Source organism: Sylvia atricapilla, chromosome 10 (assembly GCF_009819655.1).
Source record: "Sylvia atricapilla isolate bSylAtr1 chromosome 10, bSylAtr1.pri, whole genome shotgun sequence".
Taxonomy (NCBI): Eukaryota; Metazoa; Chordata; class Aves; order Passeriformes; family Sylviidae; genus Sylvia; species Sylvia atricapilla.
The window spans coordinates 771,965-843,045 of NC_089149.1; the positions used below are offsets into that span (position 1 = coordinate 771,965).

General features: G+C 49.6%; 1 protein-coding gene and 1 long non-coding RNA gene across 3 annotated transcripts; one reads left to right on the top strand and one right to left on the bottom strand.

Annotated features, from left to right (window-relative positions):
• Positions 1-14,262: 14,262 nt before the first annotated feature.
• Positions 14,263-44,466, top strand: MME (membrane metalloendopeptidase). Its single transcript, XM_066325652.1, has 23 exons — positions 14,263-14,386; positions 17,488-17,657; positions 18,767-18,802; positions 22,438-22,599; positions 23,434-23,514; positions 24,206-24,301; positions 24,403-24,521; positions 25,214-25,279; positions 27,934-28,068; positions 29,382-29,483; positions 31,017-31,153; positions 31,253-31,346; positions 32,815-32,943; positions 33,569-33,667; positions 34,172-34,252; positions 34,886-34,989; positions 35,165-35,223; positions 37,216-37,335; positions 38,587-38,720; positions 39,672-39,737; positions 41,760-41,855; positions 42,243-42,319; positions 44,124-44,466. The coding sequence occupies exons 2-23, from the start codon at positions 17,498-17,500 to the stop codon at positions 44,221-44,223; spliced, it is 2,253 nt and encodes a 750-aa protein (XP_066181749.1). The 5' UTR covers positions 14,263-14,386; positions 17,488-17,497; the 3' UTR covers positions 44,224-44,466.
• Positions 44,467-49,398: 4,932 nt separating this feature from the next.
• LOC136365718 (uncharacterized) lies at positions 49,399-53,459 on the bottom strand. Of its 2 annotated transcripts, XR_010744393.1 has the most exons (4): positions 53,409-53,459; positions 51,000-51,111; positions 50,164-50,371; positions 49,399-49,753 (listed from the first exon to the last, which is right to left on the bottom strand). It is a non-coding gene; the product is annotated as an uncharacterized lncRNA (long non-coding RNA). The 2 variants fall into 2 exon arrangements; XR_010744392.1 differs by lacking the exon at positions 49,399-49,753 and having other exon boundaries at positions 49,910-50,371.
• Between the last annotated feature and the right edge of the window lie 17,622 nt (positions 53,460-71,081).

Consider the following 71,081-nt stretch of genomic DNA (forward strand, 5'->3'; position numbering starts at 1 on the left):
CAGCCTGCAGAGGTGTGCTGTGTGCCCACAGAGCAGCCAGCTGTAATTCCCAGCTCACTTATGATGCCAGAAGATCTGCATAGAAAAACCCAGCAGTGCCTCCTCAAGGCCTTACACACCAAAACGTTGTCTGAGTTGTGGCAGTGGGGACTGAACTCACTGGGGACTCTGGACCTTGAGCTTCTCCTCGCTGCAGAACTGCTCTGAAATCCCACACCAGCTGTGCCACAGCACTGACACCCAACGTGGAACACGGGGACAAAGCTGATGCAAGAGCAGCTCTTCCAGCAGCCCTGGTGGCCCTGGGCAGTGGCCACTGGCTGTGGCACGGTGGCACAGGGATGCGTGGCACCTGCCAGGAGTGCCACAGCCACAGGGGCACTCGCAGCAAGAAGCCACAGCACAAAAACAGACACAACTGAGAGCTGGCAAGAGCTACCCCACTCAATCACTCTGCTCCTACAGCACAAGAAATCAGAAGTGACTGCAGCAAGGAATGCAGCTGCCTCAGATTAGCCCTGGAAGGATTCTCTTACAAAGGCACTGGCAGAGCCATTTCATCGCTGCCATCAACCAATTTGTACGAGCAAGCCCAGGGCTCTTAATCTGGATTTATGACTCTGCTACTAACTCCATAAACCATCCACAAGCACTCGAGTGGCTGGACTGAAGTCAGCTGTGTGGGAAAGCATGTGAGTCTGTCAGCTCCAATGAAAGCGTGTCCACCTTGCGCTGCTCCTGAGTGTGACTCCAGGGAACGAACTGGAGCTGGACTCGGGACACACACACAGCACATGGCACAGTTCCAGCTGCAGTTTGGAAAACCGGGTGACTCAGCTATTTCTCTTCTGACTTTTTTCATCTCCTCAGAGTTTCCTTGGTTCTCCTCGGCAGCTGAGTTTCCACGTCCTCCCCACAGAACCCGCAGGCTGATCCCACCTTCACTTTACACCAGCATTTTATTTAGTGGGCACAGCCCCCTACCCAGGAACTCCCAGAGCAGTTTGCCCTTAAGAATCCTGTCTCCTGCCTGAAAGATCAGATTTCTGTGGATGCCTGACAGCTTTTATTCACTCTTATTTAGATTATCAGAACAAACCCAGCCCTGCTCCTTTCCAGAGGGCCCTGGGCTCCACGGATGGAGTCAGCACTGGATATCATGATTGGAATTGTTCTCTGTGCACGTTGTACTGCACCAGGATTTTGGTTAACCTCTGTAAAACATAGTAAGTATTTCTTTTCTTCCCTCCCCATGTCCTAAAAAAACACTTTTTATGCCCAATCCCCGTCATTCTGGGAAAAAGTGTGTATGGAAAATTATTATGTTGGGAACATGTATTTAAACAGCTGCCAAAAGTACATAATTTTAAAATAGTAAGAGCAAAGCAGAGCACTGTGGGGTCTGGCCAGAAGAAATCTTCACTCCAAAAAGCTTATTTCATATACACAATAATTTCCCCAAATAAATACTGCCATAATGCTAATAATGTTTATGGGATGAGACGGATCTCTTCTGAATGCCGACACAAAATTTAAATTAACTGACAAGAGGCATAATTTACCTTGAGTTCTCTTCATTAGGCACCACTGGCAGCTTCTCCTGAACTAGGAGGAATAACAATTAACTTCAGCTGGAAATATGAAATCTAAATTACAGTTGCTAAACCTAAGAAGAGTAAGGAGAAGATTCTATTATAATAAGGTATATTCAAATTACATACACAGCACCTTTAATTTGGGAGAGTGGGCTCGTTAGGAATGACAGAAATGTGGATAGAGTATGAAGTTTAGTGTTTCTTTATATTCCTCAAACAAGCAACTGGCTGCACCTTGTATTCTCTCAGGGCTTATAGACAGAAAATCCTAAACAGCTTCTCAGCTGTTAGATACAGGTACAACTATTTCCACCCTGAACCTCCCAAGGATTACTGCAGAGGACACCAGGAACTGTGCCTGAAACTCCAGGAGAGCAACAGCTTCTTCAGCTTCTCACCCTTCCCTCTCTGCTGAGGGCTTCAGGCACACAGGAGTGAGCTCTCAGTTTGTATTCTTTGACTCCTTGTTCTTCTTTCAGCCGGGGAGCTGCGTGACACTTCTCCTGTCCCAAAGCACCCCTCCTGCTCAGACATTCATTGGGCTTTGGTTCAGAGATGAAGTTCTCACACGTGGGACACGCTTTGAAGCATGGGGCCTTGCCCCAGACACCCCATTAAGGGGCCTGGGGCTCTTCATGTCGCTCCCTGTGTGAAGGGACTCGGAGTGTTCCCACCCAAGGATGTCCTACAACTGACAGCTGGATTCCTGTGGCAGTGCTCCATGTTCCAGAGCATCCCTTTAATCCCAGGCATTGTTCTCAGACAATTTCAAATATCTTCCATTTACTTTCAGACAATGACACTGTCAAGAACAATGTCACTGTTCCCTCACATATGGTCAGCTCACACTGAATTATGAGATTTCATTTCTGCAGCTCACACGGGAAGTGGAATGAATTAAATAAAAATTCCTGGTAAGAACAGCAGCTGACTGATAGAGAACCAGGCCCTCATAAACCCCATTATTCTGGTGCAGTTAAGGGGAGGAAAGGATTTATAAGACAGACTTTTTCCAAAAGCATGTAAATAATTAATGAATTCAAGTTCTAATGGAAAGCTGGTGGGACCTGGACTGTAAAGGGCTGCAGCTCTAGAAAACTGAAATGCTCACTGAACATACCTTGGTAGGTAACCACAGAGCAGTCTTCTTTACAAAATCCAGAATTGTTAATCTTTGTTTTGGCAGAGGATTCTAGCATGTAAAATTGCATCATCCTAAATACCACCTGGAAACAAATGGTGGAAGTATGTGCAGTGTTACAAACTGCTGTAACATTTCAAACATTCTTGATCTGCTTCTTTTCACTGTAAACCAGCAAAGAGCCCAAGTGAGAACATCTGGGACCAACACACAGCATGGCAGAAACACAGGGAGCCTCAGATGGGTTTCAGACACCCACCACGAGCAATGTTTTCCCCCTTAGGAATGCTGTTCCCAGCAGTTCTGGGCACTCAGCCCCCAGGACCCCGAGGGTTTCTCTGCCCCGTGCTCAGTGTCTGGGGCTCGTCCCCTGTTTGCTGTCACTGCCCTTCCCAGATCCACGGGGAAAGTGGGGAAAGGCTTTTCTGCCAGGAGGGGAAGATCAGCGTTTCAAAACAGAGCAGAACTGTGACTCTGTTTCCCAAAGCTCCCTCTGCTCCCATCCTTCATCTTCCTCGGGCTGTCACCCAGGAAGGCTGTTGATGTGCACAGGGGGACGTGCCAGGAGCTCCGTTAACACCGGATTTGTAAGGTGTTCCCAAAGATGGTCTGCTCTCCCCAGCAGTGGTTTCACAGCAGGGAAGCAGAGACACAGGCCCAGAGCGGGTCAGAGCTCAGCCAAAGGCAGAGGCAGCTGCAGCTGCCACCAAAGCAGATGTTGTGACTGACGTTTTCTGGGGGTTTGAGCTGTAATGAACACATTCATTAACTTTCTTCCAGCAAACCCAGGGCACGGAAAGGCAGTAGTGTCACCTCCTCAGGTGACACTTTATTCAATCCCCTGGCACCCAAACCCTTTAAATTGAGCAAGTGGTCCAGCCAGGTAAACCTCAGAACTTCAGAAAAAGCTCCTTCAGAACTTCTGAAATTTCAGAACTCGTACATCTTCTGAGTTTGAGCTCAGAGAAAAGGAAAAGCCCCAGTGCCTGACCCCTGCTCCCCAGCCCTACCACCAGGACAGAAACGTCACATTGGCCTGGATCTGTATCCCCCTTCACCGTGCTCGAAGCTTTCTGTGTATCTCAGCTCAAGAAAAAGAACTTCAGGTGCATCTGATTTTATTTAGGCTGATACAGAAAAAAACTTAATTATTATTATGTTGGAAAATCTTATTGTGCTTCTCCACCTCAAGATGAGAAGAAAATTAAAACTAAAGTATCACTTGTAAGTATCTTTATAATGACTAAAGCTGGGAACTCTGAATGCATCTTAACAAAGCTGTGGACATCTTCATAGATACAAATTTCTAATCTCCTAAAATGCTGCAAGTAGAATGGTTCATTTTTAAATCCTCAAAAAATTTGGATTATTCCCTCTAATCTTCACTAAATCTTATAAAAGATAATGAAAAACTATTTTGTTTTAATCACTCTTAGCAAAATCATCTGAGAAATCTCATCCTTTAATCTCCTGGTAAGTGCCATCAAGACAATTCCATCAGCAAAGATTTTGTTCCTGGCCAGGGGGAAGCAGCAGCCAAGTCACCACGATTATGGGATGTTTCAGTGCTTGTCTGGCACCAGCAAGGGTCTTCCAGGGAGTACAAGCTCATCAGAAAAAACCTGCAGCAATCACAGTCCGGTCTTGTCTCACACACTTCCGATTTTAATCTCAATCTGCCCAGTCATCTTATGAAAGATACACTACATTTCCATTTATCAGCCCGGCAGTGTCAAAGGCTTCTTAAAAGCCAATATCTGCATCAGATACAGCATAAAAAAGTAAGCTGTGAGATAAAAGGTATTTTCTTTATTGCGACCATATCAACTAGAAGATTTTCCAGGATATCTGACATTAAGTTCTCCAAGATGCAGCAGAGTGCTCCAGGGGTGTTTCAGAGCATAGGGGACACAAGACCTGGGAAGATGTAAGGAGAAATATTTATAAAGACTCTTGTGAATTTTGTTTTGGCTCAGTCATCAGAGCAGAACATTATTTCCATAGTAAAAGCTCCTATCTGTAAACAAAAACTAATAATCAGGGTGAGAGTATATGCTGAGGGCAGAGGATTTTTGTCTCAGGTAAAACCAATCAAACCCATAAACATGAGAGCAGCCAGTCAGTGAAAGAGGAACGGTGTCACACATCACACAGTGTGAACTGTGCCCAAAGCTAAAGAACAGTTGTAAATGATGCATAAGCAAAGACAGTATTTACCTAAAACTGTCAAGAAAAGCTTGAATAAAATATAAGGTAAAACAAACCTCTCTGTGAGGAAATTGTAAACTGTAAATGGGAAGAGCTGAAATGTCACAATGTAAGCAGTCACTTGATGCTACATTTGGGATGTAAAAGGGCAGAGGATGGGACTCCATCAGTGCAGGTACCCCAGGGAAACACTGCCCCGGGAGCTCAGGTGAGGAGCTGGAGGCACAGATGTGGAAATCCCTCCTCCCTCACACGGGGAGCTCAGGTGAGCAGGAGGAGGTGATACAGATGTGGAAATTCCTCCTCCTCTCACATCAGGAGCTCAGGTGAGCAAGGAGGAGGTGGCACAGATGTGGAAATCTCTCCCCACTCTCACACCAGGAGCTCAGGTGAGCAGGGGAGCTGGAGGCACAGATGTGGAAATCCCTCCTTTCTCAAACCAGGAGCTCAGGTGAGCAGGAGGAGGTGATACAGATGTGGAAATTCCTCCTCCTCTCACATCAGGAGCTCAGGTGAGCAGGAGGAGGCGGCACAGATGTGGAAATTCTTCCTCTCTCACACTGGGAGCTCAGGTGAGCAGGGAGAGCTCAAGGCACAGATGTGGAAATTCCTCCTCCTCTCACATCAGCTCAGGTGAGTGGGAGGAGGTGGCACAGATGTGGAAATCTCTCCCTGCTCTCACACCGGGAGCTCAGGTGAGTAGGGGGAGCTCAAGGCACTGATGTGGAAATCTCTCCTCCCTCACACCAGCTCAGGTGAGCAGGGGGAACTGGAGGCACAGATGTGGAAATCCCTGGGAGCTCAGGTGAGCAGGAGGAGGTGGCACAGATGTGGAAACCCCTCCCTGCTCTCACAGCTCCCCCCGGGGCACAGCCTTGCCCATGGCCCCCGGGGCAGTGCCCTGCACTGGAGGAAAGGTGGATTTTCCCGGGGCAGTGCCCTGCACTAGAGGAAAGGTGGATTTTCCCGGGGCAGTGCCCTGCACTGGAGGAAAGGTGGATTTTCCCGGGGCAGTGCCCTGCACTGGAGGAAAGGTGGATTTTCCCGGGGCAGTGCCCTGCACTAGAGGAAAGGTGGATTTTCCCCTGCTGGACCCAAAGCCCGGACAGGAGCCGGGGAGGGCAGTGTCTGAGCTGGGGGATGGACACGGCTGCCAGCAGTGAGTGCCACCAGCAGGGCTCTGCCTTGCAGAACACGCTCCCTGAGGAGCACAGGATGCGCAGGACACTCCCAAAGGCCAAGGGGGATTTCTGCAGGGGGTAAAGGAGCACTCACAGTGCTGTAAAATCACACACAGGATAAAGAGAGGAGAGACAAGCTCGCTGCACTGTGAGGGGTGCAGTATTTTATAGCCATTGTTTTGCACCGTTCCCTCACCTAAATCAAGGACAGCAGTGACAGAAATAATTCTTTAAAGTATGAAAATAAGGAAAATAATTCTACTAGTTCTGGGCATTTCTGAATATTTTCCAGAGGAAGTCTTGCTGGACTGAAAGTCAAACTGTAACTATAACAGTAGCCGAAGACAAGAGAAACTTAAAAGTCTATGAAAACACGTGGAAATTACATCAATGCATGATTGTATCTCATAAGAATTCTCTGAGAATAAATACCACTATTTCCAGTCCTCAGAAGTGAAGAATGCACGTCCCAATTTTCACACAAAGAAATTTAATGTTTTAGACCGTCACACATGGTAGGTAAGAGCCATCACCCCCTACAAAAATAACCATCAGCGTTTGCTCTTGCAGGCCCAGCCCACCACGATCTCCCCCATCAGGGAGGATGCACAGACCTAAAGCACTGAAGCTGTTTCCTCATGGCCACGTTGGTGCATGTGCCCGTGGCTTTGCCAGGGCTGTCCCTGAGGAGAGGGAAAAGGCCCAGGAGCTGCTGCTGATGCCCTGGGCTGCTCCACAGCTGGGGCTGGATCCTGCTGGCCCAGAGCTGCCTCACACAGTTGGTACCACCTGCTCTGAATTCTCCAGCCCTTGTTATCTCTGCAGCAGCTCACGGCCTTTGCAAAAGCTAATTCACGGAAGAAAGAGGAAGGGACACTTTGTGCTTGATGTTTAAACCGCCCATTTGTTTTCCAGAAGCTCTGCAGATGGATAGTTTGGGTTATATTTTAGGAGCTCCCAGTGTGACACACTGACCTGTGGGCTCCTGCTGCTGCTGTCACTCTCAGAAACCCAACCTGTGCTTTGAGCTGGAGAGCAGGGTGTAAATCCAGTGCAATGCCAGGGACAGTCATGGAATCACTCTGCCCACAGGTGACAGAGCTACGCTGAGCTTGTGTAAGAACAGCAAGAAAAGTTCACTGCAGCTCTGGGTGTACATAAAACCCAAAATACTAAGCCCAAGGAAGATTCCAGCACTTCTCTTTTATCCTACTCCTCCCAAGGTCAGCATTTTCAGAAGCACGTGTTCTTAGTGCTCAGGATGCCATCAGTGAAGTTATAGGTACAGAAACAGCTGAATTTATAGTCTTGTATTTAAACAAGACTTAAACTCACTGTCACTTCAGAACTTTTCACAGGAGCAAATCAATGTGACATGAACAAGTGCCCTTGGATTGCTGCAGTCAGGAGATATGGGTACGGACCCAAACCACTCTGAGAGATCCTGATATACATTACACTTACAAAAAAAAAATCTTAATTTGAGTTTAGAGCCCAATTCCATAGGTCAAACCCACTGCTGATCCAAAACCAAACTTGGATAGGTCAAATTTCCAGAAAGTCCTACACTCCCTTTGCTGCACAGGTAAGCAGAGTAGGTTTTATTGCTGTGGTCTTTTTCCAGGGTAATTATTGAACAGAAAGAAGAAAGTTAATTATGGTTTGGGTTTCTTTAACCTGCAAGAAAAAACAGCAATTTTGTGCTACTATGAGAAAACTGCCCAGTTGTTTTCTGCCTTTTCTTATCCTCCACCCTGGCCAAGCTCAAAGCACCGAGACATGGGGTGGGGGGAGGAAGGTATTTTTAGGTTAGATGTAATTTTCCCTTCCTCTCTGTAAACAACAGAAGTTTGTGCTTGTCTCAGTTATGAGCAAAAAATAAACCAGGACTTCATAAAAAAATCACCTGGCATTTAACAGACACTGATCTCCCCAAAACACCCAGAAAATGTGATGCCACAGAGATTTATAAATGGCAAACAGGTAGGATGGAGGGAAGCAAAGACTTCATAATTTCTTAAACACAATTACATATTGCAAGATCAGAAAGCAGCAGTAGTCACACAAACCTACAGTACAATGCATACACAGAGCCTGGCTAATGTGTGTTTTAATATTCATATCTTATCAAATATGTAAATATAAATTCTCAGAGAAAACTCACATCATACACTCTAAGCCGGGCATGTGTTACCAAGATAATGTTGAATATCTATTTCTGCATTTCAATTATAAAATCTTTGAAACTTCTCCTTGTTCTTTACAAAGTAAGTAGTTTTCTACTTCTCATCCCTCAGTTCTATGTGTATTTTCGACATCCTAGTTCCCTGACAAAATCAGTGGTGTCTTTAAAACTTCTTAAGGAATGTAATAGGTCTGGAAACTCTTAGTAGGCTACTAAATCCCCCTGTAAACCCTGGCACATTCCCAGAGTGCCCATTCTCACAGGGATCCATGGCCTAATTACAAACCCATTAAACGCTGTGAGTTCAAGGGTCTGCTTTAACCCTGCGTTTATTTGATCCTCCTCACAGTAAAAGCTTCGGTGAAACAGAGACAGGCAAAAGGAGACAGAGCCAGCGGCAGGGGAAGAAGCAGGATCACAGAGCAGGCAAATATCACGAGGCAAGTGAAGGGCAGTGGAAGACTGAACAGCGAGGGAAATAACCCTCTGGAAAGGGGAAGACTTTCAGCTCCAGGGCAGAGCCCTCTGGCTTGGTGTGAGGGCTGCCAGGGCAAGGGGCACGGAGCTGGCAGTGCCAGGGCACCTCTGTGGTACCAAGGGAATGGAGCAGCTCTGTGTGCCTGGCAGGGATCCCTGCACCTGGCACAGGTGTGCTCACGCCTGGGCAGCAGAATGCAGAGCAGGCATCTGCTTTAATGCATCAGCTCAACTGGGAGGATGCTCAGAGGTGCAGCTGGACACACAAAGCACCAGCACCTGCCCAAGGGGCCATTCCCCAGGGCACAGCCACGTCCTGCCTCTTGGTGTCTCCCATGGAGCTTCCAGGAGCTCTGACACAGGCCCAGGGAAAGGCAGGGCAAGTTCTCACTGCGACAAACAACAGGGATTTGTTTTCCCCTTTTCACACTCACACATACAGCACACTTACCCTTTCACATTTTAAGAAAGAAAATCTAATGTAAACCATGAGGAAAACTTCTTGGTTTTGTCTCCCAGATCTACTACCTCAGTGTGGCCTAGGAAGGATGGCTTGGATCGGGACAGCTCTCCCAGTGTTCTGACAGTCCAGAGCCAGCAGTTTTTCCTCCCCATTTTCCATACTGTGCTTGTGCCATACATGCCTTGTACTTTGTCATTCGAGATTAAAAAAGACCAGAAATAGAGGTTTAAGTCATGGACTTGATCCAAATGATCTCATGGACAGGGCTGTGGGGCCAGCTAATCTGTGACATTGAAACACAACCTATTTTTTTGCTGACTATTTGCTTATGTCATTTGGGTGGTGAAAAGAAACTCTCATCCATGGCTCCAGCAGCAAGAAAGAACAAAAAAATGAGACTTATCTGCCACTAGGCCAGGCAAGGTGTCACTACCCACCACTTTGTCAAGTTATGGCCAATTGTTATCCAGTGACCTAGACATTACTAATGAATGTTTTAAAACCGTTATCCTAAATCTAAACATTTCTTTCCTCTCCTTTGAATACCTCTCAGCCTTAACGATCTCCTTGACTGTAACTGCACTGCAGACTGCAGCACGCACAGCCTGTGGTGCTGAGGGTGTTTCTCAGCCTGCAGTCCATCGGGGGCTGGCTGTTGTAGCAGCCTGTGACACTGAGAAGTGACCTGAGCAGTGGCTGTAGCAGGCTGGCCGTTCTTGCAGCCTGCTGACAAAACAGCCACACTTCAGGACCTGTCCTTCAAGCAGTTCCCCTCTCTGCAGTGCTGGGATGAGCTGCAGCCCCCTGCCCTCAGCATCACCTTCCAGGGCACACCAGCATGTGGGTCCAGCCCCTCAGCGCCACCTCAGCACCGCGGTGTGTGTTCTGGATTCCCGGTGCTTTGGACCCTCTCCTGTGGCTGCCCAGAGCTGCAGAGCCCCAGGGCAGAGAGTGCCTGCAAACACAGCAGCGAGCTGACTCCTCGGATTCTCTGTGTCCACACAAGTTTTTGCTCCAGTTTCTGCTGAAGAAAAGGCCTCTCTGTGCCGCTGCTCTTTTTTCCCCCAAAGCCGTGGTTTCAAAGTAAACCAGGAAAGTGTGACTAAGCCTTCACAACTGTATCAAGCACTGCTCAGGAAACCTGTGGTTAATGGATCGCAACGCTCTCCTCTCTTTTTCTTCTGTCTTTACATCATAATCAGTTTTCACTGTGCCATCTGCATATGGCACATGCAGTTTTACATCCCCTGTATTTACCCACTTCTTCCACAAGATCACCCGCTATTGTCCCAGTAACATTTAACACGCGGCTCCTGACAGGGCAGCAGAGATCCAGGACCCCAAGGAGCCAAGAGCTAACTGCAGCAATGTGTGTGGCTCTTAGGCAAGCTCAAAGCCAGCCAAAACCAAACCAAATCAAACAAAAAAAAAAAAAAAAAACACACAAAAAACGAACAAACGAAAAAAGAAATGCAGCTTTTCAGCCTTTTCAGCCAAGTGTTTTATCAGGCCTGCAAACACCTGCAAATGAGCTGCACTGCAAAGCCTGTCGCCTAACAAAGACAAAGCTTTGTAATACAATACAATTAGACCTGAATAATTTAGGCACTGAAACAAATATTTTGAGACCTAGACTGTTTGCTTTCCTGAATGAGAAATTATCCGGGCTTGGACTCATTACAAAGCTACTGAGAAACAAAACCAGAACCAAATGAGGAAATACACAGTGTGGTAAGACTTTACCACCTAAATTCTCACAGTCCAACTGTACTGAACACGCACGGGGCTAAGGAAGGAGGGCAGGAGGTTCCCCATTTCCCTCTCCTCCAGCAGAGGACACGATGGGAATGGGATCAGCAGGGTTGAGGGGTGGTCAAACTCACACAGGCAGCATCCACACTGTGCTCCTTGAACCTTGGCTTTGCTGTTTGAAAAGCGAGCTTTTCCAAAAGGAAATAAATGCAAGTATCAATAATGTTGTTTGACGGTAGTGCAAATGAGTGCTAATGTCACCCAGAGGTCATACTGGGAATGTGGTCTTGCTGTGGTCGTCTGGACCAACAGGAGAACACAACGTGGTCACTGGCTTTTCCTGACTCCATGAGGAATTCCAGCTGAGCTGTTGGGACGCAGTTTGTCTTTCCGAAGGCTGGACAATGAATCCATTTTTGTATGTTGCTCTGAACTGCTTGTGGGCCCCGATTTTGGAGCAGCTTCCTTCCCTAACCAGATTTTTAAGGGATACCACTGCTAAGTATTGCTATCTCTTCCTAAATCAGCAGTGAGCAGAAATCTTTGTTTTTCAAGGACACGGATTTGACAAGAGTGTGCTCTCCCACATTAACTCCCTTTTTTTCATTTTCTGACTCTAAACGGTATGTTGAGTGCTATTTGGTTCTATAAACTTGCCGTGTGTTTGTTCCAGCCTGGTGGTTGTCCATCAGAAGTGCAGAGAAGTCTGAGCAGCAGTGCCAGAGCCCCCCAAACTCGTGCCTAAAGGATGAAGCCACAGACTCCTCCTGCTCCTCACTGCAAGCAGTAAGATCAAAGCAGCCCACCTCAGAGAGGCGCTAAGGAAAAGCTATTTACTCTAATCTCTAAATTCGAGCCTTCCATTGTTTCTTTCCATTGTGGGGTGAACTCTCTGTTGTTGGTTTGCCTTTTTGTTTCCTACCTTGATGAAATCACAGCCCTAGCAGGGGAAGGTGAGTAAGAGGGAAGCAGACACGTGGTGTTTAACTGGAACAGGTCCAAGGGCCCCTGCTCCTTGGCTCATCCTGGCACTGGGGCTTTGCCCTCGGCAATCTGCAGGCCACATCCATCAGCAGAATGAAGCTACAGGTCTGTCATCCCTAAAATGACAGGCTTGGAAAAGCCCTTTAAGACCATCCGTTCCCCCAGCACTGCCAAGGCCACCGTGTCCCCAAGTGCCACATCCACACAACTTTTAAATCCCTCCAGGTCTGGGGACTGCAGCACTGCCCTGGGCAGCTGTGCCAGGGCTGGACAATTTCTGGGAAGAAATTCTCTCTAGCATCTAAACTAAACCTCTCCTGGCAGAACCTGAGGCCATTTCCTCTTGTCCTATCACTTGTTATCTGGGAGAAGAAGAGACCCCACCTCACCATTGTCTCCCACTGCAAAGCTGGCTTCTCTGACTGCCCTCAGCAGCACTGACAGCGTTACTCTGAAGGAGCAGGTCACACTGTTGACTTGCTGGGAGTTTTCCCGAGGAAAGGCCCAGGCAGGAATCTCGGTGCTTGACTCACAGATCACACCTCTCACAGCCTGTGGCACCAACGCCTGCTCTCTCTTTCCAAGCACGAGGTTCTACAGGAGTGGAAACTCTCTCACTGCCTGTCAGGTACGTTAGTCCTCTTTGGGCTGTTTACAGATTCCCAGGCGGGTTTCTTCCTTTGCTCTCTCTTTGTGGTGAATTAGGCAGTTCTACTTTTTTTCTTTGTTCACCTAAAATTTTTGAAACAAGTCATTTTTTTGCCATTTTAGTTCAGTCTGCTCGCACATCACCCCGTGCTTCCCAAGCTTTGTTGCAGTGAAGGCTGTGCAATAGGCACCTGGTTACAAAATCACATGTATTTTTAATGCCTCCTCCATTCTTACATTGCTTGGTGAAATTTGCTATTGTTTAAGGCATTAAGTAATGGCAGGAGTGACCTGCAGGAGCACATGGCTTGTCCCAGGAATCGGATTGGAACTCTGTAAGAATTAGTTCAGGAAAGGGTGAAAATGAGATATTTATAATAAATTGAACACTGCTCCTGGAAAGGATATAATCAGCATTTCCCCCACTCCTCACTGTAAGAAAAAGCGGTATTTTTCTTCTCTAATCCTTTTGAAATTTTTATCTTGTCTATTTTTGACACGTCTATTGCTTTTTTGGTGAATAAAACCTCCTCCTTCATTTTGCAAAAGTGCTTCATTTATACCGCTAATACTCATCTCCCCCTCTTCATCGCATCTGCCCTGCAGATCACTCACTGGGCAGTTCCATAAAGAAGTGAGGATTCAGTTTCCACCTTTTTTGGCAGGAGGAAGTTACCCCTCTCAAGCCGCAGACGTTTTAGTGTGTGTAGCTGGTAATAAAAGATTTCAGAAATTCCTGCCATGTCTGCCTCGGAGGTAATAAACCTCTACAGGAACGCAGCAGAAAGCAGCGTGGTGTCTGGTTTGAGTGAGAGGAATGATGGCAACTCATATTGCTGCTGCTGCTTGTCAGCCTCTTAGTAAAAATGAAACTTATTTAAAAGGAAACTTTGTAAGAACGAAACAAATATCTTTTGATACTCGCTTGGCCGAGAAATCTTTTGACAGAGCTCAGAGCTGCCTCTCCGTGCAAGAAGTCGCAGCTATCTCCCTCCCGAGGAGAAATCACTCGGTGAAGGGGGATGTCAGACCTTGCCGAGCGTTGTGCGCCTGCATTAATTTGACAAAGGCGACGAGCGTGCATGGCAGCAGGCACGGAGCCGCAGCCCCGCGGCCGCTAACCCTGCCCGTGGCCGGTCTCCCGGAGCGCCCGGGGAGCGATGAGCAGGCGGCGCGGGCGGGCAGGTGCAGGGCCGCTCCCCGCTGTCCCCCCGCTGTCCCCTCGCTGTCCCCGCCGCTGTCCCCCAGCTGTCCCCGCCGCTGTCCCCCCGCTGTCCCCGCCGCTGTCCCCGCCGCTGTCCCCGCCGCTGTCCCCTCGCTGTCCCGGCGCCGGGGGAGGCTTGGCGAGGTGCTCCGCCGGGGCGGGGGGGCTTGTTTGTTTGTTTCCTGCCCCATCCCATTTTTATGATCGCGAAGAGGAAGAAGCCTTCAGGTCAGCCGGAGAACTGCTCGTCCGGCGGACAAGGGCTCCTTGATCGGCGGGCGGCGGGCAGCGCCCCGCGCTGATGTCCCGGCCATGCGGGTGCCCCGCGGCCCCGCCGCTGCCCGCGGGCGCTGAGCCCCGCCGGCGGCTGCCCGGCACAGCCCCGCCAGCCTGAGCCGAGCTGCAGCCCGAGCCCAGCCCCGGCCCCGGGCTGCGCCGCCTCCCCCGGGCCCCGCGGGCGCGGACCCGCCGGCTCGGGGCGCCCCCGCCGCCTCCGCCCGGGGATGTGCGAGGCGGCCCCGCGGCCGGAGCCCTGCGAGCGCCAGCGGGTGAGTGCGGGACGGGGCTGCGGGAGCGGGGCGGACGGACGGACGGGGCCCGAGCCGGGAGCGGTGGTCGCGGAGCCGGGACGCGGGCTCTAGGGACAGCTCGCCCTCGGGGGACCTCGGGCCGGGGGCGCACCCCGGGAGCAGCGCCCCGAGCCACCCTCGGGGTGCCGGGGCCGGCCCGGGCAGCGGCTGCGGCAGAGCCCAGCGCCCTCCCCGCCCAGGGCGGCCCGGCCCAAGGCGCCTCCCCGGGGGCCGGAGCCGCGTTCGGAGGGCGGCGGGGCTGTGCCCGGCTCCGGGGCTGTGCGCGGCTCCGGGGCTGTGCCAGGCTACGGGGATGGTTTTGGCTCCGGGGCTGGCTTTGGCTCCGAGGCTGTGCCCAGCTCCGGGGATGGTTTTGGCTCCGGGGATGTTTTTGGCTGTGCCTGGCTCCGGGGATGGCTTTGGCTCCGGGTCTGGTTTTGGCTCCGGGGCTGTGCCCGGCTCCGAGGCTGTGCCCCGGCTCCGGGTCTGTTTTTGGCTCCGGGGCTGTGCCCGGGGCTCGGCTCCGTGCGGCCGGAGAGGAGCAGTCTCCGCAGGCTGCCCCGCGGTGCCTCGCGGCACTGCCCGGCCGGCTCGGGACAGGCTGCACAAGTAAATGAAGAAATAGTAAAGTATTCCCGAGACGCGCTACGTTTTCTGTGGAGGCGACGCCGGGAACCAAGTAAGCCACAAACCGATTTTAACAAACCCATCCCAAAACCAAAAGCCAATGCATTAATTAATGCCTGTGCCATCTAGATCAGGATCAGTCAAACCATCTTCAGCTCTGTGCTTCAGTAGGCAGAGCAGAGGGGATCACATAAGCACCAGGGAAAGTGTAAGAAAACCACAATAACCGAGGCTTGCATCTGCTTAGATTATTCCTACAGTTTCGCCGTGCTTGCAGTAGCACATAAAGCACTTTCTACCTGGTGGTCGTTAATGCAGATGGGCTCAACTCTCTAAAGAACTAGAAGTAAAAATTAGTCAGATGCCTTTAGACACGACGAGCGCTTCTGCAGGAACAGAAAGATTAGCTCGCTTGGAAAAACTTAGATGACTGCAAAGAACTTATTTGCACATGAAAGGTGCAGTGTTTCCTGCTGCTCCACGGAACTGTTTTCAGCGCTCAAAGTCACCACCGGAGTCAGGAGATAAGCATCACTGCTTCAATGAGGCTCCAAGTACTCAGAGGTTCTGGAGACTCGGCAGTATTTAGTCCATATAAATAACATTTTTTCACTGCTTAATATGACTGGAAGTGAGAAGGGGGTAATGGCTAATTTGCTTTTTTATTACCTATGAACTTCTAGCTCACAGTTAACGCAGGGCACATTTCTCACTCCTTTGCACATTTCAGTGGGATTTCAGTCCTGTGCCTCAGAGACCACTGGCTCATTTGACCAAAATTCCTGTTCTTCATAGAAAAGCAGCAGCTGATGAGGCACGTGAAGGTAGTTGTGATGGTCTCTGAAGGTGCAGAAAGAGAGAGGCTGGGCAGACTGCAGGATTCCAGCCTCCTGAGCCATGGACGAGCTGCAGTTCTGGCACTGCCAGTCACCTCCTGCAGCTTGATGTCCCAGGAGGAGTGACAGAAGGGCAGATGAGACACGCAGAAATAAAATGTCCTCTTTATATAGAAAAAGAGTGTGAGAATATCCAGTGAGCCACCAAGACAGGTGTTGGTAAACCCATGGAACACAAAATCTCTCTTTACTTACATCTGTACTATTGGGTTCTTGGACATCTTTAGTTTATTAACAAACACACTTTAGGGACCTGTGTTTGCAGCAGAGGAGCTGCACTTTAGGGGAGGTGGACAGCAGAGGAAGGAAGGGATTATTGGAAACTAAGGAAGGTAAATCAGGCAGAAGAGGGAGGTCCAGTGGAAAAGCAAAGACTGGAGATCTGAGAGATTGCAGCAGTTTGAGGAGAGTTTGAGTTGGGCTGAACACAAGTCAGCAATACAGCTAAGCCAGTTTAAAATAATGAAGTTTCAAGTCTTAGACCTGACTGGATGCAGAGCCTGAGAAGAGTCCCTCACTGACTTTTGGGGAGAAAGGAGAGGGTGTAAGGAAGGCTGACCTTTGTGTGAGGGGTCTGGTGTTCCCATTATTTATCCCATGAAATTCTCATATTCTTTCCCATTGAATGGAAAGGGTGTGTGCTGCCTGGGGACGTAAAGAGCCCCAGGAAACGCTGGCAGGGAATTTCATTGTGAAATACTGAGAAATACATTGCTGCGTGTGCAGGGATCAGAATCTCAGTCGGTGGAGGAAAGTCTGGGCCCGGATACGGAGGAGCAGGTGAAGGGAGGGCACAGAGCTGCCACCAGCAGCATTGCAAAGGTGGCCCAGTTACCTCTGAAGAGCAAGAGAGAGAGGCTCTGCAGCCCTCCTGCAGGAGCTGCCGAGTGAGGCCGAGCTCACTGCCAGCGGTAGCGTGACTCCCGTTCCCAGGGCTCTAACCCCCAAAGACAGGCCTGCTCACAGCTCTTGAAAAATTGCTGTGAAGACTCACTGTCTTCACTGTGAGTTTGACAGCCTCCCAGCACAGCCTGAGTTTTTTTTTTTTCTATTTTTAGAGCCAGCTGTAAAGCTGTAGTCAAGAACTGCTTACATAATATTTTAGAAGTGACAGCGAAGCACAATGGCATATTTTGACCTTTGGCATTAGATAAGTAATTGGCAGGTTAAGTTAATTTTTATTCAAGCAGAGAGACTTGCTTTTTACTGCTTGTGAACTCCTGTACCTTCGCACAAGATTAAACCTCACGGGTACATTTTAAAAATAGGTTTTTTGGTTTGCTGGCCTTCCTTTTCTGTGTGGTGTGAAGGAAGCTCCTCCACGCAAAGGAACTCCACTCTTCTGCTTCTCCATCCATGACACGGAGTGTGTGGTACGTGTGTGTGTGTGTGTGGCAGAGGGCAGGATCCTTTATTTCCTGACTGACAGCACAGTGGGATTACAAACACTTGGAAAACTCACCTAGAAAACACCTTTGTTACCGTGCGGTTGAGGAGCTGGTTTGAAGCCTATGACTCAGGGTAAGTGCTCAGCGAACATTCCCTTTTCCATTGCAGACGCTGGGTTATGGGCAAGTCGGAAAGCCAGATGGATATAACTGAGATGAACACTCCAAAACCGAAGAAGAGGCTGGGCTGGAGTGGCCTGGAGGTCGGGCTGGCAGTGGTGGTGGTGCTGCTGGCCATCGTGGCCATCACCATGATCGCCCTGTACGCCACCTACGACGGTGAGTCCCTGCAGCTCTTTGTTGGGATGGCAAATGCAGGCCACGGGGAAGGGCTGGGGAGGGCTGCTGACAGGGAAACCTGCACCCACACGTCCTGGGGCTGCAAACACTCACAAACTGCCTCTTTCCAACCGGGACTCACTGAATTCATTTGTTCACGCAGAGTTGTGGTAAACACAAACCATCTGCTTGTTCTGAGTTAGGAGTACTTCTGTTTGTAATTAATGCTTCAGTAAGCAAAAATCCCAACAAATTACAGCACTGCTGAAGAAAACCAAACTCCGGAGGTTCCTTTGTGTTCCTTTGGATGTATGAAAATCCTATTTTTTTGCTTTTTCAGGCTGTTGCAGTGAGGGCTCTCAGTGAATGTAGTCATCCTGAGAGGTTTTGTGCTTCAGCAGCCAGAGCAAAATAATTTCATTCAAGGGAAAATAGCCTGATAATTTCTGGAAAAGATAATACAAAGAAGCTAAAATTTCCATCCAGGGTCAAACTAGAATTTTTTCCTTATATTGGGAATTAAGTGCTTTGTTTATTTTGAAGTACTTAAAAGTTTTGTTTAAGCTTTTTATTGAAGTGTCGTTCAATTATGGGATAGAAAAATGCCATTACGAGGAAAAAAAAAAAGTTTTATTTCCAAAGTCTCAAAATGAAGTATTTTCATGGTCCTGAATCCTGTATTTTGTTTAGAAGACTTCAGAGTGAATGTTGCAGAATTTTCATATAATTCCTTGAAAATCCTTTTGTCATTGTAAAGTACTGCTAAATTCAAACTGGCTTTCTAATTCTCTCCGGTCCTTGAGCTATTTTTCTCTAGATTGCTTCTTTGTTATAAAAATAATATTTGCCCACCTCCAATTGGACATCTTCCTCTGATGACTACAAAAAATCCACATGATGAGTGACTAGCACTGAATGACCCTAAAGGGTTGAAGATGATGATATTTTTAGAGCCTGATTCTATAAATATTCCCTTACTGGGTGTAAGGTGTCCATTCATCTTATCTTACTGTACACTGCAATTAAACTGTCAATGGAAATATTTACAGTAGATTTTATTGCATTGACATTGAGCAAAGAGTTAAGAATGTCATTGTATTCTCTTTTAGATGGGGTTTGCAAGACGCCAGACTGCATCAAGTCAGGTAAGAATGAAAGTACATATGTTTTAAATGAAATTACTACCAGAGAACTCTCCCATCTAACTGCAGACAAGTATGGCAGATGGAAGTGTGGGTTTGTTACCCACATGATTTTCTTAGCACGGTTCCTCTACCCAAGTCAGCTCTTGTGCTGTGATATTGTCAGTGTTACGAAGTCTTCTCCATGTCCAAAAGACCCTGAGTGGCAGAGTGTGACAGGTGTCATCCCTCAGTGACCAGTGCAGTTGTTTAAGTCCCCGTTGTGCAGTGTCCCGTGGGGCTCCCACAGGCTCCTGCTTTGCAGACACCACTCACACTTGCAGTGCAGACAGACCAGCAGCAGCACAGCAGTGGCAGGACACTGGGCTCCTTACTTCCACGGCACTGGTTTCAGGGCTCATTCCAGCAGCTCAGGTGGCTGCTCACACCTCAGCGGTGCTGGAGGTGTGCTGGAAAGGCCCAGGGCAGCCCCTCGTCCCAGCAGCTGCAGGTTGTCAGCAGCAGGGGCCAGACACAAGGTGTATTTCAGGTGGCCATCGCTGTCTTTTCAGTCCACTTCCAAGGTGATCTTCTCCCAGCAGGAAAGCTCATGCTGTGGTTTGGAAACTGATCCAACTGCTTCTCTAGCAGATTGTTTTTAATCTCTGAGGGTGCTCATTTTCAGCTAAATACACATTGCTACAGGGGAGTTCAGACAGCTCATGTGATGATGAATGGACTCCAAAAGGAAAAGTGGGAAAAGTTTAGAGGAATGAGGCACAATGTAGCAAGAAGTACCTAAATTAATTAATCGGAACCATTTTTCTCTTTTATGCTTCTGTTAAATGCTTTACCAGCATTTAACCACTGGAAAGGGATAAAGTAAAGATACTTTGACAGAATTGATCATTCATTTGCGGGAAGAGCTGCAAATAAATGACCAGAAGAAATAAAATACAGTGAAGTAAATAGTGAACAAATAAAGAAGAAAAAATGTAATGAGAATTCACTGGTTATACCCAGGGTAAAACACCAGTGGCATGGCACTGTTATCCATGGATTTGTGAGACCACTGCAGTGTAGCACAGGAAGATAAATGCAATTTGTACATTTGAGCACTTTTCGGATAAGCTGACACACTCTGATGACTTCCCTGAGCTCAGGCAGCACAGCCTGATGGAACAGGGGATTTTGATCTCTGTTTCTTACCTACGTAAGCACATTGTTTTGCTCCTGAATCCTCCCCAGGTCACTGGTTTATTTGCCAGCTTATATTACTTTATTTGTGAGCTATTAAAACACCAACTGACAATCAGGAGTACTACAGTAAGATTAATCATTACAGGTAATTGATACGAAGCTCTACATTCTCAGTGGCAGGTAGGAACTGAGTAAACAAGTGACAGCAGGAACAAAGTCAAACACTGGTTTGTTCCAGCAACACTGAGCACTGATGAAGAGTACACTGTGTATTACCTCTATTTGTATAGATATAAATTCACCTGGATTAGAGAGAAAATAATGAAATATTCAAAGCATAATCACATTCCTTTGATTATAATGTATCCGTGGTATCAGCCAAATAATGAAAGGTTATCTTGGGGCTCGGGTGTACAAATAACACTCTCGAGGAGAGTATTCTGCATGGTCATACCCAATGTGTGTACTTCACATGCCCTAAAGGAAAGACCACAGTTCCCCCAGCTGAGCTCTTTCTGGTACTTTTGCAGTATTTAAGGTTTAAGTTCTGATAAAAGTTGGACAGCAGGTACTGGCTGGCCTGGCCTGTGAGCAGGAGAGTGATGAGGGATGGTTATTTCTGTGTGACACGAGTAGGCACAGAGGATTACCCTTGCTGACTGCAAGCAGAGAAACCTGACTGCACAGTTCAAGCCAGGTTTGATATTACAGTTAAGTTAATGATTTCTCTGATTTAAGCAAGACATGGATTTCTGGCTTCTGTTGTGAGGTTTTCCCCAAAGTGACAAACCAGTGGATAAGAGCCATCTTTTCTTGGTGTCAGAAGGTGTTTGTGTCCTGTTGCTGTTTGGCAGGGCTGGGAATGAGCCAGCAGGGGTGTCCACTCCTGGCTGGGAATGTCTATGCTGCTGCACTGACACATGCCAAGGGCACCCAAGGGTCAGTGGTGCCCTTCAGGGGCTGCCCCAGTCTGCCTGAGAGATTCAGAGAGACACCCTTCAAACAGGAGACCTTAGGAGGAGTTAGCAACATTCCTCTTGCACAGCAAATAGGTGGAGTTGGGACAGGAATAAACTGCAGCAGTCAAAACACTCCCCTTCCCCTAAATGAAACAGAGCAAAAAAGACAGAAACCAGTACCAGAGCTTCCACAATCCCAGAGCACTTGGGGCTGCAGCAAGTGTCACACCCAGTAAAAACATGACTGAATTTCCCCATCCCTGGCTGTTGGCATGATCCTGCGTCCCTTCAAATAGAAGTCACCCTGAAGCCACTGACTTCAGAAGGGAAACCACCAGCTAGGAGCCTTTGCGTCTATTTCTACAGTGGATTTTATGCTGCTGAAGCAGTCTGAGGTTGAAAATGCACCTGTCCGTGGCTATTTCCATCTTGCAGGCACTGGAACATTGTAAAATCATCAGATGTTGGCCTAGATTGTAACACTCCTCAGCCAACAGAAAAATGGGGGCAGGCAAATCAACACAAACACCACAGAATCTCTCTCCATTTCCACACGCACAAGAGACATGGAAAATATTGAAAGTACTGGAAAAATAACTATAAATATTTGACTTGCCCATGTGCAGGAATGAACACTTGAAATCACAAGCCTCATAATCTACTAAAAATAATGTCAGAAAAATGGGAAGAATAATCAGTATTGTGGGAAATTCAGAGATATCCCTGGCTCTTGCCTGACTCCTAAGATCTCTCTGTTCTATGAGAGACTCTGTTCTGGCATACTGGTGGTAGAAGCAGTCTGGGTGGAATTGGAATAGGTACAGGGGAAAGCCCACAGGGTTTATGGACAGCAGTTGAGAAGCTGTCATCAAGGAATTGGATTTCACTGAGAATCCCTGTCACGACTGGTCAGTGACTGGCCAGTCTTGGACAAGCCACTCCAGAGGCTCAAGGGGACAGCAAGAGGCACTATCAGTTCTCGAGTAAAACGTGGAGCAGATTAAAAAAAATTAGTGTAGCTTCCAGAAGGCATTAATGGAAAAACTCTCCCTGACAAGAACTGCAATAGTCAACAAAGTCTTCAGGTGTTTTACTGAAGAGACAGGATTCAGTTGGGTCTAAATCATACTTAATCACCAAAATTACATGACAGTGGATACTTAACCTATGTCTTGTGCTTTTAATGTCCCTTTTCACCGCATCTCAGTAAAAGAAGGGTAAGGGAAGGGTAGATGAAACATCCCACATTTTATTCAGGACTGAGTGACCACTCACAGGGAGCAGGAACATCTGTCAGTTTACCAGCAGTAAACACAGCCAACTGGAAACTCTGGCAGCTGTGGTCAGTGCAGGAAGAGCAATCCCTTGTTCACCGATGAGAACTGTGTTTGGTCTAGAACCTCCAAGTAAGGCTGAGGCTGTTTAAACGAAATGCATTTCTGCCTTTGCTGCTGGGAGGGAAGAGGCGCGTTGGTGTGACGCGTGTCTGTGTGCCCGCAGCCGCGCGGATCCTGGAGAACATGGACCCCAGTGCCAGGCCCTGCCAGGACTTCTACCAGTACGCCTGTGGGGGCTGGCTCAAGAGGAACGTCATCCCCGAGACCAGCTCCCGTTATAGCAACTTTGACATTTTGAGAGACGAACTAGAAGTTGTTTTAAAAGGTCAGTGCAGTTTGGGGACTAAATAAAGTTTCTTCTTTGCCTTACGTGTTATCCTAAGAAGTTGTGGTTTTCTAGCAAAGCTTAAAATACTAGCAGATAGTTCAGGTTTTTGTGTTTGGTTCAGGACAAACCTGCCCCAAACTGTGTGCTTGGAGGAGGCTCTGGGGGTGTGCTGCTGTGTCTGACACTGGAGCAGAGCTGAGCAGACCTGCCCTTGCTGGTATCTGCAGATCCCCACCCCGAGCCTGCCCCAGCCACAGCTCCAGGCAGGGCAAGGAGGAGGAGGAGGAGGAGGGGGAGGTCTGTCTGTGCCCACACCAGCTGGAATGCTGAAAGCTGCTCTCTGGCAGCCCGTGTCCTGCATATCTTGTTCCATCAGAAGTCCCAAAGAGCAGGCGAGCCATTTTGCTACCTGCCATACCAACAGTATCAAATTGTTCACCATCCCTTTTCTCAGGTGAAAACAACAGAGTCCAAGTCAGTCTGTACTCATGTAACACTGTCCAACCCACTCTCTCCGGGCTAAATAACCTTTTTTTTTTTTTTCCTTTGCCTGTCTCCTGGTTTTGCCAGCTGTGTCTTCACACAGTAACCTGGCTGCTTAAAACGTGTCCCTGAGCAGTCAGAGCATTTGTCTTTCACTCTGTAGGGGTGACTTACAGAGATTCTCCTGACTCTGTTACATTGCACCCACTAACACAGACTGCAGGGCATTTCACCTGCAGAGCCTTTCCCCCCAGCTGCTGGAAGGCAAAGCCTCCCTGGGGCTGGGCAGGAGCCCTCGTGGGCCAGCCCTGCTCAGAGCAATGACCATGGCTGATGTGTGTGTTTCAGACGTCCTCGACACCCCCAGCACCGATGACATCCCAGCAGTGCAGAAGGCAAAAACTCTCTACAGGTCCTGCATTAATGAAAGTGAGTGTCCCCTGAGCCCACTGCATACAGGATACTCTACAGCACCCACAGGGCCCCACCTCAGCAGCTGCACTGGTGTCCTGCTCTGTGCACCCTTTGTCAGATAGCCTTGGTGAAAACTAAAATGTATCTGTTCTATAGAGCCCGGTCAGAATGTCAGCAGGGAAATGGGCATGGTACCTCCTGCTTCACTACCTTAGGTATTTTAGGTAATTCTTCAGTTACTGTTTTGATGCAGATTTATAAACTCAAATCCTTTCAGTTAAATGGGAGTTAACTTCTTTTGTAGAAATTACCAGGAATGAGGTGAAAGCTACCTGGGATGCCAGGCTCTGCCACTACAACAAAGAGCAGTAAAACTGTTTGCAGTGCTTCCTAAATCATATTTTTATAGTTTATGTAATAGTATGAAAACTTTTCAAAACTATTACTTCAAGGTATCTGTTGAGAGAGAGAAAAAAAAAGACAACTTCAATGTCCTGGTCTCAAGGATCTGCATATGCTGTTTGTGACTGGAAAATTTTTACATTAAATGTTAAAGCACAGTCATATACAGAGCAAACTGCTGCTGTGGTGATGGGGGAAACAGTTCTCAGCTTCATTGTTCTGTACCCATTATAATATATATTATAATATATAACATTTGTGGGGTTTGAAATGTCATGGTAACTAATTTTATTTTTTCCCAAAGCTGCCATTGATATGAGAGGTGGAAAGCCTCTAATCAGTTTATTGCCAAATGTGTCTGAGTGGCCTGTAGCAACAACTAACTGGGAGGCTTCTTATGGTAAGATAACTTGTGCTTATTTCCTTTTAGTTAAAATATCTCAATTATTTAATTTATTGTTTACCAAAAATAGAGACTGACTATACCTTTCATTTGCTTAGGTGCTGCTTGGACAGCTGAGGCAGCAATTGCACAGCTCAACTCCAGATATGGAAAAAAGGTCCTTATTAATTTTTTTGTTGGCACGGACGATAAAAATTCCACTGCACATATCATTCACGTAAGTCTGCCTTGTTGACCATAAAACTGCAGCAAACAACTGGAAGCACAGACATAAATGTTAACAAGGAGCAACATCAGGGCTCAGAACTTGACCTGAGTACTTTGTAGCTGAATTTGTGAATTGATGTAGTTTTCAGCTGAAACTCTGGGTTTCACAGCTCCTGTCTGTTCTCCAGGCTGACATCTTTGTTCTGTGCACTCGTACACTGTTACTGTCAGTGAGATGGGAATGACAGACACAGAAAGGTCATCTCTGAAACCTGAACATGCAGACAAGGCAGGAGAAGGTCTGGTGACAGCTGGGATGCAGCCGTGAGAGCAGCAGAGGGCCAATCTCTCCTGTCAGTGGGTGGATGGAGCTGTAAGCACTTTCCATGCAGGGATTTCAGAGATGCAGGAGCTCCCAGCTTGTCTCTGGGCTACTTTGTCATCTGTTCACCTGTTTTCAATCTGGCTACCAGTGCCTTGCAGTGTTCAGCAGCAGGAGAACAAAAAAGATTGAAAAGAAAACCAGAAAGTTTAACAAGAAGGAAAATAGTTAAAGGTGGGCAACAGGATGAGAGAGGAGCACCCCTGTGGCCAGAAGAGAATTTGACCAGTGAAGCATCACTATGTGTAGTTAGCAAAGGAGCAGTACAATGCTCTGCCATTTCCCCCTCAGCCCTTCTCAGTTTCTGTTTGCCTTTCCAGATTGATCAGCCGGGGCTGGGCCTGCCTTCCCGGGACTACTACGAGTGCACTGGTGCCTACCAAGAGGTGAGGGGGGCTGACACACCCCTGGTGACAGTTACCGGGTTTTAGCCTGGATTTTCACGGCAGCTACTTGACTTTTTAAGACCTTTTGGAAGGAGATAAACAAGAAACAATTTAGCTTTGTTATAGAGCCTCTGCCAGACTTCCCAGCTGCATCAAGAGCTATCCCTTGACTGTAAGATTTGCATTTAGACAGAATACAAGTGGTCATGATCAGCCCTGTTCTGTCACTGCAGAAAGGAGGCCACTTCTGAGCTGTGACCAACTGGCAGCAACTGGCAAATGCTGCAGGTGAACTGCTTCTATCAGGAACAGGCTTGGAAAGAGAAACAGAACATTCAGAACCAAAGAGACACTTTGCTGCATGAAAGATCTGAAAAGATCAGTCTGCTACATCCACTGCTGAGCACAAACAGAGCACCAAAAGGATGTGATACCATAGAAAGGGCTCTGACACCTGACACCTCCTATGGTCTCTTTTAATTCTTGTTTACTCATTACTTCTGCGGGTCTCATTAACCTGTTAGCACTGACACTGTATCCCTGTTGCTAATCTTGGATGTGCCTTAAGTCCTTGAGAGCTGATGGGTGTCTGTGCTGAAGTCATGGAGCTGAAACTGCTACCACAGTGACCTTTAATTAACCACATTCCTTCTGTGTAATTAAATGCAGAAGTAATGAGAAAGTGTACAGGCCGTTTGGGGGTTGTAGGTATTTTGTTGATGTGCCAGCAGTTAATAGTGATTACATTTAATTACAGGTCACATGCTCATTAAGACAATCATTGCCATCTGAACTGCTCAGTTCCATGTGAGATGGCCTTTAGGAGCTGACTCACATTGCACAGTCTGCTCTGTCCATGTGCTAACTGCAGCACTGAGACACAACTGCTGTCCTCTGCCCTACCTGAGGATCAGCTCTGCACTGCTGGAAAGCAGAGGAGGAAGTATTGCTGAAAAACAGCTTTATCACTGCAGGCGGGTGTCCCAGTGTCCTTCCCAGCCCCACTGCTCCAAGGGAGAGCTGTTCCCTGCCATCCCTCTCCAGCACAGCCTGCTCCTGGCTCCTGCCTCTGGTGCTGCTGTGTTACTGCTCACAGCAAACATCACCTCTGCCTCCAGCAGGACTTCCCACCCCAGAGCCACAGGTGGAACCTGCCAATAAGATCATTTAAAAAGCTTTTTCTCTTGTAAGATACAGCGTGGCTCTGCTCAGACAGGAGTGATTCTGATGTCTTAAGTTCCACTGAAATTGCTGAGACTGTTTATACAGATGAAATTAGCTGACTTAGTTCTTTGCTACCTGACTTGAGAGCTGCACTTAGGACAAAAATAAAGTCACTGATTGGTACCTAAAAATCTCTGTTAGCTAACTGGTTTGAGGCAATAGCTATATTGAATTTTATGATGGTTTTTACAGTGTTGGTATGCACTGTCTTTCGTGACTTGTACTTGTCAGTGGTTTCATGAGCTTTTCTCTTTCTGAACTGATCTCTCTTGCTTGTAACTGGCAGTGGGAGTTCAGCCCTTTGGGCTGCTGTGAGCCCTGTCCTGTCCCTGTCCCTGTCCCTGCCCTGTCCCCTGTCCCTGTCCCTGTCCCTGTCCCTGCCCCTGCCCCTGTCCCTGTCCCTGTCCCTGTCCCTGTCCTGTCCCTGCCCCTGTCCCTGTCCCTGCCCCTGTCCCATCCCTGTCCCTGCCCCTGTCCCTGCTCTGTGCCACAGCCCCAGGTGGGCACAGCCTGGCCCTGCTGCAGGGAGGGATGCCCAGGAGGGGACAGGGAATGGCTGCACATGTGGAGAACGCATTAAAGAGGTGTGTCCCCTGACCCAGGAGCTGAACATACCTAAATACCCCTATTAATAAAGCTGGTGATATAAACACCTTATTAATCCCAGGTTTAATCACTGTTTTGGTAGGTTGCATAAACCAGATTTATTATTTGATAGCTGATCCAGCACTGTGTATGTTTTTATTTGCATTGAAAAGGAATATTGAAAACAACATTTCTGTTGATAGAAAAATAAGTGGGACTTACCAGTGAGGAATTAGAATTACAACTAATAATGGAATTACAACAAATTACTGAGGTTCCATAAAATACAATGACACATTAAGATATTTGGCAGTGTGATATTTCAGAGATTTTGCTGCTGTATTTACATTCTTATCATTAGTGAACTCTTTAATGTAAAATTTCACATATATTGCCTGTAGTGTACCTAACTTTGCATACAGCAACATGAGTTCTAACTGTTCCAGAAGCACTGGAGGAAGCTCACAGCTCCTGGGAGTGCCTTTCCCACAAAGCCAATTCCCTTGTTTTATGTTCCTGGGAACACAGCTCTTTGGAATTGGTATTTTTGGAAGTTGTAATTAAAGTGAGCTAGAAAAAACATGGGTGATGGTTTAAATATGGACAGACAAATGCCTCATTCTAAATAATGAAAACAGTGGTTGGGAGTGTTCAGCTTTGAGCAGGGAATGTTCACAGTTCATTTCCAGTTGTCACCCAACAGTATTCCTGATAAAATTCACCTGGTTAAATAAGGGATGAAGAATTGTAGTTCATACAAATGAAGATGAAATCTTGAAGTTAATCAAGGTATGCCCTGCTTTGAAGAGTTTTGACTTTAAACTGTTCCTCTTTTTTTCCTGCAGGCATGTTCTGCCTATGTTGATTTCATGGTTTCTGTAGCTAAACTAATCCTACAAGAAAGAAATATTTCTGTCAATGAGAGTGACATTTCTGCACAAATGAGAAGAGTTATGGACCTGGAGAAAGAGATTGCCAATGTAAGAAAAACTTCTTTAAACTATCCTTTAAATAACTGCCTTTTTTCCTAAGAGAGCTGACTGTACAGTGAGTGGTTAACTTCCCTGCTGCTGCTGCTTTGTGGGAGTAGAAATGTATGGAGCCTGTTAGACCTGGAGGAAGAGGCAGCAATACAGCTGTGTCCTGGGAGGAGCAAGGGAAAGTATCTGAGGCAACAAAATGTTCTGTCTATCCTGATCTGTTCAGAGAAGCCCTGCAAGAGCAGAGAGGGACAGACTTGGTTTCAGAGTGTGAGTTTTGGGAGATGCTCTGGGGCCTCTCCTCCCTTTGTCCTGTTTCCCCGTGGGCTGTTGGATCCCAGAGCAGCAGATTCCCAGCCCTTGGCCTGCTGTGAGCACAAAGTCATGTTTGTGCTGCACAAGCTGCTCCACAATGCTGATTGTTCCAAGGGCATTTTTCACCAAACATTGTTCTCCCGTAAAAGAAAAGGACAAAGGAAAAATAGTATCATGAATTTGACTTTGGAGAAATAGCAAGAGTTTGAATTACATGGAGAAAACCAAAGGCATTCATGAGCAAACCATGGCTTGTTATTATTAACCATTGCAGCAGGAGCTGAAGCTGAGGACAACCACGAAAAAGGCTGAATACAGAATTTATACCTTTTGCTATTTTTGAAGTTACACTGACAGTAAGGTCACATACTTGGGAAAACCACTTACATAAGTTAAAACCATCTGATTTTGATTTTCTTAATTTTCATGAGAAACACACCTTTGGGCTTGGATCAGAGATGGGCAATTATTACCAAAAAGGGAATTCACTGAAGAAATGCTTTAAAGAGGAGCATGAAAGGAACCCACACCTGCAGTGTCCCTGCAGCAGTTGCTGCTGGTGCAGTCCAGCTGGTGCTGGGGAAGCTGCCACTGCCTGGGGTTTTAACCTTCCATCCAAAACTCAGTATCAGCCTGAACGTGACTGAAGAGAGCTGGCATTGTGCTCTTGGGAATTTGTCAAAAAACACAGAAAAACCCCACTGAATGCACAATAGAATAGGAAAGAGGAAGAGAAGGATAGAGATAAAAGGAGGCTTGGCATAACTGATTTTCCAAAGCACTTTAAAAGGGTAAAATGTGCTGTTGTGGATGCAGATGTTGAAGCCAGCAGTGCAAACTGCCGGTGCCAGAGCAGCACAGAGCTGTGGGAGCTGGGGGCTGTCCTCCCCAGCAGTGCAGTGGGTCACAAAGGACTCACAGGGCACCCTGATCAGAACTGAAACTCCTGGGAGCTGACTCAGTACACTCAGGAATTTTCTACTGATTAACTCCAACAGGCAACAACAAAATCTGAAGACAGAAATGATCCACTTCTGCTGTACAATAAAATGACCTTGGCACAACTCCAAAGCAACTTTTCACTGGAAATCAATAATAAGGTGAGTGATCAATAACCTGGTGTTTTAACCTCTAATTTATCGCTGATGGAATTAAACAATGAAGCCTGATTTTTTTTTTTCTGTTAAAGATATGACATATTTGCAATTGAACAGGATCCCTGATGTGCACAGTCTTACCTACTCTTCTGATGACACTGACCTGAATGCACATTCTGTACCCACTGCTCCTCCTAACCTGAAGGCACATCTTCCCATCTGCCTCAACATACAAAGATGGAAAAGCACAAAGGAAAAAATATCCAGTGGAAGGTGTCTCTGCCCTTGGCAGGGTGTTGGAAATAGATGGTCTTTAAGATCCCTTCCAACCCAAACCGTCCTGTGAGTCTGTTCCTTACCCTCACAGGTTCAGGGCCCAGGACAAAAGTGCAGCCTGTGGCCACCAGCTGGTTCAGGATGTTTAGTGGAGTACTCAGCCCCACTCTGTTTATCCAGAGCTGCAGATTGAAGAACTAAAATCCACTTTGTCCAACACTGGCTCAGTAAATATCACTCCCAAGGCCAGCAGAAAGGAGCCCAGGCAGTCAGGCCCATGAAACAGGACATTCCCCACATCCCTCCCACTGCAGCTCCCCTGGGCTGTGTCAGCTCTGCTCTCACCCTGAGCCATGTGCTGTTTGTGCAGCCTTTAACCCACGGCACCAGAGTGCAGCTGAAAACCCCAAACTCTGCTAACACAGCTCTGTCTCCTCAGGAGCATAGTGTCGTACTGAACACGGGTAGTTTTTATTCTCATGACTTTTATTGAGGTTTCTGAGGCCAGTAAGGTGCAATGAAACACTGTTATTCCTGGCACTTTTTCATATTCACTGCAATTTTATTGACTTTAATTCTCTGACAGTTCCCTCCTGCCTGGTTTAATTGGTTTCATAATTCACCGTCTCCCACAGGTGTAGTTGGTTACCATTACAGTCATCCTGTCAGAAAACAACAACTCCTGTCATAGAATGGCATTGCCCTGGTTATTATTAGTTCCTGGGGGGTGCTGCAGATCAGCACTAATTTAAAGTTATTCCAAAGTGCTCAAAAGACACTTGATGGGAGTTGGTAGCGTTGGAATGTCTAAGGATAGAACAGCAATTATTCCCAAGATTAGCCTGAAGTTTGCTGCTTCTCTCTCAGACCTGCAGTGGCTGTTCCTAAAAGCTTATCTGCTCTCCTCAGCTACTTCCATTTGTCTGATGGAAAATATTACCTCTTCCAACAAAGCTTTCCAAAGATGGAGGAAGGGGAAAATCACTAACACATTTTTTAAGTTAGAGGCAGAACAGAAACTTGAACAAAAAATTGTGTTAGTTTGAAATCAAAGCAACTTCTCTACCCTTTCTGCCAAATACCCCCCATGGTAACAACATTTTTAGAGCTATAAATGATCCCAGGCCAGTTATGATTACAATGACCCCATTTATAAGTAGTGCAAATGTTAGGGAAGCTAAAGGCAGAGCACTTGTGTCATGCAAACGTATTTAAACTGTTTATGATCGAACCACAGCCTAATGCACATTGATTTTCCAGGTGTTCGACTGGTCAGAATTCATAAATGCTATCATGTCAACTGTCCAAATCAACATTGACAACACAGAACACGTCATTGTTTATGACCCTGACTACCTTCTCAAGCTCCGGTCCATCCTCGTAAAATACACTTCCAGGTGGGTGTGTTAAGTATTCTTGGTATTGACATTTTCTTTCCAGACAACCTAAAAAGCCCCAAAACATCACCAGCTTATTCCTGCTGTTCTGTTAAACAGAGACCTCCAGAATTACCTGACCTGGCGCTTTGTGATGGATCTTGTCAACAGCCTCAGCCGGGACTACAAGGACACGCGCAACGCTTTCCGTAAGGTGCAGGAACTCAGCCCTCCCTAAGTTTTAATGATGCCTTTTGTGAGCCACAAAAGGTAGTTTTTTAATGTAGGTGTAGTTGATAAATATTTCATGTATTTTGGGTTTTGCACACAAAATCCAGATGTGTTTGCTGAGCCTCTGTTGGAGTGTATCTATAATTTATGGGATTTATGCCTGATAGCTGAGTGCATTTGAAAGCACTGCTCTGGTACTTGCTCTCATTCTTCTAAATCTAAATTAATCCCCATTTTGGTATCAGAACAGTCCCATTTATTTGCAAGGGATTACAGTTCTGACTGACTTGTTAGAAACTCTTCATCATCCAGAGGAATATATTCCAAGGCAAACATTATGGCACCAATATCTTGGTTTCCAGCCATTCGATCCTGCTGATAGCTTAGTGCTCTTAAGGAAATACTGAGCAATTTCAGCAACTGGACATGGAAGTTCTGTATTTCCCCAGCAGAACTTCTTCCTTTCTAAGAGTTTTTCTAATGATGCTCCATGTTCTAACCATGTTCCAGAGTGGGTGCCCCAGGCAGGAGTGTGAGTTGAGTGTGTGCATTGAGGTGGAGCAGGCTGCTGTGCCAGCTCCTGTGCCCTGCTGTCCCAGTCCCTGTGCCCTGCTGTGCCAGCCCCTCTGCCCTGCTGTGCCCTGCTGTCCCAGCCCCGTGCCCTGCTGTGCCCTGCTGTCCCAGCCCCTGTGCCCTGCTCTGCCAGCCCTGTGCCCTGCTGTGACAGCCCCTGTGCCCTGCTGTGACAGCCCCTGTGCCCTGCTCTGTGTCCCCCAGCCCCTGTGCCCTGCTCTCACAGCCCCGTGCCCTGCTCTGTGTCCCCCAGCCCCTGTGCCCTGCTGTGACAGCCCCTGTGCCCTGCTGTGACAGCCCCTGTGCCCTGCTCTGTGTCCCCCAGCCCCTGTGCCCTGCTGTGACAGCCCCGTGCCCTGCTCTGTGTCCCCCAGCCCCTGTGCCCTGCTCTCACAGCCCTGTGCCCTGCTCTGTGTCCCCCAGCCCCTGTGCCCTGCTCTCACAGCCCTGTGCCCTGCTCTGTGTCCCCCAGCCCCTGTGCCCTGCTCTCACAGCCCTGTGCCCTGCTCTGTGTCCCCCAGCCCCTGTGCCCTGCTCTCACAGCCCTGTGCCCTGCTCTGTGTCCCCCAGCCCCTGTGCCCTGCTCTCACAGCCCTGTGCCCTGCTCTGTGTCCCCCAGCCCCTGTGCCCTGCTCTCACAGCCCTGTGCCCTGCTCTGTGTCCCCCAGCCCCTGTGCCCTGCTGTGACAGCCCCGTGCCCTGCTCTGTGTCCCCCAGCTCCTGAGCCCTGCTGTGCCAGCCCTGTCCCAGCCCCTGAGCCCTGCTGTCCCAGCCCCATGCCAGCCCTATGCCCTGCTGTGACAGCCCCGTGCCCTGCTCTGTGTCCCCAGGCCCTGTGCCCTGCTCTCACAGCCCTGTGCCCTGCTCTGTGTCCCCAGGCCCTCTATGGCACCACGTCCGAGAGCGCCGTGTGGCGCCGCTGCGCCAACTACGTGAACGGGAACATGGAGAGCGCCGTGGGCCGGCTCTACGTGGAGGAGGCCTTTGCTGGGGACAGCAAGCACGTGGTAAAGCCCTCAGCCCTCAGCCTGAGTGCCACCAAAGTGGCACTTCACCATCCCCACCGTGTGCTTCCTGACACGGCTCTGATTGCACTCCTTATGGCGGTGTAATCAAACTGGGGTTGATTTTAAGTTTTTATTAAAGTGTTCATAACAGTTATTACAAAGGTTTTAAAAGGCAGGTTTTTACTAGAGTACAGTGTGAAATGTGAGGGTTGCAGGTGCACAGCTGGAGGGAGAGAGGCACCTGCCTGCTCTCTGAGCCAAGTCCATGGGCAGGCTGTGCACGATCCAATCCTCACATCCCAGCAGCAGCGCTCGCTGCTCTTTGAGACTGACACTAATTCACATCCAGCCACCACTGGCCACAGGGGCAACTGGTTATCTCTGTTTGCCTTCAGCCACACAGAAAGCCCCTGAAAATGGACATGAAGTGAAGCCTTACTTGGCTGTGATCACCACTGGAATCCTGGTGTGAAAGCCCATTTTTGGGGTTGGCACAAACACGATTCCATCAGACGCACAACATCTAGAGGGACAGTGTCAATCCAGTTTTGGTAACCTGGATGACTGAACTGCATTGCCCACCACCTTACTCTGTGGGTTTGTAACATTCTGCTGTTTTTTCCAGGTGGAAGAAATGATTACAGATATACGTGATGTTTTTATAAAAACCTTAGATGAACTTTCCTGGATGGATGCAGAGACCAAAAAGAGAGCAGAACAAAAAGTAAGTTCTGTCTGAAATATTGGTAATATGTAGTTCTATAAACTCGGTATTTCAATTGTTTGTCCTGACAAAAAAATAAGCAGTAACTCCTATCACTGTATTATAATACAAACACATTTATAGTTGTGCTCATGTAGGCACAGCAGCTTGGGATTCCATGGGAAGGGGCCTCTGGGGATAGGCACACAAAATAGGAAGAAGAATCTGTATACAAGATTAAGACCTTTCAGGCAAATCAGCGATTAAAGAGCTAGATAATGAATATCACAGGAAAACAACACTGAAAATGAGAAGGAATGATTTCTGATGATTTGACCAGCCATTAGGAGGAACAGGATAAAACCCATAACCTGTGCTTTCAGTGAATAACAAATGTAAACAAAACCTCTATATAATTCACATCCTGCCGTTTCTGCAGTGGCTTCCATATTGCCTTTCTTACATAATTTCTTATGTAAAGCCATGGCTGGATTTGCCATGGATCTCAAATTCCCTTGTCCCTAGGCGATGGCAATCCGAGAGAGGATTGGTTATCCCGATGAGATCGTGACAGATGACAACAAGCTCAACAGTGAGTACCAGGAGGTAAGTTTGCACAAGAGGCACGAGAATTAAACAGGTCCTCAGAGAAGGAAATGTGCGTGTGCTGCCCTTGCCCCTGTACAGAGCGGGGCAGGGAAGAGCTGTGACCTGCCAGCCTGGGAGGGGACACACAGATGTGACAGGCTCTGGTGGCATCCCAAGGACATGGCCACATTCTGGAGGGATTATGTGCGGACAGGCATGGAGCCTGTGGTGTTCAGCGCAGCATTCCCTCTGGCACAGACTGGCCCAGCACTGCACAGGCACGGAGCTGACTCCAGAGCTTTGTCTGAGCTGGAACTGCTCCTTTCCAAACTGGCAGCTGCTGGTTTGCAGCAGGCAGCTCCACAGGTTAAGGTCAACACCAGCAACTGCTGAACTCCACTCAAAATATGTATAAAAAAATAAAATTAAGAGCTCTGGAAAAAATACCCAGCTGCTAACACAGATCCAGCTACAATGTCAACACAGTGATGTAGCAGAGCTCTGCAAACCAAGGGCTAACTGTACATCAAAAAATACTCTTAGAAATGTGTTGCTCGGCTCATCATGCTTAAGAGTAGACTTTCATGATCCATGTGTCTTTTATCCCAAGTCAGCAACACCACCACTAACTCCTCTTCCTCTTCTTTTTAGTTGAACTTCAAAGAAGAAGAATACTTCGAAAACATTATTCAAAATTTAGTATTTACCCAGAAGAAAAGGTTGAAAAAGCTTAGAGAAAAGGTGGACAAAGAGGAGTAAGTAGTTAATAATTCTATGTCTGGTCTTTTATCCAGTTGGCACAGGAGAAGGTACCTTCCAACTTCAAATATTCTGTGATTCTGTTACACAGTTTCTAGATTTATTCTAGCAATCATTAACTTTGCCATTAACAACTGAAATACTAATGTACATTTTTTCTGGTGTTACCAGGTGGATAAGTGGAGCTGCTGTTGTCAATGCTTTTTACTCAGCAAGTAGGAATCAGATAGGTAAGGTTTACCAATTTACTGATGCCCAGATTCTCTCTTTTTTATATATGTATGTATGTACTGTTTCAATCAGGAAGTGAAACGATATTGATATTACAAATTTGATGTAAAGAATCCTAATATCAGCCTACCTAAAAGCACCCATGGCAATAGAAAACCCTGTCCATTCTGGCTAAACCACATGGAGGCCCCAAGGCTTCTCATGTTGTGAACCATCCCTGCTCCCTTCACGGTGCTGCAAGGCTCACAAAACATTTCACAACATTAATTATGCTTCTTGATATTTCTGTCACATCCATTCTGCAAATAGTGTTTAAATTTTAGTCATCCAAATGTCACAGACTGCAGTGTCCTTTCTAGGCCATCAGTGAGGTACTGTGATCCACATGTAACTCCTGCAAATAAGTCCAAAAAAAGGAAAAACCTTGTCCTGCAGGGCTCCGCAGAGAAATGAAACAAGGTTATTTCTTGATGTGAGCATTTAGCTCTTTACTGAACAGTTAAAACCAAAACTTCCAGAAGGCTTTGTTTAAAATAGCTTTGTTCAGTAATTTGTAGGAAAGGAACCATGATGTGAAAGACTGAAACCAGTGACTGGCAGTTAATGTGAGTCATAAATTCTTACCTCATCCTTTAACTATGGCATGCACAGGATAATTAAAGCAGTCTGATCTTTGGAGTGATGTCTGAATTAGCTTAGAAGTAGACTTTTAAAGCCCTCTGTACAGAGCAGCTCTGTGCATGATGTGTAGGGCCCTGGGAGCTGTGTTACTCCACGTGGGTACGGTGTGAGCTGCACTGCTCCACCAGCAGGTCAGGCCATGGGGAGGCCTCCAAGGTGCAGCTGGGCTGCTGCAGGAGCCCCCCGTGTTCCCTCAGCAGCACCTGGCTGTGGGGCTGAGCCCCCCGAGCCCCCCGAGCCCCCAGCCCAGGGCACAGCTCCCACAGGCAGCAGCTGCAGGCTGCCTCCTCTGCCAGCCCTGCACACCACACTGCTGGTGCCATCCCTGATGGCAGGAGAAAACTGTGCGACATTCCATTCCGTATTTCAGCCCATAGCAAACTGCACTGGGACTGCTGTGACAGCAGCTGCACAGACAGCACAACTGCCTTATTTCTAACCTGTTTAGTATTTTCTGGTTTCCCCGTGGTTCTTTCTCGTCCTGAAAGAAAGCCCTAGAACTGAACTGGATTTACATTGAAATGCAAGAAGGATCAATCTTCTCTCTTTTGCTGTGTGAGAACTGTCACCCGGTTCCTTCTGTCTGTTAAGGTTGTGTAGAATGACATCCATCTCCTTCCCAGGGAGAATTAATACTTCATATTGTGGTGGCAGCAGGGAGACAGGAAAAGGCCTTCACCAGATACTAAGTGGAACTGAATATTTGATAGTATTTTATTACTCTTAATTTATGAAACGATCAGAATTGCAACATGGTTTCTTTTTAAATGAATTGTTTTGTAGAAGCCTAGAAAAATGAGCAGAGAAGTGGGTAAAGGAACTGCTTTGTTCCAGTTCTTTTATTGACAGCTTGGCCTATTTTTATTGATTCTAGTGGGAGTTACTTGCATTTTCAAGGGAAGAATAAATTCCTGTCACTGAGATTGATTTGTGATGGAATGATCAAATAATTTATTCCTCTTGGGGGACACCCTCCCACTTCTCACAATGTTGTGAGGTTTGTTTAATGATGAGACAGAAGTCTGTGAATGCTAAGTGATGTGAATTGGAACAAACTGCCTTTTCCTGCAGAGGCAAAGTAGTAACAAAGCAAAAGCTGGTGATGATTTTGGAAGTGTCTGAAGAGGGGAGTGTCCTGCTGCTCTGTTCCTCCTGTCCTCCAGCCCTGCCATGTGCCAGGCACTTGTTGAGAGCCGAGGGAACGGGGCGGTTTTGGCTCAGCCCATGGAAGGGGTCCGGCCCCACTGCAGCTGCGGGATCACGAGGCAGGGCCTCCCTAACTGTGCCGTGGGTTTGTGTTTGGTTTTCAGTCTTCCCTGCGGGCATTCTGCAGCCCCCTTTCTTCAGCGCCTCGCAGCCCAAGTCTCTGAACTACGGCGGCATTGGGATGGTCATCGGGCACGAGATCACCCACGGCTTCGACGACAACGGTGAGCGCCGAGCTCGGGGACACTGCCCCCAGGGCACGGGGTTTGTGGGCTCTAGTGCTCAGCCCTGCCAGGGAGCACAGGGACACTGATGTCCCTGCCCCGAGCTCGGGGACACTGCCCCCAGGGCACGGGGTTTGTGGGCTCTAGTGCTCAGCCCTGCCAGGGAGCACAGGGACACTGATGTCCATGCCCTGAGCTCGGGGACACTGCCCCCGGGGCACGGGGTTTGTGGGCTTTAGTGCTCAGCCCTGCCAGCGAGCACGGCACAGGGACACTGATGTCCCTGCCCTGAGCTCGGGGACACTGCCCCCGGGGCACGGGGTTTGTGGGCTCTAGTGCTCAGCCCTGCCAGGGAGCACAGGGACACCGATGTCCATGCCCTGAGCTCAGGGACACTGCCCCCGGGGCACGGGGTTTGTGGGCTTTAGTGCTCAGCCCTGCCAGCGAGCACAGGGACACTGATGTCCCTGCCCTGAGCTCGGGGACACTGCCCCCGGGGCACGGGGTTTGTGGGCTCTAGTGCTCAGCCCTGCCAGGGAGCACAGGGACACCGATGTCCATGCCCTGAGCTCAGGGACACTGCCCCCGGGGCACGGGGTTTGTGGGCTTTAGTGCTCAGCCCTGCCAGGGAGCACAGGGACACTGATGTCCCTGCCCCGAGCTCGGGGACACTGCCCCCGGGGCACGGGGTTTGTGGGCTTTAGTGCTCAGCCCTGCCAGGGAGCACAGGGACACTGATGTCCCTGCCCTGAGCTCGGGGACACTGCCCCCGGGGCACGGGGTTTGTGGGCTTTAGTGCTCAGCCCTGCCAGGGAGCACAGGGACACTGATGTCCATGTCCTGAGCTCAGGGACACTGCCCCCGGGGCACGGGGTTTGTGGGCTTTAGTGCTCAGCCCTGCCAGCGAGCACAGGGACACTGATGTCCATGCCCCGAGCTCAGGGACACTGCCCCCGGGGCACGGGGTTTGTGGGCTTTAGTGCTCAGCCCTGCCAGGGAGCACAGGGACACTGATGTCCCTGCCCTGAGCTCGGGGACACTGCCCCAGGGCACGGGGTTTGTGGGCTTTAGTGCTCAGCCCTGCCAGGGAGCACGGGGACACCGATGTCCATGGGGAAGGTCAAGGCTGCATTTCTGGCCTTTACAGCGGTGCTCTCCCAAAAGCACAATCCAGAGTCTTACTGCTGCCCTCCTCGGTGCACCAAAGCCTCTTTTCTTGTGTAAATATTCCTGTTTAACGTGCTGTTACAGGCAGGAACTTTAATGAGAACGGAGACCTGGTGGACTGGTGGAGTGAAGAATCAGCACAGAATTTCAAGGAGCTGTCCCAGTGCATGGTGTACCAGTACGGGAACTTCTCGTGGGACCTGGCAGGTGGACAGAACGTAGGTCCTGCTCTGACCACATCTGTCTGTGCAGCTCCCACGCTGCTCTGATGACACTGCACTGCTGGCAGGGCTACGTGGAAGGCACAACAAGTTATTTCTTGTTGGCTTTTTACAGCCTGACCATATATTCCATCACATAGGATAGGGAAAAAACTCCCGGCCTGAGGTTTTCCCAAAACATGTGTTGAAGTGTGGGAACTCAGAGAGAGGCCAGTAAAAATAGAGAAGAAAATGTCAACGTATTTTTCTGCCCTTTTATTCACACTTTAAATTCAATCGAAGGATGATTCTAGATTTTGCAGCTTTGACTTATCGTAAATCAATATGTTGAATGAAAGGTTAAAATACATCTTTTAAAAAAGAAAATTAGAGATTTTCCATTATGAAAGCTTCATCATCTTTGGTGATATTTGACTGACTTAGGAAGAGCTGCTAAATAGAGATCTATGTATCTGGCCACCAAGAAGCTACTGAAGTTGCCTACTATACAGAAAAATACCTTCTAGCAGGTTTGCTGATGTCTGTTAACAGACAACTTCAGCAATTTGGAGTTTGAATTTTAACTCGTTCTACAGACTACAGATTCTGTCCACTTCCTCTGACTGGAACTGTGATAAGAAACTGAGGATTAAAGACAAGGAGAAAAGAGGAAGAATAAATGAGCAATGACTAAGTAACAGAAAATCTGGGTAAGAGATAACAGAGCCTAGAAAGTTGCTTGGAGGGGAAGGAAGAGGATTAGTAAAACAGCAGTATCTCAAAACACGGATTTTGAGAGAAGGGACATAAAGACTTCTCAGAGATTTGAACATAATCTTCTGCTAAGATTATGGTTAATCAGATTTTAAGGCAATTCTTGCCTTTAGAAACTTACGCACCAAGTTTGGTGTTACAGGTCCTGGATGAGCTTTTTTTCAGAAACCAATATTTTTCCTTTCTATTTTACAGCTGAGTGGAATCAACACACTAGGAGAAAACATTGCTGATAATGGGGGTGTGAGACAAGCATACAAGGTAAGAAGTATCCATTCCTCTATTTTAGCTGAAACTGGCAGAGATTTAGAAAATCAGTCTCAGAGCCTTGGAAGAAGAAACACAATTTCTGTGTTAGGGACCATCAAAGCCTGGATTAAAGCTGCTGGCCAGCTGTGGTATTTCATCCTGTTAATCATGTCAGGCTACAGATTACCTGTTCCTAGAGAACTCTTTTTCAATTTTTTTTCCTTTGTGAATTAGGAATGTGTGGAATGGAAACATTCCCTGGCTCACACTTGGACCATGACCTAAAGAAAGTGCTGATAGCAGCAGTTGTCTGCCTCTGGCGTTTTCACCAGCTTTTTCATGCCAGGAAGGAGGGGCAGAATGACTTTCTTCTGACCCATAAACATGACCACTCTGCTTTTCATATTGTACAGGTGACCTGGGCCCTCTGTACTGGTCCCAGGATGTCAGAGACACTGGACTCCCTGCACTAAGCATTCCATGGGAGCTGGAGGCTTTTTGGCTTTGCTTCCCTTCCTCAGACAGCTGCTGGACTCCCTAGGCTGGCCCCTGATGAGACTGGCAGCCAGAGAGACACAGGTTCTTTTTGTGAACACGGTCTGGTAGTGAGTCAGCTTCTCTATCAGCTTTTCTTGTTATTCACAAATCTGATGGCTGCAAACCTCAACAACATGATCCTCCTTCCCTGAGCACCTTCTGCTGTGGCAAAATACTCAAGACTTGACAACTGAGTGCTGGGTGCTCAACAAAGAGCCCCTGGAATGCACGAGCCAAGTCACGCTTCTCCAAGTTCTCTCTGGAAAGGGACGTGTTTGAGGGCAAAGACAATTATTAATGAGAGTTTAAGGAATGATTTGGAAGCCTAAAAGAGGCATCAGGCTTATTAGATTAGCCTGATCTTCAGTTAGTGGAATATTTGTGCAAAGTACAAAGCCATGAAAGGGGATACGCTTTCTGAAAGGAATGGGAGTAGCCAGAAAAATTAGGTCAGAAGTATTAAAAATTATTATGACATCATATAAACAGTAAAAAAGGTCCAGAAGGAATCTTGAGAGGTCAATACTCCACGCCCCTCTCCATGCAGGTAGAATCAAGCCCTTCTGCATCCTTCCAGCCTCCCACAGGAGCATTCCCAGTGCCTCCTGGTGGCACTCCCAGTGCCACGGGCTGCCTCCAACAGTGCAAACACAACAATCTGCTCCTTTCTCTCCTGTGACCTTTCACATATTTGAAGACTTACATGCTTCAAGGCCCAGACTCCTCTCCTTTAGACTAAACAAACCCAATTCTTTCGATCTTTCCTCATAGGTCATGTTTGCTAGACCTCTGCTCATTCTTGCCGCTTTCTTCTGGACTGTCTCCAGTTGTCCACATCTTTCCTGAAGGGCAGTGCCCAAAACTGGACAGAGCACTCCAGCTGAGCCCTGGCCGGTGCCAAGGGGAGTAGAAGGATTACTTCATGTAGTCCACATAAGCCACTCCTGTTTACACATCCCAGTAGGACCCTTGCCTTTTTTGCAGCGCTGTGGCACTGTTGGCTCTCGTTCAGCTGTTATCCATGGAAACTTCCAGAGCCTTTTCCATGGACCTGCTATCTGCTCATTCCTCAGCTGCACTTGGGCAGTTGATTGGCTCTGGCACTGACTTCAGGCAGAGTATTTCTCCAGCATCTTTCATCAGTGATGATACACTAACAACATCTTGTCTGACACGTCTCCATAAGAAACATGAAAGCAGCTGTTCTTACTATGGCAAGGCTTTAAAGTCTTCTGCAATTCACTTTAAAAAAAAACAAACCCAAAAAAACCCACAGTGGAAAAATTCTCTTTTTCATAATGCAGCTCTAGATAATTGATAGCCCAGTACTAAGAAATGGCCCTGCTGCCTTCTGCTTCAAGGTGACACATGTGAGATGGATGGCCAAGGGAGGCAACGATAATTATGTCACAGAATCTGTGCTCCTCCTTGTCATCATTTGATTTTGACTGGAAAAATGCTGGAAGTGGTAACATCTCTACCCACTTCATTCCACAGGCTTATGAGAACTTTGTGAGAAAACATGGAAAAGAAAAGCTTCTTCCTGGTCTCGACATGAACCACAAACAGCTGTTTTTCCTGAACTTCGCACAGGTATCCTTTACTTCTTGCCTGAGGGCTTTGAAAACCACTTGAGGTTACAGTTCAACAGCAAGTCAGAACAGGCTGACTCCTGTGGGCTAAGACTGGCAGAGCTGAGCAGTGCTCTCTGCAAAGCACTGAAAAGAAAGTCTTGTTAGGTGATATTTATCGTCCCGAAAGAAATTAATTCAGCCACACATAAGTGTGGTAGGCAGAGCCCTTGTGCCCCAGTGCCTTTGTCTGAGGACAATGATGTGGTTTTTTAACAAAATACACCCTTTTTTCTCTATGTTCTAATGTGGAATTTATTCCCATGAACATTAGGTGTTTCATAGTTAAATGACAGCGGGTCTCTTCCTGTAAGATCTTATTCTCATGATGCTTTTGTTACCTGTGCAGGTGTGGTGTGGAACGTACAGACCAGAGTATGCAGTGAACTCCATCAAGACAGACGTGCACAGCCCAGGCAAATTCAGGTGAGCAGAGCCAAGAGCCCCAGTGCAATCCCGAGGTGTAACAGCTCTGCACCACGGCTGTCAGGGGCACTGCAGCCATCACAGCATCTGCTGCCTCTGGAAGGCTGAGTCATCCCCAGGCTCCATGTCCACAGCGGCCAAGTTCTCTGCTGATACAATCCACTACATTAATTCCAGTATCTTTCTTTCAACTGCTTTTCACCAACTCTTGCGTATCCCACACACTCAAATATTTAGTGAAAGCAGCGACTGTTCCCTCAGTGTCCCTGCCCAGTTTCACTGTGGGTGGGTTGTATCTGGGATCTCCCCCAGAGGCAGTCTGTGCTCCTACAGTCATTCCTGTCTGGTCTCGGTGCTAATGAGGCTCCAGAGGCTCCTCAGAACCTCAGCACATCTGATTTGGATGAGGCACAAGGCCTTTGAAGTTGACTAGCTCAGCATCTCGGTGTAACAAGCTGTGTTTGTGTGTACCCTGATACATTACATCGTTCTGTGCTGTCTGTACCTCCTAGGACAGGCTATAAACTTTATATGCAATGATACAAGTGTTCATGAGAAACCAGACAACATTCTTAGAATGGCCAGTCATTTACAGGATGAGGCCCCCCAGAAGCTCTAGAACAGAAAATATTTCATGAGACATACCCACAAAATTAACACCTAGTGACTTGCAACACAAGTGTCACAAAGGCTCCCAAGGTGCCTTTTTCCATTATTACTTGGGGAGTGTGATGAGCCTTCTCAACACCTACTACACTGACTGTGGCTGCTTCTCCTTACAAGTAGGACAGGCAGCTCCTCATAAAAATTGTTAATTGCAGAGCATCCCATTTTAGCAGTTCTAGTTCACTGGAGCAGTGAAGCACAGCTAGTTCACCAAGATACGTGAGGTTTTTGATAAGCCTTTTTCTGTGCCATCTCCTGTTCCACTGCTGGCTCCCAAGACCAGGGAGTCACTTTGGCCTTGCAGAACAGTTGAAGTGTCTCAGGTGTCACTGCTGAACTTCACCTCAGCTTCTGTGGGCACACCCTGGTTCTAACGATGAAGATAATTCTCAGAATAATCATGACTTACTCAAAGAAACAGTTCTTTAAAGAACTTCTGGGCCACAATCAATGTCCATCAGTATCTGTATTTGACCTGTTTCCCTGTGTAGGTACGTGCTGCTGTATTCCCAGTCCTGAAGGAACAAGGGACTCTTAGCAGATCTATTCACACGTGTTCACAATTACACAGAAAAATCAGCCTTAGCTGGAATGGCCTCATATTCACTTCCCATGTGGAGCTGAAAGCCATTGTTTGTCTGAGTCTTTTTGCCAGCAAACTCATTCACTGGAAAATCTGTGCAGAACACCCAGAAGAGCGGGATGATCTCAGTTTAAACTTGGTTGGTGTAAAAATGTAAATGAACATTCACTGACGAGTTACCACCACAGCCCTTGACCCGGGGTCTTGATTTCCCTTCACCAAGAAACTCATCACAAAACACAGCTGAAAAAATCCTCAGTGGAAACTACTGACAAGCAAGAGATCTGTTCCAGGTGAAAGAACTGGCTTGTGAGAGCCAGCCGTGAGGAAGGGACAGGTCCTGTATTTTTGGGGTTGCAATAGGGGCAAGATGAACTGAAGAAGAAAACACAGGCAGCCCTTGAGGTGAAATGAAGCAACAGTCAGACCTCAGCAGCAGGGCGTTCCCCACACTACACTGAGGTGGCACAACAAAACACCTTACAAAATCCGGCTCATGTTGTTTGTTTCAAACCAAGGCCAGCAGCAGTGACAGCGCGTTGCTTTGTTTTAAAGGGTCCTGGGATCGCTGCAGAACTCCCCGGAGTTTTCAGAAGCCTTTTCGTGCACCACGAGCGACAACATGAATCCTGCCAAGAAGTGCCGCGTTTGGTGACGGGCTGCAAACCTCACATCTCAAGGAGCTTTCCAGGAAAAGAGACGTTGCCAGTTGATTTTGAGAAGGGGAGGAGGGAAGAGAGCTGAGGGGAATGTGCTAGAGACAGGGCTGTAATCCGTGGTAAACATGCAAACCCCAATCATCACCCATCCCCGCAGGGAAGGACGGAGGCAGCGCTGGGCTGCCTGGCTGCTCCTCCCCTGCACGACCCAACTCACCTGGCCGTGCACACGCTTCACCTGCAGCTCGGACCCTGCCCACAGCCAGGGCATTCTGGATTCATCTTAAAATGGCAAACACAACACAGGATCTCCAGCCGGTGGGTGAGTGCAGGTTTCAGCTCAGGGGAGGAAGGGAGTACTCAGTAACACACATTTTAGTCATCATAACACCATGGAGAGATGACAGTTTATATCCCAGTGTCAGACTTTGTACCCTCTGCTGTTAGGGCAAATCTGGTCTACCAAATGTTTTCATTTTTACTTGAAACATTTATACGAGAGGAGTCCAAAGACGGGCTGTACTTAAGTAATTTCTCACTAACTACTCCAGCGTGTATTACCTGAAATCCCTCTTTACAACAGTTAATTTACAGCTGTCCAGCCCAATGGAAATAGTAGGTAATTTATTAATTTCTGTATCTATAATCTGTAAGATTGTGATCAAAGACCCTTTTACCACTTTCTAAGCTTTTTCTTGCTTTCTCTAAAGTTGCTCTTTTTTAAAGTTTCTAGTAATGTATAAATCATAGTTTTTATATTTAAATCTTGAGCTACACTTTTGACTTGAAGTATTGTAACATATTTTATCAGTGGCTGCATAGAACTGGGAAATTGGACTAAAGCACGGTATCGGGCAATAAGATAAAGCCTACAAAACTGAGTTCTCCAGTGGAGAGCACAGACATTGGAGTTCTCAGGCTCTGATCCTGCACATAACTTGTACGTGTTCTGATCAATGTCAATCCTCACATCGGGAAAGCTGCACAGCTGATTGCAAGAGTCTGAAGGAGCTTTAAGAGGGTAAAAGGCTTTAAATCTGCAATATGTATTAAACATCCTCGTGCAGATTGCAAAGGAACTTACTGCTTTGTTTATCAAAGCCAAGACATTTTCAAACCAAGTACCAGATACCTCAGATGACTGCTACAATAGGTCTATTTAAAAACCTACGTCCTTTTAGCTTTCTGAGTTTGTCATCTGATCAAAACATTTTGATAATAAACTGAAATTATGAGCCAGATGCAGTGTGCGTTCTTCACAGGAATTATGAAAATACAAAATGAAAATTCTCAGCGAATAGATGTCTGCGCTTGAAGCCGAGCCCCGCAGCTCAGAAAACACGGAGCACAAACAAATCCCTCTCCCAAGCGCCAGGGTCGGCTCTGTGCGGGAGAGGGGGAACCCAGAGCTGCTCTGTGCTCACACAGAATCCAGCATTTCACACAGGAGCCAACACTCCTCTCGCTCGGCACAGAGCGAGGACAGCAAACCAGCCTGCCGCGCTCCGATGCGCTGGACCGGGGCTGGGGACTGAGGGACAGCGGAGCCGGGCCCTGCACCGCTGCGGGAGCGGCTCTGGGGAGCGCCCGGGGCCAGGGCTGGGGCACCGCGGCCCCATAGAGCCCGGCCCCACAGAGCCCGGCCCCACAGAGCCCGGCCCAACAGAGCCCGGCCCGGCCCCACAGAGCCCGGCCCCACAGAGCCCGGCCCCATAGAGCTGAGCCCGGCCCCACAGAGCCCGGCCCGGCCCCACAGAGCCCGGCCCCACAGAGCCCGGCCCGGCCCCACAGAGCCCGGCCCCACAGAGCTGAGCCCGGCCCCACAGAGCTGAGCCCGGCCCCATAGAGCTGAGCCAGGCCCCACAGAGCCCGGCCCCACAGAGCCCGGCCCCACAGAGCCCGGCCCCACAGAGCCCGGCCCGGCCCCACAGAGCCCATTCCAGCTCCACAGAGCCCGGCCCCACAGAGCCCGGCCCCACAGAGCCCGGCCCCATAGAGCCGAGCCCGGCCCCACAGAGCCCATTCCAGCTCCACAGAGCCCGGCCCCACAGAGCCCGGCCCCACAGAGCCCGGCCCCACAGAGCCCGGCCCCATAGAGCTGAGCCAGGCCCCACAGAGCCCGGCCCCATAGAGCCCGGCCCCACAGAGCCCGGCCCCATAGAGCCGAGCCTGGCCCCACAGAGCCCGGCCCCACAGAGCCCGGCCCCACAGAGCTGAGCCCGGCCCCACAGAGCCCGGCCCCACAGAGCCCGGCCCCATAGAGCCCGGCCCCACAGAGCCCGGCCCCACAGAGCTGAGCCTGGCCCCACAGAGCCCGGCCCCATAGAGCCCGGCCCCACAGAGCCCGGCCCCACAGAGCCCGGCCCCACAGAGCCCGGCCCCACAGAGCTGAGCCTGGCCCCACAGAGCCCGACCCCACAGCCCACCCCGTCCCGGGACTCCTACCTGAGCCCTGCCCGTCTCGGACCAGCTCCTGAGGGCTCCACGTCCTCCGAACCGGGCTTCGGGACTCCGGCTCCTCCAGATCCGAGGTTGGGGTTCCACATCCCCCGGTCCCGGTTCGGGGTCCCACCGGGGATTCGGGGCTCCAGGCCCCCGGTCCGGGTTCGGGTCCCACCGGGGATTCGGGGCTCCACATCCCCCGGTCCGGGTTCGGGGTCCCACCGGGGCTCTGAGGGGCTCTGAGGGCAGGGGCAGGAGAGACAGCGCCCCCCAGCGGCCCCGCCCTCCCCGCGAGCGCACCTGGCGGCCCCCGCCCCGCACCGGGACCGGGACCGGGACCGGCACCGACACCGAGACCAGCACCGGCACCGGGACCAGCACCAGAACCAGCACCGGGACCAGCACCAGGACTGGGATCAGCACCGGGACCCGCTGGGCCTCGCACCCTCTGCACTTCTACCCCGGAGCAAGGAGAGACTCCAGCCCCACCGGGGAGCTTTATCCCTTTATCCTTTTATCCTTTGGAACACCCTTCATCCGGGTGTTCTCCTGTCCCACACCACTCTGGGTCACAGACAGGGGTTATCCCTGTCCCATCCACACTCTGGGTCACAGACAGGGGTTATCCCTGTCCCATCCACACTCTGGGTCACAGACAGGGGTTATCCCTGTCCCACACCACTCTGGGTCACAGACAGGGGTTATCCCTGTCCCATCCACACTCTGGGTCACAGACAGGGGTTATCCCTGTCCCACACCACTCTGGGTCACAGACAGGGGTTATCCCTGTCCCATCCACACTCTGGGTCACAGACAGGGGTTATCCCTGTCCCATCCACACTCTGGGTCACAGACAGGGGTTATCCCTGTCCCACACCACTCTGGGTCACAGACAGGGGTTATCCCTGTCCCATCCACACTCTGGGTCACAGACAGGGGTTATCCCTGTCCCATCCACACTCTGGGTCACAGACAGGGGTTATCCCTGTCCCATCCACGCTCTGGGTCACAGACAGGGGTTATCCCTGTCCCATCCACGCTCTGGGTCACAGACAGGGGTTATCCTGTCCCATCCACACTCTGGGTCACAGACAGGGGTTATCCCTGTCCCATCCACACTCTGGGTCACAGACAGGGGTTATCCCTGTCCCATCCACACTCTGGGTCACAGACAGGGGTTATCCCTGTCCCATCCACACTCTGGGTCACAGACAGGGGTTATCCCTGTCCCATCCACACTCTGGGTCACAGACAGGGGTTATCCCTGTCCCATCCACACTCTGGGTCACAGACAGGGGTTATCCCTGTCCCACACCACTCTGGGTCACAGACAGGGGTTATCCCTGTCCCATCCACACTCTGGGTCACAGACAGGGGTTATCCCTGTCCCACACCACTCTGGGTCACAGACAGGGGTTATCCCTGTCCCATCCACACTCTGGGTCACAGACAGGGGTTATCCCTGTCCCACACCACTCTGGGTCACAGACAGGGGTTATCCCTGTCCCACACCACTCTGGGTCACAGACAGGGTTATCCCCACAGCACTGCACTGCACCAGTCATGCTCTGTGTACTCTAACACCCTTAAATGGGATTACGAGCACTGAAAGAATATAAACGTGAGCCTGGAAGTTTCAGGACGCCACATGGAGCATCCCAAGACAGGGGGACAGACACTCCTCTCTACTCAATTTGCTCCAGGAAAAAGCCAGGCAGAGGTGTGGACAAGCTTGCCATCAGCTGTAACAATATTGTAGAGGCCTGGCACTGAGTTATCGCCTCATTTTAATAGTGTACCACCAGCATTCTCCAAGAAACCTGAATGTGCATGGTTTTATTCCCCTCAATCACCAGCACCTCTCTGAGAGAAAAGAACCTGGCTCTCAGTCACTCGTTTTATTATTCAGGAATGAAAACCCCAAGCCTTTTACCCTTTTATCCCCATGCCAGGAGAGCCTCACGCTGTACAGCTGCACCAGCAGCAGACAGCAGAGTGGGCTGTCTGAAGGTGGTTACAAAAGGTCACTGCAGAGTGCTCAGTGATCTTCCAGCAGCGTGGGGGATGCATATTTTCTTGGGATAATTCTCTCTTTATTACCCCATAAAACTGGCAGAAACTCCTGCTTTGTATACAGCAAGTCAGCCCGACGATCCTGACGCCAGCCTAGAAAGTTATTTTGGTTTGCTCTGCCAAATCAGATCTCAGAAATCAGGTAAAGCTAAACCAGATTGTAGTGTTTACATTTTGTCCCTGTAACATTTTAATTGGAAACAGTCGATTTCCAGCGTTGTGAGACACCCAAAGAGCTGTTTGGGCCAGCGGGGACCTTTCAGAACTCTCTCCCTCTGTGCCTGGTAAATGAAGTGAGCTGTAAAACCACAGACGTGGTCACTGTGGAGTCGCAGCTGGAGCAGCCTGGGAGGGCTCAGACACCGAGGAATTGAGGTGAGACCCTGAGTGCTGCTCAGGGTGGGCTCCATGCTCAGCCAGCCCTTGCAGGGAGGGATGTTCCCAGCGCAGGGACCCCCGGAGGTGCTGCCCAGGTGCTCACAGGACACAGCACACTGCAGCATCGGCAATCTCCAGGGCTCAGCCCCTCTCCTGCTGCGCATCAGGTGAGACTGGATCCGCCCTCAGCTCATTCACAGGTGCAGAAACCCCTCGTTGAGACAATTCCCAAATGGAATGTCACTCCTCAGAGCTCCTGCTGGCTGCTGGAGGGCCCAGGAATGTTCACGGCTCTACTATGGTCAAACCTGTTTGTGTTTCCATTCCTAAAGCTCAGCAGACAGTGCCCACAGATGGAGTCGGGATGTCTGACTGATGTGCCTTCCTCACATTCTCCAAATCATGCAAACTGTGTGAGCAGGAGTGAAAAAGAAGTTTCTTTCTCTATTTAACCCTATCAGGGGTCATTAAGAGCTTTTTCACATTCCCTTAAACATACATTTGCTGGGACCTTCCAGACATGCCTCTCACAATCAATTCTCTGCTTTAACTGGGGATTGAATTATTAATGATTTCATCTTCTCAGAACTGCAGTTCTTCAGCTGAAAAATCTTCATGCTCAAAAGCCCAGAGCTGTCAGTGAAAATGCAGTGATCTGACGCTCGGTTGTGATTTAAATGGCAAAGTCACTGGAAGTTCACATGGCTCATTATTGACTGGGGGAATATAATTATCTCCAATTATAATTAAAAAGGCAAACCCCCAGCAGAAGACACTGAGGGGCCCCGTGAGCCTGTGATTCAGGCACACTCAGCTGTACAACCCTCCCAGCCCTGGAGAAGCCTGAGGTTGTCTTTTTGAAGGACATATGATGTTTCTGTTTCATAACAATACCAAGAGATTTTCCCCATAGTAAGGCTAAAAATACTTGTCCAGGCCCCATGAGAAATTAACCCTTGCCTGTGTCTAACAAGCTTGGAGTTCCTTAGCTGGCAGTAGCTGCTTTAAAAGTTTGCTGTTCAGCAAGCAGGTATCTGACCTACCACAAGATTCCAAAAACCACTCCTTCAATTGCAAATAATCTGAGAACAGGGAAATTGGTTTGGTGATTCTTCCTAATGGATAAAAACTGTGCACAACATTTACATTGTTGATATTAAAAATAACTCATTTTATGTGTGTTTTAGTGATTAGAAATCAAAACTGAACTTCTGTGTTCTTCTCATCAACATCATTGTGGGTTCTTCTGACCTGTAAGACACAGAAAATTCCATTTAAAAGGCTGTGTGTTGTTGGGACCCTGGGCACTGAGGATTTCAGCCTTTCTGTGCTCACAGGCTCTGACCCCTGAGCAAACACTGCACTGACCTGAGGCCGTGGAAAAGGCTCCCAAAATTGAGTGACAGCCCTGGGATCGTGGGTGTGGGGTTTGGATAGAAGTGTGGGATATCACAGGGTGCAAAAGTCAGAGTTTAAGGGTTCAGAATACAGTAATATAGATATAAAGCAAGATGGAGGATTTAGGGCAGAGGCTGAGTCCTTCTTTTTCACCTTCCTCTCCATGGCTCTGGGTGGGGTTTTGTAATTGGGTAGAAAAATCCTCATTGTGGGCCAGGGGTGGTTGGTTATTGGGTTAAAAGTAAAAATAATTTAGGTATCATTTCTTAATTAGACAGTTTATCCTTAAAAGGCCTTGCAGAGAGAGATAGGGGCCATTTGTAGTTTGTTAGCTAGAAGTGCTGTAGAACTCATGGTTTGGGACACTGTGGCATAGGTAAGAATTAATAAACACCAGAGTCCAAACAAGAAACACCATCTGGTGCATTTAATCCCGGACAAAAGGCCGAGGACAGCCACAGGGTGTGACACCATGACTCACCTGCCATCCGTGCAGCCTCAGCAGAAGACGATGTACACCACGAGGGCACAGCCCAGGATCCAGCCCAGTGCCAGCAGCACGGGCACCAGCAGGCGGGACAGCGGCGCCGGGGCTGGAACAGGGACAGGGACAGGGACAGGGGACAGGGACAGGGACAGGGACAGGGACAGGGACAGGGACAGGGGCAGGGGACAGGGACAGGGCACAGGGGACAGGGACAGGGACAGGAACAGGGGACAGGGGACAGGGACAGGGGACAGGGACAGGGGGCAGGGACAGGGACAGGGGACAGGGACAGGGGACAGGGACAGGGACAGGGGCAGGGCACAGGGACAGGGACAGGGGACAGGGACAGGGACAGGGACAGGGACAGGGGACAGGGACAGGGGACAGGGACAGGGGGCAGGGACAGGGACAGGGGACAGGGACAGGGGACAGGGGACAGGGACAGGGCACAGGGGGCACGGGACAGGGGACAGGGGACAGGGGACAGGGGACAGGGACAGGGGGCAGGGGACAGGGACAGGGGGCAGGGGACAGGGACAGGGACAGGGGACAGGGGACAGGGATAGGGACAGGGGACAGGGACAGGGGACAGGGACAGGGGACAGGGACAGGGCACAGGGACGGGGACAGGGACAGGGGACCGGGCACAAGGGACAGGGACAGGGACAGGGGACAGGGACAGGGAACAGGGACAGGGGACAGGACAGGGAACATGGCACAGGGAACAAGGCACGGGGGGCACAAGGCACAGGGGGCACAGGGGACAGGGCACAGGGGACAGGCACAGAGCACAGGGGACAGGGACAGGGAACAGGGCACAGGGAACAGGGGGCACAGGGCACAGGCTCAGGGCACAGGGCACAGGGCAGGGACTCTGAACACCCCACGGGCTGTGGGGCTGTCCCAGGGTGCCCGAGCCGTGCCTTGGGCTGCTCAGCTGGCCGAGGACAGGCCCAGAGCAGCCCAGAGCAGGCCAAGGCTCTCTGACTTCACATAAATACATCTCCATACAACAGCAGGATTCTAAAGACCCTTCTATCAGTTTCCTGCAAACAGCACACTCTTGCCAGAAAGCACAGTAACACCCTGCGAGATCCTATTCCTTACCAACACATTACAACCTCTTACACCACATCTTTGCACAGTTAATAGAATGACGGGTTTTGAAGGGATTAATGAATTATGTAAAACTATTCCCAACACCTTGCACAGTTTAGATCAAGCAGGCAGACTCGGAGGGATGCTTAATAATTTAAGGATTGCCACATTGCTCTTCTAAAGCCCTGCCTGTCCCCCCACGACACTGCACGGTGTGTCTGCCAGAGGGACAGAAGATCTGCATGTGCTGCCATGAAAATATTAACACAGAAACGACCACACAGCCAAACAAATCCTGCCCTGAACCTGGGTGTCCTTTTACCCCAGGGGAGTCCCTCACCTGCTTCCTTTCACCTGCTCTGACACGGTGTCAGTGAAGCTGCTGGGGAGGTTCCCCTGCCCTCGGCATTTCCCTGCAGCTCTAACCCCAAGCCCAGGGCTGGATCCTGAGGGCACAGAGGGGTTTGTCAGAGCTCTGCTGCTGCTGCTCACTGTGGGCCTTTGGTACAGCAGCTCCAGTGTAAACCAGGATCGGGGTAATTTCTGGGGCTATCAATGAAAACTCAAATAAAGAGTGTTCTGTGTCCTTTTGTACCTGAGCAGAAGCTCACTCTCCCTAGATACCAGAGTCAGTGGTGCAAAAAACCCCAGGAGATAAGTCTTTAAAAACCTGGAATGTAGCTATGAAGATGTATTAAAAGCTCCCTTTACAAGTGTTACCTGAGTAACTGTGCCCACAGCACACACCACAGCTACAGTTGTAAATTTAGGTGAAATAAATAAAAAATTACAAAAGATATAAAATGCATTTTTATAAACTGCCTTCTCTCCTTAGAGAGAGTGAAGTGTGCTTACAATGGAACGGTCATTATTAAAATTTCATTTTGCTCTGCCACTTGAGCTTTGTTGGGTTAAAATGTAAATTATTCTGTGTTCACTTGGCACTCGCTACACTTGGAGCTCAGCTACACACAGTATAACAAAAACGCTGTCAAACATAACTCATTTTACTGTGTAAAATATAACTTTTTAAACATAACTCATGTCCTACTGTGTCAGCTAACTTGGAATGACAACTACAAAAAAATAAAGAAAACAAAACTGGTAGGATTCAATTCAAAAATAGAGGAGGAACCCAGGCTGTTAATAGAATTAGCTTTTAAAGTGATTACACTTTCTTACTTAAAAGTAAAATACAAATAGTGTATCAGACAAGAACACAGGCAGCTGAGTATATCCACAGTGCATTGCTCAGATCTATTAATTTCAGTATATTATTGCATTCCATTTGATTGTGCCTCTTACCTGGTTCTGCCATTCCCCCTCTGCTAGTTTAATGGCAGGTTAAGGTTTGCCTCTGCAGTTGCTCTGAGAGCCCTGGGATGCTTTAAATAGAGCAATATTTGGAATGTGCTGCAGCTGCCTGGCTCACTGGTGCTATAAGCATCCAATTGTCTAAAAAGGCAGGAATTCAGGGCTTCAAGGTTACCTCTGCCTGCTCCTCCAGCTGCACCTCTGTTTTGGAGCAATCTGCCTACAGAGGGGTCAGTTTATTGAAGAGGGAGGGAAACCAGGCTGAAAAGTGCTTTATGGTCTCTTTATGGCCACAAAGGCCCCCGCGGTAAATGCAGATTAATCTCATGACCTGTATTCCCAGTGTGACAGGGATCTGGAGTGTTCCGAGTCCTCACTCCTCTCCCACCCCTCTGCTGTGGAGAGTCCAGCCGAGCCCTGGGCAGGATTCCTGTGCAGGATTCCTGTGCAGGATTCCTGGGCAGCATTCCCGGGGTTGCCAGCTCTCTGCTAAGCACCAGCAGCTCTGTCCCACCTCAGGGGAAGCGCAGTCCCCAGGAAGGGCTGCTGTGCAGGGATCCCTGAGCAGGGCAGAGCAGAGGGGCAGAACCTGTCCACCAGCACAGCTGCAGCACAGCTGGGAGGGACAGCCCTTCCCAGGCACCCCCTAAGGAAGGGCATTTCATTCCTGCTTCTCCAGAATGGGAGCAAGCTTGCAATAAAACCCAGGGCTGTGTAACACTTGAGTGTGCCATGCACAGTTCAGCCTATCACAACACTTGGAGACGTGAGTATAAACCATGAGCTTTACTTTCTTTGTCTGGCTTTGCTATAAAGCAAATCCTTTTGGGATAAGATCCAATTCGTCGTGAAAAGAAATATGAATCTGTGTAAAATATTTATTGGAAAAAAAAAAGAAAACCTCTGATATAATAGCTTCATTAGCTGCACAGCTGTTCCTGTAAGAATCCTATCTGGTTTGGTTCTGCTAATTATATCTATCCATCTGAGCTCATGGAAATAATTTCCAGCAGGAATCATGTATTCCTGACCAGCCCATCTGACCTTCAGGGGTTGGGATCCTTCCAGGCCCAGTTGCCACCAGCGAGTCCCTGGTGCCCAGTGCCCAGTTTGGGGAGGGCTCCCCAGTCAGTGCTGGCCTGCACGTCCACAGCTGCCCTGGGAGGAGGTAAAGGCTGGGACTGCAGCAAAGAATAGAGCAACGCATAGACATTATTTTAAACAACACTTCTTCTGTTGGGAACTGAGGAATGAACTGCAGACATCAATTCGACAATAGACCTCAGTCCAACTACTTTAAAAAAAAAAAGCAGAGGGAGAGTTTCAAAATAGAAAAACAAGGAGAGGACACAAGGCTTAAGAAAATACTCCGAATGATCAGTGGCAAAATGCATCTATGCTCTGCTGCTGCAGAACAATACACAAGAACAATTCCCTCATTCCTGTTTGTGTTCCCAATTACGTGATCCTGTTTGATGTTTTTCCCTCTCTGTCTGTGCCGGGACACTGAGCTGCTCAATACCCAGAGTCACACTTGGATGGGCAGTGGGGCTCAGGAATGAGGTTCCCCTGTAGCTCACGGAGGTGCTCAGATGGGTCTCAGGGCAGGCTTTGGGGCAGCCTCTGGGATTCATTGCCATTAACTGCTCCAAGCTGGAATCACTTCAAATGCTTCCCATGTCTACAGTGCTTGAAGGGAATTAGGGCCCAAATTAGGGGGAGGAAGAGGGTGAGGAGCAGGGCTGCAAGGCTTTCTGTGAGAGAAGCGATTTCAAGGGGGAAAATCCTTTTAGTGCCTGATGTTTGGGCAGGAACTCAGAACCTCACTGACCTCCCTCACTCTGCAAAGCAAATTGGCCATTTTTGATGGTAAAATACCCAATATTCTAGAGCACTTCGTCACTTCACCCAATCTTCATCACTGCATCAGTAGCCAGAGATCAAATACTGGAATGTCACATTTCTGTCTTTGTTACTGTACTTGTAACCCCTGGCAATCTGCACCCACATGCAGGAGGCTGGCAAAGAAATGCTTTGTTTTATGAATTCTATATGATCCCTATAAATAACTGCAGCCTACACTGCTTTGGAGGAGATTAGAAGGACAGACAACTCATCTTCACAAAGGGAATGCTCCAAGTAATAAAATCTTTATGGCTTTGTAATACTGGTATTAATTTTTAAATCACATTTCTTTCAATTGATCTTTTTCCTTTAAGAAAAACCCCTGATTTGCTAGTGAATCAAAAGCCAAGTTTATATGCCTTGAATTATTTCATGACTTTCCCATACTCTTGTGACCTGCAGACTAACATATAAGAATATCAGATTATTGCATTCACAAAATAGGTTTATGTGTGGAAAATTTGTCTCATGAAATGCATTTTATTAGTCACACCAATCTTAGCATTTGAAAGCTCCCTTACAAATTACTAGACATTGCTTCTACTCACATTTAAATCATGAAAATAAAGGCTGATTTATTTGATAACTATGGAGGTGAAGACCTGAAAAAAATCCATGTATTAAGCCACTAAATAATTAATCCCACATGCTGCTTCCTAGGGCTCTGTGTCTACACATCATTTCTGCTGGCAGAGAGAAGCAGCCCTCAGCTGAATGCTGAGAGAGCTGCAAAACCCAGCCGAGGTGATGGGGAACAGCAGCACAGTGCAGAGATGCCCACGGACACCTCTGTCCATGGATCCTTCCTGGATCAGCCCCACTGTGGCCCAGAACAGCAGCGATAACGAGTGGGCTTTGCCTTCCTACAGCTCAGGTCCTGGCAGCTGAGGGCTGCCAAATTCCTCTGCAGCTGGCACAGGGCACGGCCCCAGCTCTGAGCCCTCATCACCAGGGCAGCTCCTGGTGTCCCTGGGGCCCTGCAGAGCTGGGGAGCAGCACCAGGAGCCCAGGGCACAGCCAGGGGACGGCCAGGAGCCCAGGGGACAGCCAGGGGAGGGCCAGGGGACAGCCAGGGGACAGCCAGGAGCCCAGGGCACAGCCAGGGGACAGCCAGGGGACAGCCAGGACACAGCCAGGGGACAGCCAGGGCACAGCCCAGGGCACAGCCAGGGGACAGCCATGGGAGGGCCAGGGGACAGTGAGGGCACAGCCAGGAGCCCAGGGGACAGCCAGGGCACAGCCCAGGGGACAGTGAGGGCACAGCCCAGGGGACAGCCAGGGCACAGCCAGGGCACAGACCAGGGGACTGCCAGGGGACAGCCCAGGGGACAGTGAGGGCACAGCCCAGGGCACAGCCAGGGCACAGCCAGGGGACATCCAGGGCACAGCCAGGGCACAGCCAGGGCACAGCCAGGGGACAGCCAGGGCACAGCCAGGGGACAGCCAGGGCATAGCCAGGGGACAGCCAGGGGACAGCCCAGGGGACAGCCCAGGGGACAGCCCAGGGGACAGCCAGGGCATAGCCAGGGCACAGCCAGGGGACAGCCCAGGGCACAGCCAGGGCACAGCCCAGGGCACAGCCAGGGGACAGTGAGGGCACAGCCCAGGGCACAGCCAGGGCACAGCCAGGAGCCCAGGGGACAGCCAGGGCACAGCCAGGGCACAGCCAGGGCACAGCCCAGGGGACAGCCAGGGCACAGCCAGGGGACAGTGAGGGCACAGCCCAGGGGACAGCCAGGGCACAGCCAGGGGACAGCCCAGGGGACAGCCAGGGCACAGCCAGGGCACAGCCCAGGGCACAGCCAGGAGCCCAGGGCACAGCCAGGGGACAGCCAGGGGACAGCCCAGGGGACAGCCCAGGGCACAGCCCAGGGCACAGCCAGGGGACAGCCCAGGGCACAGCCAGGAGCCCAGGGCACAGCCCAGGGGACAGCCCAGGGCACAGCCAGGGCACAGCCCAGGGCACAGCCCAGGGGACAGCCAGGGCACAGCCAGGGGACAGCCAGGGCACAGCCCAGGGGACAGCCCAGGGGACAGCCCAGGGCACAGCCAGGGCACAGCCCAGGGCACAGCCAGGGCACAGCCAGGGGACAGCCCAGGGCACAGCCAGGGCACAGCCAGGGGACAGCCAGGGGACAGCCCAGGGCACAGCCAGGGCACAGCCAGGGGACAGCCAGGGGACAGCCAGGGCACAGCCCAGGGCACAGCCAGGGGACAGCCCAGGGGACAGCCCAGGGGACAGCCAGGGCACAGCCTGGGCACAGCCAGGGCACAGCCCAGGGCACAGCCAGGACACAGCCCAGGGCACAGCCAGGAGCCCAGGGGACAGCCCAGGGCACAGCCAGGGGACAGTGAGGGCACAGCCCAGGGCACAGCCAGGGCACAGCCAGGGCACAGCCAGGGCACAGCCCAGGGGACAGCCAGGGCACAGCCAGGGGACAGTGAGGGCACAGCCCAGGGGACAGCCAGGGCACAGCCAGGGCACAGCCCAGGGCACAGCCAGGAGCCCAGGGCACAGCCAGGGGACAGCCAGGGGACAGCCCAGGGGACAGCCCAGGGCACAGCCCAGGGGACAGCCAGGGCACAGCCAGGGCACAGCCCAGGGGACAGCCAGGGCACAGCCAGGGGACAGCCCAGGGCACAGCCAGGGGACAGCCAGGGGACAGCCCAGGGGACAGTGAGGGCACAGCCAGGAGCCCAGGGCACAGCCCAGGGGACAGCCCAGGGGACAGCCCAGGGGACAGCCAGGGCACAGCCCAGGGCACAGCCCAGGGCACAGCCCAGGGGACAGCCAGGACCAGCAGCAGCAGAGCAGCAGCCACCTGGGCACCCCAGGGAGGGTTTTGCCAGGCTGTTCTGGCTGACCCCAGGCACAGGGCTGGGAACAGCTGGAGACTGCATCACAGTTTTGGCTGCTCCTTTGTTGTAACTCCTGAAAAACAAGGGACTGAAGCGCTCAACTTCAGGGATGTGTGTTCAGCCCCACATCTCCTGGTTGGAAACAACTGACCAGAGTGAAGATTGTTCACAAACAACCACTGGCCTCTGTCATTTCAGCTCATGTGCTGGGGAAAGTCAGGGCTGAAAACATCTTTATTTGATCTTACTGTGTCCTCTGAAAGAACATTGCCTTGTGCCAGCAAGGAACACAATGGCAAAACACAAACTGGCTGAAGAAAAACAGGGCGTGTTCATTATCAAAAATTGTGAAAGACTTTCTAAAATGTCTTGTTTGTCTAAGATTTATTTCTTGATTTGACCATTCCAGTTGCCCATAAACACTGGACAAAATGGAGCCAGTTCATTTCGATGTTGTCTTTAGGGCAAAATGAAGGATTTCTTCAGAATCTTTTATTCTACATTTTTGTAGAATCAGGGAATGGCTAATGTTGGAAAAGACCTTTAAGATCACCAAATCCAACCATCAGTCCAGCACCACCATGAATTAAAAACCTACAGCTCAAGTGGGCCCAAGGCAGCCCTGAAGTCACCTTCCCCAGCAGAGACACCTGCAGATATCCTGCTCTCATCTGCTCCCACGAGAACTCCCTCCTCTTCAAAACTGGGAAAAGCAAGGTTGGGACCAAATTCAAGAGCAAAAGAAACCCTCTGATAAATCCAAGGTGCAGGGAGCCCCCAGGGTGTCCCAGCAGCTCCTGTGGGTGCCAGGGAGCTCCCCACAGCCCAGAGTGACCCCGGGAATGCCAGCTGGATCCCTGGGATGGCTGTGCCAGGCTGGCACCAAGGGGCTGCCTCACTTCCCCTCATCCAGGTCATCCTCTCTTTCCTTTCCCAGGTGATTCTGGCATCAGCTTCTCTGGTCCCGTCCCCCCATGGAGATGTTCCCTCCTCTAGCAGCCCATCTACCTGGAGCAGAACAGGAGAGGGATCCTTGTCCTTGCTTTTCCTATAGCTTATATATTCCTTCTTAAATGAACCCTCTGCGCTGGGAGAAAATGCACTTTTAAATTTACCGTGGCAGATCAGTTAATTCAAAAAAGCTTCGCAAGCCTTGAAAAGCCGTGAAGATATTACCAGGTTTTATCTGACCAGAAATAAAGTTCTCAAAAGCAATAAAAACGGGCCGTCTCATGCACAAATTAACAGACAATCTTATTTGTCAGAAGAGAGCAGTTTTAGGAGGAAGATGACCGCAACCACCGAGTCCTTAGAGAAAAGGTGTGTGAGGAACAGCAGCTCCAAACTGGTGCTGCAGTTCCCTCTTGTGACAGCCAGAGCCAATTCCTGTTTGCAGGGAACCAGGAGCTTCAGTCAGCAGAGGCACACACGAGGTGTGGGCTGGGGCTTCTGAACAAATTAACCCGCTGGGTTTGAAACACGCCTCAGGACAGATGTATTTATTCACTGTTCTGGAAAAGGAATTTCCCCACGCTGGGCTGCCCTCGCCCCGTTCACATTAATCCCACAGGTCCCAGGAAATGAAGCAGCCGAAGCCCTTCCTGAGGTGCCTCTGGGCAGGGATGCTCCAAGGTGAGGCTGGGGCACGTCCCTGAGTCTGGCTGCTGTTCACATCACCTGAGGAACCAGGAGCAGCATTGACAGGCAGAAACAGAGGCTCTGCTCTTCGTTTGACAGGAATTCTCCCTGCTCTTCTCATGTCTCTAGGTTCTTCGCTGTGTTTTACCCCAAACTAAGCTCTCAGAATTGACTGCTTTTAGCTTTTGGGAGCCAGTTTTTGGCTTGGCTTGGGAGGGACCTTAAAGCCTGTCTTGTTCCACCCCCTGCCGTGGGCAGGGACACCTTCCACAGACCAGGGTGCTCCAAGCCCTATCCAAGCCTTTAACGTCTGCAGGGAGTGGCCCTGTGCCCCAGGGGTGTCCCTGACACCCAGGGGTGTCCCTGAGCCCCAGGTGTGTCCCTGACACCCAGGGATGTCCCTGAGCCCCAGGATGTCCCTGACACCCAGGCGTGTCCCTGAGCCCCAGGTGTGTCCCTGAGCCCCAGGATGTCCCTGACACCCAGGCGTGTCCCTGAGCCCCAGGATGTCCCTGACACCCAGGCGTGTCCCTGAGCCCCGGGGATGTCCCTGAGCCCCGGGGATGTCCCTGAGCCCCGGGGATGTCCCTGACACCCAGGCGTGTCCCTGAGCCCCAGGTGTGTCCCTGCTCAGAGCCCCAGGAGGTGACTGTGGCACTCCCCAGACCCCCGGCTCAGGCTGTGCCCCCCACACCACTCTGGCACAAGCACCCGTGGGTTTTGTCCCTGCCCAGCTCCAGGAGCCGAGCAGTGGGAATCTCTGCTGGAATCCTCCTGCTCCAGGCAGGGCTGCTGCCAGCAGAGGGCAATCCCTGCCCACAGCCAGGCCAGCCCCGGCTCAGCTGGGGGAAAAGTCTCCTGAATGATCAAAAAATGAAAAATAATGTACTGCTTCTCCAATTAATTACACCACATAGTACCTAGGAGAAAGGTTATTTTGTCTCGGGTTTCTGGGTGCAAACCCCTCCTCTGGGGATGCTGAACCTACAGAGAGAGAACAGTGAGGCAACTCTCCCTTTTCCCTCAGCCACCTCAGTGATACCCCACAGGAAATTATTCCAAATGACCACCACGGGAGAAGGAGCTCCTCGTGCGACAGCCCTGCCCTGCAAAACATCTCCATGGTCCACATTTCTGTTACCCCACCTCTGCACCCCTTCCCCTGTTTGTAGGGAGCAAAGAACAATGCCTGCACTCACCTGTCTCCTCAAAAATCAGCGTGTTCTGCAATGACCAAAGAGGTCACAAGGGAAATTTGCCCCAATTTGTGTTATATTTTGAAGAATAATGGGTTTATAAAATCGTTCTTCAAAAGATAAAAAGGCCAATGGTCCTTTTTGCAGGCCCTTCCCTGAACACAGAGATTTACCACTTTAATGACTCCACTTTTAAGTTAATTGCTGCAAAAATGCAGAAATTCTTAGCTCAGTAAAAGGCTTTCCTCGGAGTCAGTTTATTCTGGGTTCGTTTAAATGAATCTGAAATAAGCTATCTTTAAACCTCATCAAGAGCATGTTATCTTTTGTAAGGGCTTAAGAGCTTTATGATCATGCTGCCAGTAAAAGGACAGGCAGAAAAGCCTGAAGGCTGTGAGAGAAAAGATCGTTTGGAAGATTTTAACAGGGGTATAATCTCTAAAAATAATCTTTTGATAAGTTATCTTGAAGTTTGGATTTAAAGGAAAATGGAGGAAAACCACCCTCCTGGGAGTGTGATCATCTCTGCTGGATTATTTTATCAGCAGGTAGCAAGATCTTCATGCTTTCTAAATGCACGTCAGAATTTGTCATGGATTTTTACCTGAACACCAGCCTTTGCTACTTCAGCAGGGGCTGTGAACTGCCATCGAGTTTTCTAGGCTACAAAAATCCCCCAAAATACTGAAGTCAAAATATTCCAGGTGTTACACAAACAGTTACCATCATCATCAACCAGCAGCAAAATTCAGAATATACAAAAACCCCAAAAGAAGCACAAAAAGCACTTACTTCTCCTCTCCAGAGAAACTGATGCTGCAGGTAACTGATACAAATATATTCAGTGAATATTACTATTATTTTTGTTATCTGATATATTCCTTCATGCAAATTGAGGATTCTAAAACCCCAAGGCTTATTTCTGTATGAGCAGACACATGGGGAGGAAAGTAAAGCAACAGTTTAATTTCTAAATAGTTTGGGATTTTTCAGACATTCCCTAAGTGACTGTTTTCCCTTGGGAGTTATTTCTGAACAAGCAACATAAAGTTTAAATGCTGTCAAATGCCAAAGGATGTTTTCTTCTAAATGAATGCTAATTAAATTAGTAGCAAAGGTAATTACATTGACCTTAAATTCTGGATGTATTAAACGACATTCGAATGGAGACAATTAATATTCAGTGTCGTGTCTTTCTTACTGATAGATTAACATCCAATGAATTGTAAGTTAAGTTATAATATTATAATTTAATTATAAAATTAGGTTATTAAATGAAGGCTCTATGTTGTACTGAGCATGTCCTTGCTGTGTTTGTGCAGCTCCTCGAGCCACTGGCTGTGACACTCCCACAGGTGACACGGGACAGGTTTGCAGGGCACTGCAGCATTTGGTGCCATGGCTCTGTCCTTCTAAAATCAGCTCAGGTGAGTTAAAAGTGATCCCAGAGAGGTACATTTTAAACAATGTCCTTCACACAGCTTAAAGGAACCTTTAGGTCACCCCTTCTGTGACTCCTTCCAGGAGTTAGGAGCTGTCACAAGGATGTCACCTTTGTCCCTCCAACAACTCCACAGCAGCAGGACGTGGGAAAGGACACCAGGAACCTGGGAATAACATCAGGAGCTGGAGGGCCAGGACACAGGGGATGGCTTCCCACTGCCAGAGGCAGGGTGAGAAGGGATATTGGGGAGGAATTGTCCCCTGCTCTCCCTGGGGGAAGGACAAGGGCAGCACAAACCTCGACATTCAGATTTAGTCACATCATGTCACTACCTTCAACGTGCCACCGCTCATGGCAATGACAGCACTAAAAAACCTCCTGAAAATGGAGTACAACAGCCTGAAAAGGCCATTCTTTGGCCTTTGTCCTGTGCCTGACAACTGTCCCCTGCCAGCTGGAGAGAGAGGGGGGTTTGTGACACCAGCTCCTCCCAAAGCAGCCCCGTGCCCTCATGTGGAAACAATTCCCAGCCTCTGCCAGGGCTGCATTTTGGGCAGCAGCAGCTGAGCAGGGCTGCTCCCTTCCCTCATTGTCAGGGCACCTGGGGCTCTTCTGGGGGCTGCTGTGCCAGTGTGTCGAGTTCCAGCTTTGTTGATGTACAGCCTATTTTGAGTAGATTTATTTTTAGCTGCTGCAAGATCCCTGGACTGCACTGGGAAGTGCTCACCCCAGCCCCACTGCACCTTGGCCCCCAGAACCTCCAGAAGCATGAAGTTAGGCATATATTATGATTTATATTTTATATATTAGTGTACATAGGAGTCACTAAGATCACAGCTTTGGTGTCTTTGTGCTCTGCCCTGGGCTCTGACATAAACCTGCACAACTGAGATATTACAAAGTACTATCCTCTAACCTCCCCACAGTAGGCAATGTGCTTTAAAATGTCAGTAAATTAATTTTCTCCCACTACAATTAAAAGTTTTGGGTGGTTCTCTGTAGGTTGGTCAGTAATGCTGACAGAAGGAGCTGGTTTTGGAGCTCTTCACTGACTTTAACAAACATTACAGGAGAGCCTGGGCCTTAAACCACAACTATTTCTATTCCCTCTGACAAATGATTGATTTCTTTGATTTCTGGCTGTGAGGAAGAGCTCCCCCTGCCCATTCAGGTATCTCCACCAAGCTCCTCCAACATCATCTCACCACAGCAGAGCTCAGTGCCATCCCTACAGTGACAGCTCCCAGCCCAGGGAAGCCAATGATCCCATCACTGAAACTGCCCTGAAATGCTGCACCTGGAAACGCATTGTAGAATTTAGCAGGAGATAATATTAACAAATTCCCAGTATTGCACTTATCCCTTATTTAAAAAGCTTAAGATATATCCCTTTCTCCTTGTATCAACCAATTCAAGTTATATAATGTATGTGGATTTACTTTGCCCCAGTTCCAGCTGGCAATGTGTTGCTAAGCCAAGGCTGTACAATTGCAATTTGGCAGAAAACAGGTCAGGCTTTTATTACACATCCAAACTCTCAAACTGCTCTGAACGTTTCAAATTCAAAAGGCAAATAGAAAATAACCCTCGTGTCAGAAGGATCCTATTCCATTACCTTGCTCATAAATTTATATTGGGGACACTTTTTAATGGTTCTCTTGCTGCTTTTGCACATGTGTCTGTGCAGTCTGTTGTGACAAATCGGGGACAAAGCGAGGCTGGGATGCAGGAGGGGACACCCAGCCAGGGAAGGGCTCCTGCCACATCCCACAGGGAAAAGGCAGCTGAAGGAGCTGGGAGGCAAAGAATGAGATGGAAGAGACCTTACAGGTGGTGGGCTGAGGGGTTGGGGACACTGGAGGGACACTGGGCTGTGACCCACAGGGGGGACACTGGGCTGTGACCCACACGAGAGACACTGGGCTGTGCCCACAGGGGGGACACTGAGGTGTGACCCACAGGGGGGACACTGGGCTGTGACCATAGGAGGCACACTGGGCTGTGACCCACAGGGGGGACACCAGGCTGTGACCCACAACAGGGACACCGGGCTGTGACCTCAGCAGGGACACTGGGCTGTGACCCACAGGGGGGACACTGAGCTGTGACCCACAACAGGGACACCGGGCTGTGACCACAGGGGGGACACCAGGCTGTGACCTCAGCAGGGACACTGGGTTGTGACCCACAGCAGGGACACCGGGCTGTGACCCACAGGGGGGACACTGGGCTGTGACCCACATGAGAGACACTGGGCTGTGACCCACAGGAGGCACACTGGGCTGTGACCCACAGCAGGGACACTGGGCTGTGACCACAGCAGTGACACTGGGCTGTGCCCCAGGCACACGGGTGGCTCCCCAAGCCCATTAAGAAGGAGCTCATCTCTGGAGCAAAGATCCCCCTGCCCGCAGCCTGGGGGACAGGCCACCTTTGCAGTGCCCTGTCCTTTGACCCAGAGCTGTGCCATGTCACACTGCTCACTCCCCTGCAGCTCCTCAGAGCCCAGGAAAGCCAGAGCCACCAGCCCCGTCCTTGCCTGGCCCACGGGGGCAGTGCTGGCTCTGAGCTGTGCTCGTGGCTGCTGCTTTGGGCACATTCACTCTGCCCTGTGCCACCCCACTGCTCAGCCACCTCCTGGCCTGCCTTAATCCTCTCAACAGTATATTTTTAGCATAATTACAGCTGTTCATTAATTTGCTGCTAACAGATGAATCCAAGTTCATTGAAGGAGACGCCAGAACTACAAAGAGCCTCTCTGACTCTGCACTGCCAATTTTAACAAATATTAAGGAATCACGTTAGTGCTGAAATTAAGCTGCACATTGGCTCTTTGGGGGAAAATATCTTTGTAACAATATAGTTCTTGAACTAATTACAGATCTTAAATTATGGGACTGTCTTCCACCAAACATGGCATCCCAATATTAGCATGTCCCAATGTAAGCTCCTACTGCCTCTGAACTCTGCTCATCCACCCTTTTACCTCTGTGCTGTCACACTGTGTGCCTCAATTCCATAAACAGCAGCTGCTCCAGGAAAACAAAACACAGATCATTTCCTTCCTTATTAAATCTCCTTCCCAACTTGTCTTCTGGATTTTTAAAGAGCCTGTTGCTGAATGATCCCTCTGCAGATTTTGGTGTTGATACATTCTGAGCCTCAGGCTGCTCCCCTGCCACACCTGCACATTGACTTTTTTAAGAAGAAAAACAGAACTTCTTCTTTTTCCCCTCAATACATTGCAAAGCTGATAATCTAATCTTAAAGATGAATGAAAGCATAGAAAGCCTGGAATGCTGTCAGTGCTGGCTCAGAGGCAGAGCAGTGTTATGGATGGCAGCCCAGGGTGGGTACACAGGGCTTGGGGAAGGAAAGGAGCCAGGGCTGGGAGGGGACAGAGGCAGGGACAGGGTGCAGCTGCCCCCACCACTCACTGCTGATTTTTAGGGAGGTTATTTTTAGCCTGAAATGAGGCAGAGCTCCCCAGGGAGAAGAGGAAGGTGGCAGCACCTCTGTCTGTGTGGCTGCACAACCCACACCTGAGGCTGCCCACCCAGCATCCCAAGGTAATTCCAGGTTCTGCCACGGCTCTTTGGCTTCAGAAAAGAGCATTCACAACCCCCCTCTGCCATTAAAATGCTGGGAAGAGTAAGGGTGGCTCAAGCCTGTCTAAACAGTTGTCATTTATTAACTTACGTTTTTATGGCACCAGCTCTACTGCTGCAAGGAATTAGTCATTTATTTAGTTCTGACATTTCCTCTCCTGTCATTTAAATTCAGCCTTCTGTATAATACAGAGAAAAGAAAACAATTTCCCCATAGCTACTCAAACTTTACGTGTAACAATTCTCTGAACAAGATGATGATTGTGTGGGCTGAAATCTCACAGAACTGCAGTGGGACTCAGGATCGTTTCCAGATAACTTAAAAACTCCTATTAAAATTCATCCATATATCCATGACACGTGACAACTCATTGCAGCCCAAATCAATGGATTTTCATTGCCACAGACGCCTTTCCCCAGCACACAGGGCTGGGTTCCCTTCTCCCTCCCTGCAGGGAGCCCTGGGGGACACAGCAGCCAGACCTGCACCTCCTGGGGCTTTTGGGATTCAGTAAAACACACCTGGCTGCAGAATCGCCCCTTTCCTGCTGGCCCAGGGCATTCCCAGTGCCAGGAGTGAGGCAGCTGCTGGACAAGTGAAGCCAAGGATGAGGAGCAGCAATCCGCGGGCTCTCCTGAAGGGATGGCTTTATTGCTGTTTCACAGAACCATTTGCTCCACATCCAGGAAATATTCCCTCTTCAGTTTACTGCCCTCCGTGGCTGCTGGAGGGAGAGCTCCTGCTGGGAGCTGGGGATGTGCCCTGGACACTGAAATCACTGACTCCACACATCGCAGCTCTTGAGGGGACTCCTCAGCCACAGACAGTGAAACTCAGCTCCTACTATGAATTTCAGAAGTAAAACCCCAAACATTTCTCTCTGCTGCCACATCCCAAGATTAAACACACTGCAATTCAATAAAGGAAATGCTGAGGGAATAAACTCTTCTCTGCACAGAAGTGTAAGGAACTAAGGATGACAACGAAGTTGTTGATAATCTAACAAATCTAAGGCAGGACCATGCGTACATTTAGCAAAATAATGAGCTCAAGATGCAGGAATGCTAAACAAAATCAGGCTTCACCACGCTGATCCATGGGAGCTCCTGCCTTCAAGCTGGACCTGGCACAATGCAATCCTGTCACACTGGGAACAATTAATCATGGGAAGTCAGATGATAGAGACTTTTCTATCCCTACCCAACAGTTCACAGATTCACAGATATATGACTAATAAAATATTTTCCATCATATTTTTCCACCTCCTCAGTTTCTGTCCTTTCCAGGTACAGGTCCTCTTGATTTTGTTTTATAGAGAGGGAAGAGATCTGCTGTACCTGCTCATTTTCTTGGCATACATCCTCCATGTTCAGAGAGGAGCTTTTGAGTTACCCTTTGTTTTTAAATGCAGATCCACTCACATTTACCCCACTGAACTTTAATTTGAAGTGTAATGCTCTGCATGTGCCCCTCTGATTCTTTGTTCCAGTTTCCCAAAAGCAAAAGGATTTGACAAGGGGCCAAAAGAGGCAGAAATATCTGAGCGAGTTCCAGCTGCACCTTGAGAGCTCCTGCTTTGCTTTAGGAAGCTCCTGGTCTCCATGGTTACAGAGGAGTTGAGAAATAATGATCAAATGCTACCTTAAATGCTCCCATCCAGCATGAAAAAATAACCCTGCTCAGGATGCCCCAGGCTGACAGTCCAGTGAGTCTGACCGCACACCCTGCACACCCTGCACACCCTGCATATCCTGCACATCCTGCACACACTGCACACCCTGCATATCCTGCATATCCTGCACATCCTGCATATCCTGCACACCTGCACACCCTGCATATCCTGCACATCCTGCACACCCTGCACACCCTGCACACCTGCACACCTGCACACCCTGCACCCTGCACACCCTGCACATCCTGCACACCCTGCATATCCTGCACACCCTGCCCCTGGGCTGCTCCAGCCCTGGGCATGAGGGGCTGCTGGACACTGCCCTGCTGGACACTGCTCCTCCTGGACACTGCCCTGCTCCTGCTGGACACTGCTCCTGCTGGACACTGCTCCTCCTGGACACTGTTCCTGCTGGACACTGCCCTGCTGGACACTGCTCCTCCTGGACACTGCCCTGCTCCTGCTGGACACTGCCCTGCTGGACACTGCTCCTCCTGGACACTGTTCCTGCTGGACACTGCCCTGCTGGACACTGCTCCTCCTGGACACTGTTCCTGCTGGACACTGCTCCTGCTGGACACTGTTCCTGCTGGACACTGCTCTGCTCCTGCTGGACACTGCCCTGCTGGACACTGCTCCTGTTCCTGCTGGACACTGCTCCTGCTGGACACTGCTCCTGCTGGACACTGCCCTGCTCCTGCTGGACACTGTTCCTGCTGGACACTGCCCTGCTGGACACTGCCCTGCTGGACACTGCTCTGCTCCTGCTGGACACTGCTCCTGCTGGACACTGCTCCTGCTGGACACTGCCCTGCTAGACACTGCTCTGCTCCTGCTGGCCACTGGCCTGCTCCTGCTGGACACTGCTCCTGCTGGACACTGCTCCTGCTGGCCACTGCCCTGCTCCTGCTGGACACTGCTCCTGCTGGACACTGCTCCTGCTGGACACTGCCCTGCTAGACACTGCTCTGCTCCTGCTGGCCACTGGCCTGCTCCTGCTGGACACTGCTCCTGCTGGACACTGCTCCTGCTGGCCACTGCCCTGCTCCTGCTGGACACTGCTCCTGCTGGACACTGCTCTGCTGGCCACTGGCCTGCTCCCACTGGGCTGAGCCTCCCGAGCTGCCCAGCAGCCCAGCCCCAGGGGACAGCCCAAAAAAGGCAGCCCTGAGCCCTGAGCACAGAGCCCTGAGCTGGGGCAGCAGAGGGAAGGCTCCAGTCTCACTCTGTCAGATCCAGCCCTGCAGCCTGAGCTGCTGTCAGACTGAGCACAGAGGGGAGGACCTGGAGAGCAAAGCCACCCCACAGCTCCTCCAACACAGACGGCATTTGTTTCATTTATAAAAGGGCAAAGAACAAAGTCTCTAAATCACAGTAAAAAACCCCAAACCCCAAAGAACCAAACTCCCAAGCCCAAACCAAAGCCCCAAACGTTTCAGAGAGCCCAATTCTCCCCACGCTGCTGTCCTGACTGTCCTGGAGCAGTGGGAGCTGTGATGGAGCCAGGGAAGGGAGGCAAGGACTGACCCTGGTTTGACTCAAAGCTCATCTCTACTGCCAGTGTTCAGCCCCTCGCTGGCTCCTGCCCACACCTGGGCTGAGGATGAGCCAGGGATGAGTGTCCCCAGGGTGGAGAGGCACTGACTTCACTGTGCCACGAAGGAGAGCTCACTCATCTCTGCCTCCTGAAGGTGCTGACTGCTTTAGTAGATGATTCTGGTTTTCCTACTATCCCTACTGATCAACAGGTGTAGTGAGTCTTGACAACATAATAAACTCACCGGTGAGAAGTGACATTCACCACTGAAAAGTGACATTCACCAGTGAAAAATTCCAGGGCTGCCACATGGAGAGGCCACGAGGGCAGCCCAGTGACAAAAGAAAAAAAAAAATACCACCATTTTTTAGCTATAGCATGGAACAGCCAAAAAAAAAAAAAAAAAAAAACCCCAAAAAAAAAACACGCCATGCATGAGAAATGGAGGAGAAAAATTGAAAAATTCCAGACCAATTCTGACCCCAGAGAATATATATGACCTCATTAAGTCTTACAAACCTGACACCCTAAGTATTTCCAAAGAGGTTTATTAAATCCACTGAGGTTGAAGGTGTCCCCTGGAGGCCAAAGGATCCATTTCAGTCTGGAGGAGCTGTGTTACCCACACACTGCCAGGCAAGCACACACAGCGAGCACAAGGCAGCAGGGTGACACCACAGCTGTGACAAACCTGCTCTGCACACACTCAGGGCCCTGCCAGCACTGGCAGCAGAGACAGGACAGTGACAGAACTGAGTGTGCAAGTCCCAGAGCTGGATCCACCCTCGGTGTCTGAGTCATTAATTAAACTTTAACGAGTGTTTGTCTGGCAGCTCTTCAGCTCTTGTGCCCAGCTCCACGCAGGTGTTAGTGTGGCTTGGGGGGGCCAAGTTAAACCCAAAGGGTTTCTGGCAAATCCTTCCCTGCTGCTGCTGCCACCCTGATCCATTCCTGCTGCCTCTGAGTCCTCCAGGTGTGCCCAGGTGTGCCCAGGTGTGCCCAGGTGTGCCCAGGTGTGCCAGGCCCAGAATTCAGCAGAGAGGCTGCAGTTGCTGATACATGATCCGGAGAGATTCCCAGCTTTTGCCAAACAAAGCTTTGTGTGTAATTCTGGGCAGCTCAGGAGCTGCCTGGATGGGAAAGCCTTTGGCAGGAGGGTCAGAGCCATGGCAGATGGGCAGCCCTGGGCTCCCTCAGCTTCCGCACCATCCTCTGGACTTGTCTTGGCAAGATCTCCAGCAATCTGTGTCCCCTTTTCCTTCTGTATTTCTTTAGGCTCAAGAAAAGGCTGCTGCCAGTGCATTCAGCAGAGCCCTGTCAGCCAGTCTGCCTTGCTGTGAGATATTAGCAAACAAGCACTGATGGTAACACAGCCAAGTTTAACAAGATCTCCACTTATTATCCTGTCAGTTTTGGTGGGAGAATATGGCATTGCTGTCAGACCCATCTGTGCTGGGCACAGCCTGTGCATAGAAATCACCTCGTCTCACACGTGGGGAAAGACTGGGGAGAAACCTGAAGGTAAGAGTGAAAGATGAATTAAAGGTCTGTTAATAAATAGTAAGAAGTCAATTAAGATAATTGACCATCTGAGAGCAGCCAGAGTTTGTTCTGGTGTGGAGGAGGTGTGAAAATTCTGTCTCTGTGGCCCCACACAAACAGGATTTGTTGCACAGATTAAATGTTATCCACAGCTTGGATCACCACAGAGTGATATGGACAGGAGGCACAAGGGCATGGCTGGGAAAAGCCATGGAGGGAAAGCCTCTAAGAAGGTATCCATTTGAACTTTTTTTTTTTTTTT

Bases quoted from the DNA above. Each gene is read 5' to 3' on its own strand.
- MME (XM_066325652.1), top strand. From the start codon at position 17,498: ATGGGCAAGTCGGAAAGCCAGATGGATATAACTGAGATGAACACTCCA. The intron at 24,522-25,213 runs GTAAGTCTGCCT...TTGCCTTTCCAG, and splicing joins CCACTGCACATATCATTCAC to ATTGATCAGCCGGGGCTGGG. The intron at 38,721-39,671 runs GTAGGTCCTGCT...TCTATTTTACAG, and splicing joins ACCTGGCAGGTGGACAGAAC to CTGAGTGGAATCAACACACT.